General features: G+C 41.8%; 2 protein-coding genes and 1 gene segment (V, D, J or C); 1 reads left to right on the forward strand and 2 right to left on the reverse strand.

Annotated features, from left to right (window-relative positions):
* The first annotated feature begins 442 nt into the window (after window positions 1–442).
* On the forward strand, window positions 443–8,198 carry LOC131197109 (vomeronasal type-2 receptor 26-like). The gene is made up of 4 exons (XM_058180754.1): window positions 443–1,240; window positions 4,685–4,912; window positions 5,635–5,761; window positions 7,297–8,198. Exons 1-4 carry the CDS (start codon window positions 443–445, stop codon window positions 8,196–8,198), a joined length of 2,055 nt encoding a protein of 684 aa, XP_058036737.1.
* Window positions 8,199–19,662: 11,464 nt separating this feature from the next.
* Window positions 19,663–32,773, reverse strand: LOC131197113 (vomeronasal type-2 receptor 26-like). Its single transcript, XM_058180765.1, has 4 exons — window positions 32,483–32,773; window positions 31,092–31,949; window positions 23,190–23,316; window positions 19,663–20,564 (listed from the first exon to the last, which is right to left on the reverse strand). Exons 1-4 carry the CDS (start codon window positions 32,771–32,773, stop codon window positions 19,663–19,665), a joined length of 2,178 nt encoding a protein of 725 aa, XP_058036748.1.
* A 21,320-nt stretch (window positions 32,774–54,093) lies between these two features.
* On the reverse strand, window positions 54,094–54,655 carry LOC131197114 (Ig heavy chain V region 914-like). The segment is given in 2 exon segments: window positions 54,094–54,494; window positions 54,582–54,655. Coding segments are annotated over 2 exon segments (438 nt in total).
* Between the last annotated feature and the right edge of the window lie 17,434 nt (window positions 54,656–72,089).

Here is a 72,089-nt window from a genome sequence, read left to right on the forward strand (position 1 = left end):
AAAAATACTCTGAACAATCCCCACATAGCCCACAATGCACGGGTGAAATCCAGCAGATTCTGGAGAACCGGCAGTGGAAATTTTGAGTAGTTCAGAGAACCAGCAAATACCACCTCTGGCTGGCCCCAGAGTGGGGAGGGAAAGGGGATTTTGCAGTATCCTTCCCCTGGAGTGGGGAGGGAATGGAGATTTTGCAGAATCCTTCCTCTGCCATGACCACTAAACTATGCCCACAAGCCACACCCACAGAACCGGTAGTAAAAAAAAAATTGGATTTCACCACTGTGAAATTTGTCAAGAAATATATGTTTCCGAATAGAAAAAGAGAAACTCTTGGTGATGATGATGATAGTACAAAATAGGTATTTTTTTTTTTTAGCTCACATATGGGTCATTTGCCCCAAAGGATATTCATAGTGCTGAGACTCCTATCTATTACTCCATGGTTCCAAATGAGTCCTCAGAATACATTGGGATTATCCAGCTGCTTCAACATTTTGGGTGGAGATGGGTTGGGCTCTTCGCTATTGATAATATGCATGGAGAATATTTTCTGGAGACCATGGAGTCTCTCTTTTCCCAGCATGGAATCTGCTCTGCTTGTACGCAAAGAATTCCCTATTTAACCCACTGGGATAATTTATCTGAAATGTTCCTTATAGGGGAAAATATTTACAAGCACATAGCTGATGAGAAGATCAATACCTTTGTCGTCTGTGGAGAAACGTTGACAATTGCATGGATCATTAATACTGTATTCACGTTTGAGCCTAGACACGAGCAGAGTTCCTTGGGAAAGGTGTGGATCATGACTGCCCAGATTGTCTATTTGTTAACAGGCATGCAAACAAGATGGGATCGGCAGTGTTTGGATGGTGCTATTTTTTTTACAATTCACTCCAAAGACATTCCAGGGTTCAAGGAATTCCTGAAGTTCATAAAACCTCCTTGGATTCAAGAAGATAGGTTTTTTCCACTTTTCTGGGAACAAGTATTTGATTGCTTATTGCCAACTCATACCTTGACCCTTCAGGAAAGTGACATTTGTACTGGAAAGGAGAGGATGAAGGATATTCCTGGAGCTCTTTTTGAGCCGGAGCTGTCCGGGCATAGCTACAGTATCTATAATGCGGTCCATGTATTGGCTCAAGCTTTACATGCTGTTTCCTTACTTCAATCTAACCACAGGCATTTTTTGAGGCATAAATTATCAGAACATCAAGATTCACAACCATGGCAGGTGATTTGCATGCTACTAATACTTTGTACTCAATAATAGTAAAGTTAGAACGCACGATTGGAGCAGGGAAGGAGCAGATATTACTATCCACTGTTCACATTTATCTTTATCTTTATTTGCATCTTTGTATTGATAGAAATGATGTTTGTAGAAGTAGAGCCGGTTTGATGGACTACAGTGAACAGTCAGATTTCCAAGAAGAAGGGAACACATTCCAGAAAGTTGAGGGAGACAAGAGACACACAGCCCGGATATTAAAAAGAAAAAAAAAAGATAGAAAGGAATTAGAATAGCCATACTTTGCATCTCTCAGGTTATATCTGTTAGGATGAGAGTAGCAAGGGTTTAGTCAAGAAAGATTCCTTGCAGATGACACCAAGCTAGCAGGAATAGCCAACACTCTGGAAGATAGGCTTAAGATATATTAAGTGCCTTCCATTCCTGTCCTATTGTTTTCCTTCATGATATGTGCTTGTATATAATGTTGTGACAAATAAATAAAATAATAAAAAAAATATATAGAAGGATCTTGACAGACTTGAACATTGGGCACTATCTAATAAAATGAAATTCAATGGTTAAAAAGTAAGGTTCTACATTTAGGCAAGAAAAACAAAATGTGCAGGTACAGTATATGTGGTACTTTTTTCAATAGTAGTACCTGTGAGAGGGATCTTGGAGTCCTAGTGGACAACCATTTAGATATGAGCCAGCAGTGTGCAGCAGCTGCCAAAAAAGCCAACACAGTTCTGGGCTGCATAAACAGAGGGATAAAATCAAGATCACGTGAAGTGTTAGTGCCACTTTATAATGCCTTGGTAAGGCCACACTTGGAATATTGCATCCAGTTTTGGTCGCCACGATGTAAAAAATATGTTGAGACTCTAGAAAGAGTGCAGAGAAGAGCAACAAAGATCATTAGGGGACTGGAGGCTAAAACATATGAAGAACGGTTGCAAGAACTCGGTATGCCTAGTTTAATGAAAAGAAGGACTAGGGGAGACATGATAGCAGTGTTCCAATATCTCAGGGGTTGCCACAGAGAAGAGAGTCATGCTATTCTCCAAAGCACCTGAGGGAAGGACAAGAAGCAATGAGTGTAAACTAATCAAGGAGAGAAGCAACTTAGAACTAAGGAGAAATTTCCTGACAGTTAGACCAATTAATCAATGGAACAACTTGCCTCCAGAAGTTGTGATTGTTCCATTCCATTCCGTTCCGTTCCGTTCCGTTCCATTCCATTCCATTCCATTCCATTCCATTCCATTCCATTCCATTCTATTCTATTCTATTCTCTGTAAGCAGATAAAAAACTGAACTCAACTGAGTTTTCTATGTCCTTGTTGGGTTTAAGTTCATAGTAATACGTTTTCCATTGTATTCCCTGGACATCTTCAGGATGCAAGGATTAAAGTTTGAATGAAAGACAGTGGTCCCCAACTTTTCTGGCTCCATGGATTGACAGTGTGGGGCAGCGGAGGAAGTGGCAGAAGGTGGGATGGTTTTGTGTGCACAACCTAGATCCCGTGCATGTACAGATGAAGCTTCGTGCTCTCACCCATCGCTTGCCCGGCCCAATTCCCAACAGGTTACAGACTAATACCAGCCCATAGCCCAGGACTTGGAGACCCCTGAACTAAGATGCATTTTCTGGTTTTCAAAACCCTATATCTATTCAGGAATTTCACCTATTGATGAAGATAGTAAATGAATGCTTCTTAACTGTTGTTCAGTCCTTACCACATCCTTAGGTAAAGGTAAAGGTTCCCCTCGCACATATGTGCTAGTCGTTCCTGACTCTAGGGGGTGGTGCTCATCTCCATTTCAAAGCCGAAGAGCCAGCGCTGTCCGAAGACATTTCCGTGGTCATGTGGCCAGCATGACTCAATGCCAAAGGCACACGGAACGCTGTTCCCTTCCCACCAAAGGTGGTCCCTATTTTTTCTACTTGCATTTTTACGTGCTTTCGAAACTGCTAGGTTGGCAGAAGCTGGGACAAATAGCTTACCCCGTTACACGGCAGCACTAAAGATTTGAACCGCTGAGCTGCTGACCTTTCGATCAACAAGCTCAACGTCCTATCCCCTGAGTCCCTTCTTTACCTTTAACCACATCCTTACCAACCTTATATCTGTGAGAATAACATTAAATGAAAAAAGATGGGAAGTGAGGAGCAGGTTTAAAAATTGTTTCTCCAGTTTTTATATGCCTCTTCCTGGGACTGGGATCAAGGGGTTGTGCTATCCATTTTACCTTTTATTTGAATATTCCTTAAATTGAAGTATTGAAACCTTCTTATTATGGTACCCTGTCAGGGTTCTAATGGATAATTAAATCATGAGCCTTGAGCCGAGTTTCAAAAAGAAATCCAGTCATTTATTAGGAGCTTCCTGTCGGCACATTCCAAGTGAAGCCAACTTTGACCCGCATGTAATTTACGACTCAATCTTGACACTGTTACCCCCTTCCCCCCAGGGTGTGTCATCAGTCACATTCACATGGGTTGTAGAGATCACTCCCCTCCGGCCACTGTGGGTAACCCTGGGAGACAGCCTTGAGAAACTTATGTCTGGAGTGTGTTTTTGATTTTGGCTGCCATGCTGCTTCGCCATTTTCCCATCCCCTTTGCCTATGGCAATTCGAGAGCAGGCCAGGGATGGTTTGCGAGTTGACAGTACCCCCTGTTGTGATTCGTCCTCCCTCCTCTCCTCAGCCGGGCCCCTCCCATCTCCAACCGGGCCTGTTATCAGTCTGATAATGAAGATGAATGGCCTATCATGCCTCCAGCCCCCGGCCCTGGCACCATGCCTGGAGACGATTCCAGGAGTGAAAGGAGTAGCCCAATAAATCTCACTCATACAGCGTGTGTTCCTTTGGCTCAGCTGTCAGAGCAGGAAGCTAGCCAGGTATTGGAATTGCTCGGGCCTACTCCTTCTGACCCCTCCCTTTCCCAGACAGCAGATCCAGCTGAAGACGATTCAAAGTGGGAGGATCCTTGCTTCTGGAGATCTGAGAGGTGACGCCAGCAGAATGAAGGGAGGGGCAGGCCTGGATAAATGCTGAGTCATGGAGCCACACCCCACAGCCTATATAAAGGACCTGCTTTTGGCATTCCAACCTTGAGTCAAGCAAAGTCTTATCTAGTTTGCTGATATCGGACTCTATTGCTGAAGTCACAACTTGGACTCCTGCCTGCCCTGATAAACCTCGAAGAAACTTGGCAAGCTGCAGAGGCTTTGTTGCCAAGTTTGTCACGGACTTCCTTGACTCGTTCGTTGGAGTGGGGGGTGGGACATGACACCCCCTATGTTGGGAGCAGTAAACAGTTTCTCAAGATGTTGGGCAAATAGATTGTCTATGTTTTCAGAGTTTCTCCCTCAAAAGTATAGTACTACTATGACAAAATGACTTTGTTTCCCTACTTTATTCATCCCAATAATCTAGCTCCATCGATTTCTGAAAGGCATGAAATTCAATAATTCTCTTGGAGACACCTTGACTTTTTATGATCAAAAGAAGATGGAGGGTGGATTTGATATTATAAATATAGCTGTCTTTCCCAATTCCACTTACCAGAGTGTAAAGGTTGGGATAGTGAACTCTGATGCTCTCAAAGGAAAGGAATTAGACATAAATGAGAACACAATAGTTTGGCACAGATCATTTAACCAGGTATGGATGCAAAGAGAGTTTGTATGAACATTGTAAGATGGGTTCATTTGGTTGGGATATTTAGTGTTTTTCTTTCAGACAAGTTATAAAAATCAAGAAGAATATTCTTTCAACTTTTATTGTTAAAAACTAAGACAAATATATATTTTGCACGTTAGGGCGGCTTGCATTGTGTAAGGCAATAGTCTCATTCTATTTGTATATTTATATACAAAGTCAACTTATTGCCCCCCCCCAACAATCTGGGTCCTCATTTTACCTACCTTATAAAGGATGGAAGGCTGAGTCAACCTTGCGCCTGGTGGGACTCGAGTCTGCAGTAATTGCAGGCAGCTGTGTTTAATAACAGGCTTCTTACAGCCTGAGCCACACCGCATTATAATAAATAATGTATTTATTATACATCCCTTAAAAATTGGAGGTGGGGGGAAATGTGAAAGAAAAACACATGCATTTCAGTGACTATATTTCCTTGTTTGAGTGAAGCTTCATCAGAGCTGTGATTTAAAGGGAATTTGATTGACTCATTTTTTTCTCATTCAATGAACTAAATTAATGAAATATTCCATATTGAAATCCTGATATGAATCTAATTGGAAAAAACAACAACAACTGGAAATCCAGATCAGATATGCTCACAAATTCAAATTTAAGTTCAAATTATAATGGAACTAACTGTTTTCAAATAAACTGATCTTCCAACATTTAATATTGATAATTAGGTCCTTCCCGTTTCCCTGTGCAATGACTATTGTCACCCTGGTTATCAGAAGAGGAAGAATGAAGGGGAAAAATTCTGTTGCTATGATTGTGTTCCATGTCCAGAGGGGAAAATCTCCAAAGAGATGGGTAAATTGACAAAATACTCTGATTTTGTTGTTATAGAGATGAAGTTGAAATTTCAGACAAACTTCCACAGAAATCACTTAATAGCTTCAGCTAATCTGTTTTTGTTGGGGTTGTACATTCATGTCATTTTACAGTGGTACCTTGGTACTCAACGTTAATTGGTTCAAAACAGGGTGAAATGCTTCCGGTTCTGACTGGATCTGGCAATCCGGTAGCAATCGTGGCTGGTGGTTTGGTGATCTGGTAGCGATGGTGGAGCGAAGCTCTGCCCACCCACCTGGGCGTCATTACTTCCTGGTTTTACCCAGGAAGTAATGTGTTTTTTACCTTTTGCGCATGCACAAAAGGTTTTGCGCATGTGCAGAAGGCAGGGGTGAAATCCAGCAGGTTCTGACAATTTTGAGTAGTTCAGAGAAGCTGCAAATGCCACCTCTGGCTGGCCCCAGAGTGGGGAGGGAATGGAGATTTTGCAGTATCCTTCCCCTGGAGTGGAGTGGGAATGGAGATTTTGCAGTATCCTTCCCCTGCCACGCCCACCAAGCCACACTCACAGAACCGGTAATAAAAAAAATTTGGATTTCACCACTGATAGAGGGTCTGCGCCCTAGCGGCATGTACACGTCTGAACCGGTAAGGAACGTAAGTAGATTTCACCCCTGGATCAAGATATAATGAGAACCAAAAATGAAGGTCTAGGACAACTCAGCACAGCCATCTCAGAGCAGCCAACTCACTGTGGGACATCTTGCCTTGAACAATTTGCTACAGGACAACTCACCGCAGGACAAGACTTACATTTATATAGAAAAAATGGTGGAATTGAATCATTAAAGAAAGAATGCAAAAGGAGGGTTAAAATGAAATGTGAATGACAAAAATTAAATTATTTTAAAAAAATATTTTAAATACTTAAATTGAATTGTTGAATTGTCCCGCAGCGAGTTGTCACACCGTGAGTATGCCATGGCAAGTTGTCCTACCATGAATTTGCCATGGTGAGTTGGCTGCACTCAGTTGACCATAGCAAGTTGGGTCAGTTGACCGCATGAAGTTGTCCCATTCTACAAAAGCAAACAATTTTCCCCTACAATGAATAATGTAGTGAGTCAAAATGCAGACAAAATTGACTAGTTCCAACTTGTGTGTTGAGTACCAAACAGACAATGAGTACCGGGACAAACCTTTCTTGTCAAAATGCCAAATTCAAAGAGTTTCAAAGCAGTTGAGTACCAAAGTATCACTGTATTTGGAAGTGGAACGAGACAATGAAGAAGTTCATTGAAAATTATGTGTTTCTAAGCATGGCATTAATTCTCTGTCTCATGAATCCAAATTGGCATCTTTTTTTTTTAGACATTCTGACTTACTTTCAGTGCTCTGAAAATCAATAGAAAATCATTTACAAAGTTGGATGCATCAGGAAAAATGTATTTGCTTGTTTTATAAAGAATCTTTAGGACTCAGTTTAGTCACTGTTGCTATTATATTTTTTCCTGTTTACAACATGTGTCTTTTTTTTTTTTTTTCAATTTCAGATATGTTAGCTTGTGTCCAATGTCCAGAAGATCAGTATCCAAATCAAGAAAAAAATGGATGTCGCCTGAAAAGGACAAACTTTCTGTCTTATGAAGAACCTTTAGGGTATAGTTTAGCTTGTCTTGCTGCTTTTCTCTCTCTCATCACAACATGGATGCTGGGAATTTTTGTTAAGCACAAAGACAGTCCAATTGTCAAAGCCAATAACCGGGATCTGACCTATATTCTCCTCGTCTCCCTTCTGTTCTGCTTCCTCTGCCCTTTGCTCTTTATTGGACAACCTGGGAGAGTCACCTGTCTCCTCAGACAGTCTGCATTTGGCCTCACATTCTCCTTGTCCATCTCTTGTGTGTTGGCCAAAACCATCCTTGTTTCTCTCGCCTTCAAGGCCACCAAGCCAGGATCTCGGATGAAGACATGGGTGGGGAAAAGACTGGCTGTTTCTATTGTCCTTTTTTGCTCTCTGTTCCAAGCAGGCATCTGTGTTGTTTGGTTATCCACCTCTCCCCCATTCCCAGAATTAGACATGCACTCAACAACTGAAGAAATGGTACTACAATGTAACGAAGGGTCAGTTGTTATGTTTTATTGTGTCCTCAGCTATATGGCCCTCCTTTCATTTGCCAGCTTCATTGTGGCTTTCCAGGCTCGTAAACTGCCTGGCAGCTTTAATGAAGCCAAGTTCATCACCTTCAGCATGTTGGCTTTCTGCAGTGTGTGGGTCTCCTTCGTCCCAACCTACCTGAGCACAAAAGGAAAAGTCATGGTTGCTGTGGAGATCTTCTCCATTTTGTCCTCCAGTGCTGGGCTCCTAGGTTGCATCTTTTTCCCCAAGTGTTACATTATTGTGTTTAGGTCTGATTTAAATAACAGGGAGCAATTGATAAGAAGATGTGTTTAAATACCCCTTTATTTTTTATTATGTTTTTAAGTTGAGAGGAGAAATATCAAAATTCAAAATAAGTTTAAGTTATTCCAATAGGTATAATTTTACCATTCTGATTTACTTGGAAATCTGGATTTATGGGAAATCCTGTTCTCTCTTCCAATAACTTCCAAGGGAGGTTCCAGAACTTAGTGGGGGAATATGTTTTGAGGAAAACCAGAGACGAACTAGTCTCAAGTCAATCAATGAAAATTTTCTAAGCATCCATATAAATTGTCTGCAATGACACAATTATATTTTAAAGAACTATCAAATTTAAATGTAAGTACAGAGGTAAAATTCAGAGACATGAAGGTCAACCCTGATTTTCTATTAGCAATTTTCTTTTTTAAAAGTGAAAATCTAAGAGTGTGAATTCTAATGTGAACAAGATCATGGAAGGACAATAAGTGCATTTCTATTATAACTAAGAAAGATGGATAAGAATACCATTTTCCCATTTTTGTTCTGAGTTTGTTCTTTCTACTTATTATGTTGCAGTTATTAGTTATTCTAATAGGGATGTGGTGGCTCAGTTGTTAAGACGTTGAGCTTGTCGATCGAAAGGTTGGCTGTTCAGTGGCTTGAATCCCTAGCACTGTGTAACAGGGTGAGCTCCCATTACTTGTCCCAGCTTCTGCCAACCTAGCAGTTCGAAAGTATGTAAAAAATGCAAGTAGAAAAATAGGGACCACCTTTGGTGGGAAGGTAACAGCATTCCATTCACCTCTGGCATTTTGTCATGCCAGCCACATGACCACAGAGATGTCTTCGGATGGAGCTGGCTCTTTAGCTTTGAAATGGAGATGAGCACTGCCCCCTAGAGTCAGAAATGACTAGCACATATGTGCGAGGGGAACCTTTACCTTTTTAGTTATTCTATGTTCTGTCCCCCTTGCCTCCGTCTGAGTGATGGCTTAATTAGCCGGCACTATCAGCTCTGGCAGCAAACTAGAGAGCGTCTACCAGGTGTCTCTGTTATCTCCCTCGACGCCGATGAGTCAACAAACAGTACTTCAGCTCTAGTCAAGCAGTTGATTTGCCTGCTACAACGAGGCATAGCAGCCCTTGCTGCTTTTATATCCTGTGGGGTATGGCTCCATGACTCAGCACTTCCTAGGCCTGCCCCACCCCTGCTTCTGTTGTTCCCACCTTTCCTGCCCACGAAACCTAGGGTCCAGCCACGCCTGATTGCCATCAGCTGGGTCTGGAGGTGTGGCCTGGGGGGAGAAGAGTCAGGGGGCAGAGGCCTTGTTATCTCTTCCACCTGGCCTGCCTCTGGCTCCTGGAGCTGAGCCAGGGAAGCCAGTGCTCCTGAGGTAAGTCCTGATGGCCCTTCCCCCTCACTTTCCAAGTCACTTTCTGGCAGGGGACCCAGCTCGGGGGGGCGCAGACACAACATTCTAAGAAAATATACATTTTAATAATAAAACTAAATTAAAATATCTGTCATCCTGAATATTTTTTTTTTTAAATTTACATTTATATCCCGCCCTTCTCCGAAGACTCAGGGCGGCTTACAGTGTGTAAGGCAATAGTGTCATTCTATTTGTATATTTACAAAGTCAACTTATTGCCCCCCCCCCAACAATCTGGGTCCTCATTTTACCTACTTATAAAGGATGGGAGGCTGAGTCAACCTTGGGCCTGGTGGGACTAGAACCTGCAGTAATTGCAGGCAGCTGTGTTTTAATAACAGATTATCTTACAGCCTGAGCCACCACGGCCCATTATTGCATTATTTATTTAATTAATTAATTATTGCAAGGATGTTAGCCAGTGGTAGAATTCTGCCAGTTTAACAACCAGTTCAATGAGCACATGCTTTGTGCATGCACGCATGCTTTGCACACAATGCACCTAAGGTGCTTGCACACAGCCCTGAAAATGGAACATTTAGAAGCTGCCTACTTTCCAAGTCAGCAATGGTGAGTAGAACAGTGAGGGGGGGGGGGGAATCAACTATGCTGCATGATTGAGATGAGCTACAAAGCAGGAAATAAAGGACAGGATAGAGTGGGTGCTGGTGGGTGGTGCCAACGGATCATTGAGCTACCAGTTCACCCAAACCGGTCCAAACCTGCTGAATACCGCCTCTAACTAAATCATACATGCAGATTTATTATGAAATTAATCCTCCCTTCAAGTGAGATGTTCCTTTTGTAGTTCATCACATTTCTCTGTAGTCTCTTTTAATATAAGTGGGGAAAGCTGTTTTCACCCTCCCCAGACTCATAGAGAGGCTCTGGAGTCAGATGTGAGAGAAAAACAGGCCTACCGGGCCATCTCATGTCAGGAGCAGGGGGGAGGGTGCACATGTGCGGAGGTGGGCGCATAGAATTATGGGTGTGGGCACACGTGCTTCCTGGCCCACGATGGCAAAAAGGTTAGCCATCACTGCTATATATCATTCCTGAATAAAATAATACCTTTTTTCCAGGAATTTTCTGAAGGAACATACTTTATCCTTCAGTTGATATTTAACTATCATATCATATATAATGTGATAGATTACTATCCCTTTCTTCTCCTTTCCTCTCCTACACGTGGGGACCAATATCACAACAATGAATTTGAAAGCAATAACAAGAGATTAAGAACAGTTAGGGAAGCAAGTTAAAGAATTAGGAACACAAATGTTGTTTTCATCTATACTTCAACAAAAGGCCAAAATCCAATGGGGGAGCAAAGGATATGTCAGGCTACCCCCGACGGCAAATAGGAAAGAATTCACCTTGACTCCATTTGGTATGGAAACAAGTACTTTTACTTTTACAGTCTGGTTAGCAGCCAAGCAAAGCTGGAACTGAGACAAAATATGGCAAACATATCATATCCCCCCAATTGTCCCTCCTCCTCCAGGAGGTCAGGCTGGTCTGGTCCAATGCCAACTCCTTCACGGCCCCTCGTGGTAATCTTCTTCCACAGGTCTCTGGATGTCAGTCAACTCAGGAATGCAGTGTCGGTTAGGAAAGCGCGCGCTGATAACATTCAATCATTAATCACCCCTCCTCCCAGTTATGTCAGCCGACACTAATAATAAGCTCTTTTCCCTTACCCCGGACGGTGGTATGATTCACCTCATGATCCTAAAAGTTTATAATACAGAAATAAACATTTTACATTCTATCTACTGATATAATCATTTAAAAATAAATGAAGAGTGGAGTGGAGGCTGACATTCGGCCCTCCTGCAACAAGGACGTCAGTCCTAGAAAGAAAAAAGAGAAGTTAGGGTTTGTCAGGATATTTTTTATAGAATTGTGCTATTATTTCCGAGGCATGAACATCTTCTTTGTTCACCCATTCAGCTTGGGATAACGGAAGTGTTTCCAAGAAATAAGATATTGAATTTTATTTCTATGTTTTCTTGAATCTAAAATTTCTTTTATTTCAAAGTGTTGTTCTCCCTCTATGAGAATTGGTATAGGAGGGGGTGTATGGTTAGGACGGAAAGTAGATGTGTGTTCAGGTTTCAGCAAACTCACATGGAAAACGGGGTGGATTCTCCTAAGTGTTTTTGGTAAATCTAGTTGTACCGTCACAGGGTTGATGATTTTACTATTGGGAAAGGTCCACATATTTGGGTCCAAGTTTTTAGATTTCTGAGTGGTTTGAAGATATTTGGTGGAAAGATAAACTTTATCGCCCACTTGATATTTATTCTCAGGGACCTTTTTTGTCTGCTTGTTTTTATGCACGGTGGCGTCGTCGATCGCCTTGCGAGTCATTTTCCATGTGCTTTGTATTTGATCTATCCATTCTGATAAAGAGGAAACAGTAGTTTCTTCCTGTGGGAGTTCCGAGATAGGAACAAAATCTTGGCCTGAAGCTATTTTAAAGGAGTAAATCCGTGCTACTATGAATTGAGTTGTTGTAGGCAACTTCAGCAAAAGGTAAGAGATCAGCCCAATTATCTTGCTGGTAGTTAACATAACATCGGAGATATTGTTCTAGTACAGAGTTGACGTTCACAGCTTCCATTAGTTTGAGGATGATGGGAGGAGCTTAATCCTTGGCGGAACCAATGAGTCGTAAAATTCTTTCCAAAATTTAGAAGTGAATTGAACTCCTCGATCTGAAATGATGCGATCAGGCACTCCGTGAAGTCTATAAATGTGTTGTACAAACAACTTTGCTAGAGTCTTTGAGGAGGTATTTTGAACATGGAATAAAATGGACTTGTTTGGAGAAAAGGTCAGTCACTACCCATATAACAGTATTGCCGGAACTTTCAGGTAATTCCACTATGAAATCCATGGATATTTCTTTCCATGGGGTTCCTGGTCTGGCTACCGTTTGTAGTAGTCCAGGAGGTTTTCCCGGAGGTCTTTTGGATGATGCACAGACCGGGCAACTTGCTACATATGCTTGAATGTCTTTTTTAAGACTTGGCCACCAAAATTGTCTTTTAAGAAGATGCAAAGTTTTCACAAATCCAAAATGCCCTGCCATCTTGGCATCATGGCATCGTTGTAGGATGGTTTCTCTGAGTGATAGAGGAACATATAGTTTTGTTCCAATCCAAGCTAGTCCATCACGGAGTGTGCATTCATGGGAATGCGTTAAGTACCAGTCATCGGTGTTTAAAGCTTCTTTAAACGATTTGGTTAGTTCATCTGGGAGTGAGGGGTCAGCTTTGAGTGGCTTCTAGTTATTGCTGGGGCCGCCAACTGTTGCAGGAAGTATTGGTTGAACCACTTGGAGCGAGTGCAATTGTATTGGGGTAAACGTGAAAGAGCATCTGCTAAGAAGTTTTTCCTCCAGGAATATAGTGTAAAGTAAAATTAAAGCGGTTAAAATATTGAGTCCAACGGGCTTGTTTAGGCGAAAGTTTTCTAGGAGTCTTTAGCGCTTCCAGATTTTTGTGATCAGTCCAAACTTCAAAAGGATGATTTGAACCTTCTAAGAATTGTCTCCATGTCCGTAGAGCCCAATGAACTGCAAATGCTTCTTTTTCCCAAATAGCCCATCGTCTTTCGGTTTCAGTCAATTTTCGAAGTGAAAGCTCAGGGTTGTAAATTACCATCAGCATTGTTTTGGAGCAAGACGGCTCCGACTGCTACATCACTTGCATCAGCTTGTATTACAAAAGGAACATCCATGTCAGGGTGCTTTAGAATAGGTTCGGCGGCAAAGAGTCGTTTCAATTTTTCAAATGCTGCTTGACATTCCATTGTCCATTCGAGGGGTAATGATGGTTTGGGTTTCGTGTCTCCTTTAGTTTTTAAGAGGTTAGTGATTGGTAAAGCAATTTGAGCAAAGGAGGGGATGAATTGACGATAGAAATTTGCAAATCCCAAAAACTTTGGAGCTGTTTTGCGTGTGCGTGGGGGGGCCCATTCCAAAACAGCTTTCACTTTTCCTGGATCCATTTCTAACCCATCAGCCGAGATGCGATATCCTAGGTAGTCTATTTTGGTTTGATGGAAATCACATTTGGATAGCTTGCAATACAGTTCAGCAGACAATAGCTTTTTGAGAACTGCTCTTACTAGTTTAATGTGTTCTTCCATAGTTTCTGTATAGATGAGTATGTCGTCAAGGTAGACAAGAACTCCTTTGAACAAATGCTGATGGAGTATTTCATTTATCAGCTGCATAAAAACTGCAGGCGCCCCCTGCAGACCAAAAGGCAGTACTCAAACTGGAAACACCCTAGTGGACAGTTGAAAGCGGTTTTCCATTCATCCCCTCCTTTATACGGACTCTGTAATAAGCTTCGCAGGTCCAATTTGGTGAAGAACTTCCTTCGCTAAGTGTGCTAACATATCTTTCATGAGTGGCATGGGGTATATGTTTTCGGCGCACACAGCGTTCAAATTTCTATAGTCAACTATAAGGCGAAATGAGCCGTCTTTCTTTTCGGAACATCACAGGTGCGGCCACGCGAGGCCTAGCTGGTTGGATAAAGCCCCGCTCTAGGTTTTTGTCTATGAACTTTCGCAGCTCTCCCAATTCTTTTTGGGTCATGGGGTAAGCTTTTGGTTTTGGAAGTTTTACCCCCGGTAGGATGTCGATGGCACAATCAATAGGCCTATGGGAGGTAACACGTCTGATGCTTTCTCACTAAAGACTTCGCAGGTCCAATTTGGTGAAGAACTTCCCCTTCGCTAAGTGTGCTAACATATCTTTCATGAGCGGCATGGGGTATATGTTTTCGGCGCACACAGCGTTCAAATTTCTATAGTCAACTATAAGACGAAATGAGCCATCTTTCTTTTCGCGGAACATCACTGGCGCCACACGAGGCCTAGCTGGTTGGATAAAGCCCGCTCTAGGTTTTTGTCTATGAACTTTAGCTCTCCCAATTCTTTTGGGTCATGGGGTAAGCTTTTGGTTTTGGAAGTTTTACCCCGGAAGGATGTCTATGGCACAATCAATAGGCCTATGGGAGGTAGAACGTCTGATGCTTTCTCACTAAAGACTTCCGCAGGTCCCAGTACTCCTTAGGTATCCTTTCCTCCCCATCTATCCGTTCAACCATTGCCCCCCATTTATCTTGGAGCATGGCCATAGTCTGACTCTACTTGGAACCCCCTTTTCCTCCTTTTAACGCTTTTGAGCGGAACCGTAAGACTCCCGTTCTCCAGTTAATATGGGGGTTCCATTTCCGCAACCACGACAGTCCTAGTACCAAAGGTTGGTCCATTCCAGGGGCTACTATGAAGTTTAAAATCTCGCGATGGTCTCCAATTTCCATTTCTATGGGCTCTGTTACAAAATGGGCGGGTCCTCCCCCTGCCACACTGCCATCCAACTGGGCAAATGCTATGGGCCTGCTTAGGGTTCTCAACCTTAGTTCCATTTTTTCTACTAGTTCGGGACTGATCATGCACCTAGTACATCCCGAATCTAATAATGCTAACATTTCCCCCTTGTTGCCCGAGGAGGGAACATGCAGGTTGACTGGAATGTCCAAGGGCCCCCGTGCCCAACTCACCAGAAAGTCTTCGTCGGACTCCGATGTGGTTTTGCTGTCATCAGTGTCGGTCGACGCTTCGCGGTCCTCCTGGATGGGCGTGCCCTTCTTGGCAATGCCGTCCTCCATTTTTGCCGGTTTTCGTGCCTTAGCAGTTGGTTTCACTGCTGCCTTCCCACCACCAGGGGTCGTGCTTGGAACCAACTTCACTCGACAGTCGGCTGCCCGATGGCCCTCTTTTCCGCATCTGTAGCACGCAGTCGATCGTTGTCCCCCTCCCTCTGGTCTGGGCGTGTCCCTTGAGGGCCACCCAGGAGAATGGGCCGGGTAAGGTCTTCCAGTGCGCTGCCTTCTGCTACGGTCCTTCGCTAGTTCAATTTCCATCTCCGCTGCCAGGGTATACCAGCCATACAATGTGGTTGGAGACGCTCGTGCCCGGCACAGTTCATAGAGATCTCCATTCAGGCCCTCTTTGTAAAAGTCGACCAGGATCACCTCCGACCACCCTCTCATCAAGGGGACTAGATCACTGAATTCCTGGGTATAATCAGCCACCGGTCTCCTCCCTTGCCTGATGGTTTCATTCGACCTTTGGCTTTCTGCTCCAGGGGTCCTCAAACCTCCTCCTTAGTGCCGTAATAAAATGCTCGTAATTTTGCAGTAGGGGGGAGTGGTTTTTATACAGCGACACAAACCATGCAGCTGCTCTTCCGGTCAAATTATGGGTCACAGCTCTAACTTGTGCTGCCTGTGACCAATAATCTCCCCCCCAGTCTAACATGTGGTCATTCACTATCGCCAGGAACAATTCCAACTCCTTCGCATTTCCATCAAATTTTTCTAATATGGGGGAATTTTGGCTTTTCCTTCCCCTGCGCGGCCTTGCTTGGTCAGCAGGTGGCGCCCAGCCCCCATCCAATTCAGCTTCCTCTGGGGAGAGAGTTTCTGTCTCTTCAGGAATCTCATCACCCTGGAAATCACCTCTAACGGGCCTCTTTGTAATTTCTTCTTCCCCTCCCCCCTTGGAGGACTGAACAGGGGATTCATACCTTTGGCGAGCAGCTTGCCTTACTTTCACTTCACGAAATAAGCGTAGTGCTTCGTCCAATTGGAGGCTGTCTCTGACTTTCTGCTCCTCAGCCCACTCGGACAAAGTGCGCTGTTTCTCCTTTCTCCTTGTAGTTACTCCAGAGGGAGGTTCCTTGAAATCGGGTTGCCTCCTCTCTTCTTCCAACTGCATTATCTCCAGCTCAGGGCTAAAACTGACAGAAGAAATACCTCCGGACGCCTCCCCCAGTTCAGCCGGCAGCAGGCCTTCTATCACCTTTGGGTTTTCTTCCCCCCCGGTATTGCGATTGCAATCCTGGTTGGTAGACATGATGTGAGTTCCAGCTTAATGTCAGGCTACCCCCGACGGCAAATAGGAAAGAATTCACCTTGACTCCATTTGGTATGGAAACAAGTACTTTTACTTTTACAGTCTGGTTAGCAGCCAAGCAAAGCTGGAACTGAGACAAAATATGGCAAACATATCATATCCCCCCAATTGTCCCTCCTCCTCCAGGAGGTCAGGCTGGTCTGGTCCAATGCCAACTCCTTCACGGCCCCTCGTGGTAATCTTCTTCCACAGGTCTCTGGATGTCAGTCAACTCAGGAATGCAGTGTCGGTTAGGAAAGCGCGCGCTGATAACATTCAATCATTAATCACCCCTCCTCCCAGTTATGTCAGCCGACACTAATAATAAGCTCTTTTCCCTTACCCCGGACGGTGGTATGATTCACCTCATGATCCTAAAAGTTTATAATACAGAAATAAACATTTTACATTCTATCTACTGATATAATCATTTAAAAATAAATGAAGAGTGGAGTGGAGGCTGACAGGATTTTAGAAATGAACAATTGGCTTAAAAAATGGTGTTATCAACAGAACTGAAGAAGCTTCTTGGATGAGAAGCAAAATGTCTTCAAAGGAAAACAAGAAAGTCCATTTGCCTCTTGAAAAAAAACCTTTGGGTTACATACCAGAGGTTTTCCAAGCATTGATTAGGCTCACCAGCATGGACTCTATTTACAAGCTGTAGCTAGTTGTTTCCCTTATTGCATCTGAACCTTTATCATGCTCCTGAAACTCTGCCACTTTTATTCTATCTTGCAATTGAGTGTCTGTGTGTATATGTGTGTGTGCGTGTCTGAGACAGTACAGATGGCAAGATTAAATCAAACCAAATATAGAATAGAATAGAATAGAATAGAATAGAATAGAATAGAATAGAATAGAATAGAATAGAATAGAATAGAATTTTTATTGGCCAAGTGTGATTGGACACAGAAGGAATTTGTCTTGGTGCATATGCTCTCAGTGTATATAAAAGAAAAGATACATTCATCAAGGTACAACATTTACAACACAATTGATGATCAATATATCAATATAAATCATAAGGATTGCCAGCAACAAGTTATAGTCATACAGTCATAAGTGAAAAGAGATTGGTGATGGGAACTATGAAACGATTAATAGTAGTGCAGATTCAGTAAATAGTCTGACAGTGTTGAGGGAATTATTTGTTTAGCAGAGTGATGGCCTTCGGGAAAAAACTGTTCTTGTGTCTAGTTGTTTTGGTGTGCAGTGCTCTATAGCGTCGTTTTGAGGGTAGGAGTTGAAACAGTTTATGTCCAGGATGAGAGGAATCTGCAAATATTTTCACGGCCCTCTTCTTGATTCGTGCAGTATACAGGTCCTCAATGGAAGGCAGGTTGGTAGCAATTATTTTTTCTGCAGTTCTAATTATCCTCTGAAGTCTGTGTTTTTCTTGTTGGGTTGCAGAACCGAACCAGACAGTTATAGAGGTGCAAATGACAGACTCAATAATTCCTCTGTAGAATTGGATCAGCAGCTCCTTGGGCAGTTTGAGCTTACTGAGTTGGTGCAGAAAGAACATTCTTTGTTGTCCTTTTTTAATGATGTTTTTGATGTTAGCTGTCCATTTGAGATCTTGCGATATGATAGAACCCAGAAATTTGAAGACTCTTCAACATATCTGGGTTTTCAAGAGTTTTCAAAGGCCAAAAAAAAGAGAGAGAGAGAGAGAGAAGACTGTTCTACAGTTTTGGCTCTTTTTGCAATTTTCTCTCCTTGCTTCAGCTCTCTAGGTAAAGGTAAAGGTTCCCCTCGCACATATGTGCTAGTCATTGCCGACTCTAGGGGGCGGTGCTCATCTCCGTTTCAAAGCCGAAGAGCCAGCGCTGTCCGAAGACGTCTCTGTGGTGATGTGGCCGGCATGACTCAACGCCAAAGGTCCACAGAATGCTGTTACCTTCCCACCAAAGGTGGTCCCTATTTTTTCTACTTGCATTTTTACATGCTTTCGAAACTGCTAAGTTGGCAGAAGCTGGCACCAGTAACGGGAGCTCACCCCGTTACATGGCAGCACTAGGGATTCAAACCGCTGAGCTGCCGACCTTTTGATCAACAAGCTCAATGTCCTAGCCCCTGAGCCACCGCGTCTTCAGCTCTCTAAACCTCACCGCGTCTTCAGCTCTCTAAACCTCCATAAAACAAGGGATGTCCAACAATCTCTCACTGCTGATCTAATTGGTTGTGCTACATTTGGCTAGAAAAGGTTGTCCCTATCTATCTTTCATGGAGAGCATTATAGGTCAAAATTGTGCCTATAATTGGATGTGGAAATTGATTAGTGATCAATACAAAACTTGTAATATGTTGTCAGGAGCCTGCAAGTATATAGGCTGTGCATTTGGAACTTACTGCAGTTTTTGAATCCCCAACTAGAACTGAGTTGATATGTTTTGAACAATCTTTCATTCGAATGAGTGAAATTTCCATGTAATATTAGCCACTGTTGGATGTAACTTCCATGAATTTGTTGAATGCCTGTTAGAGTCATCCCAACTGACAATCATCTTTACATTTATGATTTATGATTTATATATATGATTTATGACATATGATTTATATTGATATATTGATCATCAATTGTGTTGTAAATGTTGTACCTTGATGAAGGTATCTTTTCTTTTATGTACACTGAGAGCATATGCACCAAGACAAATTCCTTGTGTGTCCAATCACACTTGGCCAATAAAATTCTATTCTATTCTATTCTATTCTACATTTTATGCTGGTGAAAGTGTACAATAACTGTCCTGTGGCTAGGATAGATGTAGGAAAGGATAACTATTGTGTTTATTAAATCGATTTCATTAATTTACATTCATAATTCTACTCTGAGCACTTTCAAATCAGACCACTGTTTGTGAACGCCATGTAAGTTTTTTAGGTGAATGGTGAAGTTGGGAGGTAGATGGGGAGATAGAGATTTAAAAGAAAATGAGGTGATAAATGAGTCGATGTGATTATTCCTCATTGCTCCTGGTGTTTTCTCATTGAACTTTTTTCAGTTCATTGTCCTCATTCATTATCTGCATTCAGCCCTTTTTTGCCTCCTTGTACAGGCAGATCTTTCAAAATAAAGAGACACAAATGAATAATTTTTAAGTCTTTGTTTTTATTAGGTGCTCCTTGGAATTCAACTCAGGTCTCAGCACAATAATGTAACATTTGGGGAAAAATATACAACCCAGTAGTCCAAAAGTAGAAGCTAAAATGGAGAAGATCTCCACAGCCACCATATACTTCCCTTTGATGCTCAGATAGGCTGGAATGAAGGAAAACCAAACAGCACAAAATATCAGCATGCTGAAGGTGATAAACTTGGCTTCATTGAAGTTATCCGGCAACTTCCTAGTTTGGAAAGCCACCATGAAACTGATGATGGACAAAAGGCCCAAGTAACCCAAGACAAGATAAAACATGTTGGAAGAACCTTCGTTGCATTCAGCTATAATTTCGGTGATTAGAGTGCTACGGTCCAGATCTGGGAAAGGAGGAGAGATGGCCAACCATACTACACAGATAGTTGCTTGAAAAAGGGAGCAAGAAAGAATGATACATCTGCCCAATTTTTTCCCCATCCACTTTCTCAGGCTGGACCCTGGTTTGGTGGCCATGAAAGCCACAATGACAGTGATGTTTTTGGCCAAGATGCAAGAAACCACTGCTGAGAAGATGAAGCCGAAAGCTGCTTGCTGGAATAGACAAGTTATCGTCCCAGGTTGTCCAATGAATAAAAAAGAGCAGAGAAAACAAAGGAGGAGAAATCCAAGGAGGGCGTAAGTGAGTTCTCTATTGTTTGCTTTGACAATCGAAGTATCTCTGTGCTTGATGAAAATTCCTAGCAAGGCGAATGTAAGAAGGGAAAAAAGGAGAGCAAGAAACGCTAAACAGGTTCCTAAGGGATCTTGATAAGATAGGAAAATTATAGTTTTGAGAACGCAGTGATCATGGCGTCCACTTGGATATTGATCCTCTGGACATTTGAAGCAGTCATTCATATCTGAAGAAAACAACAAGAAATCATACATTTTCTGGTTCCTTCCTCCACTGGCCAGTCCTTTATCAACCCAAACATTTTCTATACAGGTAGTCCTGGACTTACAAACAATTCATTTAATGATTACTCAAAGTTACAACGGCATTGAAAAAAGTGACTTGTGACAGTTTTTGACACTTAATGACTTTTGAAGCATCCTCATGGTCACGTGAGGGATATGGTAGCTCAGTGGCTAAGATGCTGAGCTTGTCAATCATAAGGTCAGTAGTTCAGCGGTTCGAATCCCTAGCGCCATGTAATGGGGTGTGCTCCCGTTACTTGTCCCAGCTTCTGCCAACCTAGCAGTTCGAAAGCATGTAAAAAAAATGCAAGTAGGAAAATAGGGACCACCACTCCATGCGCTTTTGGTGTTTAGTCATGCTGGCCACATGGCCATAGAGATGTCTTCGGATAGTGCTGGTTCGGCTTTGAAATGGAGATGAGCATCGCCCCCCCTAGAGTCACGAACGACTAGCACATATGTGCAAGGGGAACCTTTACATGGTCATGCGATCAAAATTCAGGCACATCTTTATTCTGAGGCTTCTCCAGTCTATCAATAACCTACTAGGAATGTAGTGCCCAGAACTGTACACAGAAATTTCCCCTGTCTGGTTTTCTCTGTCCCCTCTCCCCTTCCTACATATTACTTACTCTATGGTTTACTCCATTTAAACTCCCCTACCTCCTAATCTTTTCTTTCCATTTCCACATTATTGCATGTTTACTCCTTGGGAAAGAGCCCTTCTCATTTTGGAGCTGCCCAAACCTAGGTTTCTGATAAAAAGAGAGTAATTAAAAACTTGATGAACCAAGAATAGATGGATATTTCAGCCTTAGCTGGAAGAAAGAAGTTCAAGCAAATCTAATAGATCCCATATGGATGTGTTTAATCCCTGTCTAAGGTTCTGTATAAGAGGTAGTATTCAGCCAGTTCAGACCAGTTCGGGTGAACCGGTAGTAGCGACCTGCGGGCCCACCTGTTCCTGCGCTATGCTGTCCTCTTTAGCCATGTTTTCAAACTGTGCACATGCGTGGAAGCCGCATGTCTGAGCAACGCGCATGTACCAAAGGCTGTGCACATGCATGCACATTCACATTTTTGGTGCTGGGCAAACCAGTAGGTAATTTATGTGAATCCCACCCCTGTTCTGTATCCTACTCCTTACTTTTCCTCCCTAGGGATTAAACCTGATTAATGGAACAAAATGTGAATCTTTTGCATTTCCCTACTTAGTTGTTGCTGATTAACCCTAATTTCCTCCTCATCTCTGCAGCAATTTATTTATTTATATTCCACCATTATTATTTATATAAACAGTTCAAGGTGTGAACCTTCTTCCTCCTGATTTCCCCCCAACAACAACCCTGTTGTGCTGAGAGAGAGTGACTGCCTCAAGATCACCCAGATGGCTTTCATGGTTAAGGCAGGAGTTAATTCATGGTCATATATTGTATATTTTCTCTGAATTTTGCCTTCTATGTACCTTTTGGGTCTCCAAAGATCCTATTCCTCCTTATTCCCATAAAAAAATAGTAACAAACCAGGATTAATCAGATTAACAGATAAACAGAGTTGGAAGGGACCTTGTAGGTCATCTAATCCAATTCCCCACCCAAGCAGGAGACCCTACACCAGGTGTAGTCAACCTTTTTATACATACCGCCCACTTTTGTATCTCTTTTAGTAGTAAAATTTTCTAACCGCCCACCAGTTCCACAGTAATGCGCTGTGTATCGTCATCTGCGCATGCCTCTTGGGCATCGTAGATTGAGTTTGGGGGGGGAGGGGCACCAGCTACCAGCTCTGCTTGTCTGTTACAGCAGGGTAGTGTGGAGGGAGAAGCGTGAGCTATTCTGGGATGAGGCTGTTTTGTTTGCGGTCGCACTATAGCAACATTTAGTTTCACTTATGTAACATGAAGTAAACTTATGTGCGGGTGATACAAATAGTATATTTTCAGAAATTTAAATTGTCACAGGGAATTTTATGAAAATTTAATGAAAATGTTTTTAAATAATGCTATGAAATTTTTTAAAAAAGTCAATTAAATTAAAAAAAAGGAAAGTGCTTCAGTATTGGACAAAACCCCTACCGCCCACCATGAAAGCTGAAACACCCACTAGTGGGCAATAGGGACCAGGTTGACTACCACTGCAATATACCATTTCTGACAAATGGCAGTCCAGTCTCTTCTTGAAAACCTCCAGTGATAAATCTCCCCCAACTTCCAAAGGCAACTTCTGTTCCATGGGTTGGTTGTTCTCAGTCAGAAAATTTCCCCTTATTTCCAGGTTGAATCTCTCCTTGTTCAGTTTCCATCCATTGTTATATGTCTGGCCTTCAGGTGCCTTAGAAAATAGCTTGACCCCCTCCACTCTGTGGCAACCCTCAAATATCGAAACAGTGTTATCATGTCTCCCCTGGTCCTTCTCTTCACTAGGGTAGCCGTGCCCAGTTCCTGCAACCGTTCATCCTATATTTTAGTCCCCAGTCCCCTTATCATCCTGGTTGCAAACTTGAAAAGAAGTAGGCATTTTTTGGGAAAAGTAGAAAGGGGAGGCTACCTATATTTAGAAATTGCATACCTTTCTGGTTTGAAATCTTCCCTTCTGGGCATGGAACACAATTGTAACAACAAAATTTTTCTCCTTCTTTCTTTTCTTTCCAAAAACCAGGAAGACAGGAAGGGTTGCACACTGAAACGGGCCTTATCTATCCATAGAAAAAAAAGGGATTTCAGGACTGGACAAATGGTGAAAATAGTATTCCATTTTATAGTTATTCAGTAGCTCTGGGATTCAACCTTCAAACAGTTATTATCAGCTGAGCAGATATACAGTAGCTATAGATGGAAATAGATCAGAGGTGGGTTTCAGCCGGTTCTGTCCAGTTCAGGCGAACCAGTAGTGCCGACTGCTGGAGGCTCCGCCCGCCCACCTTGACGTAATGCGTGAGTATTGCACATGTGCAGAAGGCCACGCATGCTCAGAGGTCCTGTACACACGCACTCACATTTGCGAGCTGGTAGGGAAGGTATGTGAATTCCACCTCTGAAATAGATATACAAACCATTCTATGATTTTCTAGCACATACTTTCTATACTTCATTCTAATATTCTTTCTCTTAACAATTGCAGTTTCTTCTAATGAATTAAGAAAGATAAACCCATAAAAATCACAGATAACTAGATAACCATGGAGCCAAATGCATCAGACAAATCCATAAAACCACAACTTTACAAACCTAGTCTTCTGTTGTAATTTAATCAATTTAAAGCTGCATTCAATTTAAGGCTTTAACATAACATAACATCAGAATTGGAAGGGACCTTGGAGGCCTTCTAGTCCAACCCCCTGCCCAGGCAGGAAACCCTACACCATCTCAGTCAGATGGTTATCCAACATTTTCTTAAAAATTTCCAGTGTTGGAGCATTCACAACTTCTGAAGGCAAGTTGTTCCACTTATTAATTGTTCTAACTGTCAGGAAATTTCTCCTTAGTTCTAAGTTGCTTCTTTCTTTGATCACTTTCCACCCATTGCTTCTTGTTCTACCCTCAGGTGCTTTGGAGAACAGCCCGACTCCCTCTTCTTTGTGGCAGCCCCTAAGATATTGGAACACAGCTATCATGTCTCCCCTAGTCCTTCTTTTTGTTAAACTAGACATACCCAGTTCCTGCAACCGTTCTTCATATGTTTTATCCTCCAGTCCCCTAATCATCTTTGTTGCTCTTCTCTGCACTCTTTCTAGAGTCTCAACATCTTTTTTACATCGTGGCGACCAAAACTGGATAGGACTAATAAAATTAAGATCAACAGATTAGATAGCATATCCAGAATATAGAAGTAGATGGAGTAAAAGAGTTAAAAGAAGTGTATGGGCAACAAGCTGGAAAGAAAATAAGATCAAAAATTTGGATGCGGGCAAGATGGATGATGGATAACAGGGGAAAAAAATCAGAATTAGGACTATACAGGTTGGATAATTATTTTACATGTAGTGTGATAGATATTAGGACAATATTTTAATATAAACAGATATGAAGAGTGAGATAGAGGAACAAGAATTAAGCAATCACTGGAAAATTAGAATTCGAATGATGGTATGATAAAATATGCATAAGAATACGAATAGCAGTGAAATGCTAGAATTAAACAATGGGCGATTAGATAATGAAAGAATATATTTCAATGTAAATATATGTGCATTAACAGTAGAATTATACGGATTGAAGGATCGGAAAGAACATGGAGAGATGTACTTGAAATGTATAAACAATTGTGATTGGTACTAGAAGTCTATACTGAATCATTGAATAATGAAAGAATGAAAGATGAAATTTTGATATAAATCGATGTGAAGAGTTAACTAAAGGAAATATGAATTTAAAAAAACCCGTATCTTTGAATATTATAGCGATATGGGGGAAAAAAGTTAAAATAGAGATAGAAATAAGACATGGGTGAAATGCTACCAGTTCAGACCAGTTTGGTCAATCCAGTAATGATGGTGGTGGGTGGTTCGGAAAACCTGTAGCGATGGTGGCACGAAGCTCCATCCACCCACCCAGTTGTTGTTACCTCCTGGTTTTAACCAGGAAGTAACCTATTTTTTACCCTCTGCACATGTGCACTTCCGAACCAGTAGGAAAAGTAAGTAGATTTCACCCCCGGAATAATAGTATATATATATATTAATGTGTTAAGTTATATGAAAGAACAAAAAGAAGGTTTAGAACCGAAGGGTGATAGCAAAAGATATGTGTAAACAATATGAAACAATGAAAATGTAATGTATAAAATTATAAAATATATCAGTAGTAGAAAAGAAGACAGATACAGGAAAGAATACAAAATTGGAAGGAGACCTTGGAGATCTTCTAGTCCAACCCTCTGGTCAAGCAGGAAAACCTGTACCATTTCAGACAAATGGTTGTCCAAACTCTTCTTAAGAACCTCTAGTGATGGAGCACCTACAATTTCTGAAGGCAAATTGTGCCACTGACTAATGGTTCTAACTGTTAATAAATTTCTCCTTATTTTTAGGTTGTTGTTTTTTTTATTTGAATTTATATCCCACCCTTCTCCGAAGACTCAGGGCGGCTTACACTGTGTTAAGCAATAGTCTTCATCCATTTGTATATTGTTCACAAAGTCAACTTTTTATTTCCCCCAACAATCTGGGTCCTCATTTTACCTACCTTATAAAGGATGGAAGGCTGAGTCAACCTTGGGCCTGGTGGGGCTTGAACCTGCAGTAATTGCAAGCAGCTGCTGTTAATAACAGACAGACTTAGTCTGCTGAGCCACCAGAGGCCCTGGTGATTAGTTTCCACCCATTGTTCTGCCTTATAATAAAACAATAGGATATTCCTGACAGAATCCTAATAAGTCATTAACAGCAAAGTGACAGTATTATGAGAATATGTCTGGTACATAGTTCCAGGTCTGGTTTCTAATTCTGGGGGAAATGAGAAACAGGTCAACTATGGACTCTCTAGGTTATTGCAGTCTGCCCAGTAGCTCTCAGCTCAACCCATTCCAGAAGTCTGCATTTGGAGAGAGAAAAAATGGATAGATTGCTCTACAAAACCACATTGATTTTTCAAGATAAGACAAGATATAGGTACTTGAAAATCAACCAGTCCATGAATTATCTAGGGCCTCTGGTGGCTCAGACTGCTAAGACAGTCAGTTATTAATGCAGCTGCTTGCAATTACTGCAGGTTCAAGTCCCACCAGGCCCAAGGTTGACTCAGCCTTCCATCCTTTATAAGGTAGGTAAAATGAGGACCCAGATTGCTGGGGGCAATAAGTTGACTTTGTATATAATATACAAATGGATGAAGACTATTGCTAACATAGTGTAAGCTGCCCTGAGTCTTTGGAGAAGGGTGGGATATGAATGCAAATAAAAAAAAATTAGTAAATATTAGGATACATAGATTAGTGGCCTTATTTGTCATATGGCAGCGTTTTAAATTTCTAAGGGGAAAAAATAATTGAAATGTAAGAAATGAAAATATCTGAGACTTAATTATTGTCTCATTTGGATTTTTAGGGTGAAATTCATCACACGGAGACTATTGAAAGAGTACAGAAAAGAGCAACAAAAGTGATTAGGATATGGAAGGCTAAAATATATGTTGGAGGAATTGAGTTTGTCTAGTCTAGTGAAAAGAAGGACTGGGGTGATATGATAGTGGTGTTCCAATATATATATATATTTTCATTTATATCCCGCCCTTCTCCGAAGACTCAGGGCGGCTTACACTATGTTAAGCAATAGTCTTCATCCATTTGTATATTATATACAAAGTCAACTTATTGCCCCCAACAATCTGGGTCCTCATTTTACCTACCTTATAAAGGATGGAAGGCTGAGTCAACCTTGGGCCTGGTGGGATTTGAACCTGCAGTAATTGCAAGCAGCTGTGTTAATAACAGACTGTCTTAGCAGTCTGAGCCACCAGAGCCCTTTGAAGGGTTACCACAAAGAAGAAAGGGTCTACCTATTTTCCAAAGCACCAGAAGGCAAAACATGAGGCAATGTATGCACACTAATCAAAGAGAGAAGCAGTTTGGAATTAAGGAAAAATTTGCTGATAGTGAGAATAATTAAGCAGTGGAACAACTTGCCTCCAGAAACATTGGAAGTTTTTAAGAAGATATTGGATAACCATTTGTCTGAAGTGGTGTAGGTTTTCCTGCCTAAGTAGGGGGCTGGACTAGAAGACCTCCAAGGTCCCTTCCAACTCTATTATTCTATTATGCATAGATACATATCATCTCAGTAAGCTCAAACTGCCCAAGGAGCTGCTGATTCAGTTCTACAGAGGAATTATTGAGTCTGTCATTTGCACCTCTATAACTGTCTAGTTCGGTTCTGCAACCCAACAAGAAAAACACAGACTTCAGAGGATAATTAGAACTGCAGAAAAAATAATTGCTACCAACCTGCCTTCCATTGAGGACCTGTATACTGCACGAATCAAGAAGAGGGCCGTGAAAATATTTACAGATCCCTCACATCCAGGACATAAACTGTTTCAACTACTACCCTCAAAACGACGCTATAGAGCACTGCACCACAGACCAACTAGACACAAGAACAGTTTTTTCCTGAAGGCCATCACTCTGCTAAACAAATAATTCCCTCAACACTGTTAAACTATTTACTAAATCTGCACTACTATTAATCGTCTCATCGTTCCCATCACCAATCTCTTTCCACCTATGACTGTATGACTGTAACTTTGTTGCTGGCAATCCTTATGATTTATATTGATATACTGACCATCAATTGTGTTGTAAATGTTGTACCTTGATGAAGGTATCTTTTCTTTTATGTACACTGAGAGCATATGCACCAAGACAAATTCCTTGTGTGTCCCATCACACTTGGCCAATAAAAAATTCTATTCTATTCTATTCTACATCTAGAATTGTTTCTTTTTTGAAAATGAATATAAAGATACATGAGAATTTATGAATATCTGGATTTAGGAATGTCAGGGTTCCAAGTAACTCACCCAACCAAGTAAGACTCCGAGGCAAGCAATTCCTCAAAGATTCATTTTATTAGAGATGTCATATTGGCACATCTGAAACTGAAAGCCCTGGATTTTGCCCACCCAAAGGAAAGTCAAAGTCCCTTCCCCTGCATCCACATGTCCATCACATAGTCCAAAATCTACCATCCCAACTGGAGATGCCTCCCAGTCACGCCACTACAGGTGCAGGCTGAATGTCCTTGACTCTCAGAGAAAAGAATGTTGTTATGGCTAAATAACTCTACCAACTTCATGCAACCCCCTCCCATTTTTCCACAGCACTAAGTGTGGTAGCCCTGAAGATCCAAAAGAAAAGATGGCCTCCAGGGCTGATATCTACTATACTTCACCTGGTTAAATCCTTGGTGCCAAACAATCTTATCTTCATCTATAGTTAAATATCTCCCATCAGAAATGTAAGGATTTACCCAACCAATTTTAAGCCTGTGGAAGGAGTTGTTTGGGAAGACAACCAAGTTAGTAATTTCAAGACGGGTTGGCATTTCTCCATGCTTATCCAGGAATATAGTATCTCCAGCAGAATTGTTGAATGAAAGATCTTGAAGATATTGATGAAGCTGGTTATAAGCAGGGGGGAAAATTTAGTTCACCTTGGGTTTTATGTGTGGCAGGGTTTTTTTTTTCCCTTAAAAAAAAAGATATGTAAGATACATATTTTCTTTATTATTATTGATATTCTGTACATTGTAATCTTCACATGAATTAATTGTGGATTAAATTTTTATTTCTCAGAGACCGGATTACGTCCTCACATTACATTATGTAGGTCCATGAAAGGTAACCATGAAAGGTAAAGTGCTATTGGACACCATTCCTTTTGAAGCAGAAGTGGTCTTCAGCCGGTTCAGATGAATTGGTAATACCGACAATCAGTTGACCCTGCCCACCCACCCCCGCTCTATCCTGTCCTTTATTTCTTGCTTTGTAGTTCATCTCAATCGCACGGAACAGCTGATTTCCTCCTCTTCGCTGTTCTACTTATTGTTGCTGACTTGGAAGGCTCCATTTTCAGCGAACCAGTTGTTAAACCAGCAGCATACCACCACTGATCTGAAGAGAAGTCGAGGTCCTACAGGATTAAATTTTGGGACAAAACTGGGAAAACCTGATTTGCTTGAACCCTTGGAAGCACACTGGGTGACTGAGCAATGTCATAGAGCTGCTTTTGTTAGGATAAATTGGAGGAGGGGACGTTATGTTGCCTTTAGCTTCTGAATGGGACTGTGTGCTGAGATAGGAAGTTCAAAGGACAGTCTAAGAAAATGGGACTTCCCTGTAGAAGACACTCTTTGTGAATGTGGAGAAGAACAATCCATCTCACATATGTTACGCTGCATATAATGTCCTTCAACATGTATGGAGGAAGACCTCACGCTGGCAAAAGAAAATACTGTCATTGTGGTCCAGTCCTGGGAGAATGTCATTTAGTTTAAATACTATTTATTTTATGTATTTTTTACACATGCTATATTTCTACGACCTGTTTTATATAGCTAATGTACTTGTTCAGTGTTGAATGTTTTATGTCTATAATTTGAAGGTGCATCTGACACGAATATCGAAAAACCTCTGAACAAAGGATACAACAGACAACCAATAAATTATTAATATAAAAAGTAAGCTTTGTAAATCTACATCCACTGTTTATACCTTACTGCAGGTGTCTATAAGAATAAATTATTTTCAGCTTGTATGGAGATTATATCATCTAATCCTTGATACGGATGACTAGAGGTGACATGATAGCAATGTTCCAATATTTGAGGGGCTGCCACAAAGAAGAGAGAGTCAACATATTCTCCAAAGCACCTGAAGCCAAGACAAGCAATGGATGGAATAGAATAACAGAGCTGGGACTGACCTTGGAGGTCTTCTAATCCAATCCCCTGCTTAGGCAGGACACCCTAATTAACTTGAGACAAATGGTTATCCAATCTCTTCTTAAAAACATTCTGTGTTGGAGCATTCACAACTTGTTCCACTGATTAATTGTTGTAACTGTCAGGAAATGTCTCCTTAGTTCTAAGTTGCTTCTCTCCTTGATTAGTTTCCACCCATTGCTTCTTGTCCTGCTCTCAGGTGCTTTGGAGAATAGCTTGACTCCCTCTTCTTTGTGGCATCCCCTGAGATATTGAAACCAAAAATGTAATGCTAATCAAGAACAGAACCAACTTAGAACTAAGGAAAAATTGCCTGAACAATCAACCAGTGGAACAGCTTGCCTTCAGAAGTTATGGGTGCACCAACATTAGAGGCTTTCAAGAAACGATTCAACAGCCATTGTTCTAAAATGGTATAGAGTTTCCTGCTTGAGCAGGGGGTTGGACTAGAAGATATAGAAGAATGCAGTATTGGTCGCCACAATGTAAAAAAGATGTGGAGACACTAGAAAGAGTGCAGAGAAGAGCAACAAAGATGATTAGGGGACTGGAGGCTAAAATGTATGAAGAACGATTGCAGGAACTGGGTATATCTAGGTTAATGAAGAGAAGGACTAGGGGAGACATGATAGCGGTGTTCCAATATCTCAGGGGCTGCCACAAAGAAGAGGGAGTCAAACTATTCTCCAAAGCACCTGAAGGCAGGACAAGAAGCAATGGGTGGAAACTAATCAAGGAGAGATGCAACTTAGAACTAAGGAGAAACTTAATGACAGTTAGAATAATTAATCAATGGAACAACTTGCCTCCAGAAGTTGTGAATGCTCCAACAGTGGAAGTTTTTAAGAAGATGTTGGACAACCATTTGTCTGATGTAGTAGGGTTTCCTGCCTAAGCAGTGGGGTTGGACTAGAAGACCTCCAAAGTCCCTTCCAGCTCTCTTATTCTATTCTATTGTATCTCCAAGGTCCTTTCCAACTCTGTTATTCCGATATCTTAGTACAACTTAATTAATCTGACAGAAGAAACATTACCTGCCAGGGCTCGAGTTCCTGAAGATTAAAATCTTGGCGATCCATCTTTGCTTTCCTTTTCGGCTGAGATGAAGAGATTTTATGTAGAGCATGTGCTGCAGCATAGATGGCATTATAAATACTGTAACTATGAGCAGCCATGGCCATTTCAAAAAAAGAGCCAGGAAGACGCTCCAGCTTTTCCTCTCCAGAACATGTCTTGTTGACTTTTAATGTTCCAGTGGAATTTGGGAAAAGACATCCAAATGCTTGTTCCCAAAAATCCTTGAGAAACACATCTCCTTGCGCCCCGAATGGCTGAAGCCTCTGAAGAAATGTGTGGAATCCCTGAACTTCATTGGACTGAACGGTCAGAGAAATGGCTCCCCCAAATTTTTGCAAACGCCAGCCTTGCTGGAAGCTCATTAACGCAAAATCAATCTGAGCTGTTGTGAGCCACACCTTCCCACCAGGAATCCGTTCTTCAGGTAGACTACTGACTGTTTCTATCATTAAGGTCAACCAAATAAAGGAACTTGTTTCTCCATAAATGATGAAGACGTTGGCTTTTCCTTGCATCACGTGTAGGTTACATTTTTCAGCCATCTCCAATGTGTCTTCGTACTTGTAAATAAAAGCTTGTTTCGGAGTTCTTTCGATGAAAGCTGAACAGATTCCGTTCTTGGAAAACAAGAACTGCAAGCTTTGCAGGAAAAGTGTCCCGCTGTTATCATCTACAATGAAGAGACCAACCCAAGTCCACCCGAAGTGTTGTAACACGCGGATCATCCCCAAACTTTGATGGGCTTCATTAGGGACAATGCGGTAAAAGGAAGGAGTTTGATATTTTTTTTCTGGGACAAAAGAGCCGTAGGTAATCTACAAAAAAGCAAAGAAATAAAAATATACAAGTCGACAACAATGCACTCCCTAACTCTGTTGTTACATCCTCAACCTCAATCAATCAATTAATCAACATCCTCAATCAAGGAGAGAAGCAACTTAGAACTAAGAACTAAGGAGAAATTTCCTGACAGTTAGAATAAATACAATGGAACAACTTGCCTCCAGAAGTTGTGGATGCTCCAACACTGGAAGTTTTTAAGAAGAGATAACCATTTGTCTGAAGTGGTGTAGGGTTTCCTGCCTAAGAAGGGAGTTGGAGTAGAAGACTCCAAGGTCCCTTTCAGCTTCACTTCTATTCTATTCTATTCTATTCTATTCTATTCTGTTCTGTTCTGTTCTGTTCTGTTCTGTTCTGTTCTGTTCTGTTCTGTTCTGTTCTATTCTATTTCTAGTCTAGTCTAGTCTAGTCTAGTCTAGTCTAGTCTAGTCTAGTCTAGTCTAGTCTATCAAGAATACCTAACTTCAATCCTGAGCTACAAATAAACACCTTTAGTGAAATGTTTTACCTGTGGGATTTTGTAGAGGCTCAAGATGTCTGCCATGCCCATGGAAACATCATGGCCAATCCCCCCAATGACAGCTATGAGATTTTTCTCCATCCCGCATTGGAAGTTGGGTACAAACCGGTCAGCTTTGGAGAGCAGATCCAAGATATTGCGATAGACCGCCCTTGTGTCATAATAGCTGTCATAAATATGGAATCCAAGGGTGGTATTGGCCAAAAGGTGGGTATCCTTATTGATCTCATTGACAGCAAACATCAAGGCCAGCAGATGCTGATAGAACTTAGTGATCATGCTACGCATCAACACAGAAATATATTGCAGTTTTAGTAATGTCCGCCTTTGTATTATACAAAACAAATGCTTGTTTCTTTGAACTCTCTTCCAGTCCAACTTTATATTTCCATTCTAAAATAAAATAAAATACACTGTTCCCAAAGTTATGCCTTGCAATTGTTTCTACCTCTGAGAACTCACCTTATTTTACATTCATGTAATGGTGTAATCTATTATTGTAATATGTTTCTTACACAATGTTTGCAGCAGAATAATAACCAAATTTGGTATAAACCATGGCTATACATGCAAATGAATATTAAAAGGTAAAGGTTTCCCTCGCATATATGTGCTAGTCGTTGCCGACTCTAGGGGGCGGTGCTCATCTCCGTTTCAAAGCCGAAGAGCCAGCGCTGTCCGAAGACCTCTCCGTGGTCATGTGGCTGGCATGACTCAACATCAAAGGCGCACGGAATGCTGTTACCTTCCCACCAAAGGTGGTCCCTATTTTTTCTACTTGCATTTTTACATGCTTTCGAAACTGCTAGGTTGGCAGAAGCTAGGAAAAGTAACAGGAGCTCACCCCGTTACACGGCAGCACTAGGGATTCGAACCGCTGAGCTGCCGACCTTTCGATCGACAAGCTCAATGTCCTAGCCCCTGAGCCACCGTGTCCCTAATGAATATTACACAATCAGAATTCTGGAAATGACAAAAACAGAATCTGCATCCAAGCCATTTTCTTCATACTGTCAAGGCAGTGGTGGGATTCAGATAATTTAACAACCGGTTCTCTGCCCTAATGATTTCTTCCAACAACCAGTTCACCAAACTGCTCAGAAAGTTAACAACCGGTTCTCCCGAAGTGATGCAAACTGGCTGAATCCCACCACTGTGTCAAGGGGAGCTCCATGTAATAATAATTTTCAGTAAGAATCAGAAAAACGACTTCTCGAAAATATGGAGAAATGTTGAGTTCAGACCTTTCACTAGCCATGCCTTCTATGGAGTTAATCATGACTACCTTTTCCATCGCTACCATCTAATCATTGTAATTCCTCCAACACTGTGGCTGAAACCCATTTTGATATTACAAACGTTGAATTGAAAATAAAACTCCTTACACTGGAAGATCGAAACTCAGCTCCTGCAAAGGGTGTTGCATGTAGTCAACTTCACTTAAAATATACATTATCTGAGACAGCATTCCCCCTATGAAGAGATCACCCGATTGATATCGCTCGTGAGGTACAGGGAAAGGAATTGTCACGGGGCACTTCATTTTAAGTAGCTACTATGCTGTAGAAAGGCTTTTGAATGGGCTTATGATAGCAGAGAGAGAGAGAGAGAGAGGGAATTTTTTGTAAGTGGATTGTCTTCCAACTCCGTTATTCTGCTCACGGACTGCTATCTAACTAAAGTCAGCATCATGAATGTCAAGAAAACTATCACAACATTAGACCACAAATGTCCAACAGGTTGTACAGATTTGATCTCCCAACTGCACAATAAAGAGATGACCTTCTTAACCGTTAAAATGGAGAATCGGTTCTTAACCCTAAATGGAGAATCAGTTCCTAACCCAGTAGCATTAAATGACCCCCACAGAAGAGTTTATAACAAGTGTTGGGCATTGCATCAAGCTCTCCGTTTCATAAAGAAAATACATTTTACCCTGTAATTATCTCCTGTCTACCAAGTGTATCACTTCATTGTAATTGTAAACCATTTTTATTGGTCCACCATGTTTATTGGATTAATAATAAATCAGGAAAAGGCAGGTGACAGGGTTGTAAAACAGAAGGAATGTATGACAAAAGGAGAAAAGGGATAGGGAGAAGGAAGAGTAGATGTTGGGGTCAATCAGGAACATTTTCTGAAATCTTATTTTTGCTTGTTGGCCATGAGGGAGCAGAGGTGACTTCAGTACAGATCTGGAGGGGAGCTGGGGGTAGGAATAATAATACTAAGTTAGTATCCCAATACTAATTATTACCCAGTGAAATATTTCTAATTATAGTAATTGGCCCATCTCTCTCAGATGCTCGCGGTCTTTCAGAAGCAACTAAGAAATATCTGAAAACTTCTTTTTAATTTCTTGTGCTCAGAAAGCCACGTCCCCAATATGATGAAATACAATGGTGAAATCCAATTTTCTTTTTTACTCCCGGTTCTGTGGGCGTGGCTTAGTGGGCGTGGTGTGGCTTGGTGGATGTGACTTGGTGGGCACGGCAGGGGAAAGAAGATGAAAAATCTCCATTCCCACCCCACTCCAGGGGAAGGATACTACAAAGTCCCCATTCCCTCTCCACTCCAGGGGAAGGTTACTGCAAAATCCCCATTCCCTCCCCACTCCTGGGGGAAGGATATTGCAAGATCTCCATTCCCACTCCACTCTGGAGCCAGCCAGAGGTGGTATTTGCCAATTCTCCAAACTACTCAAAATTTCCGCTATCGGTTCTTCAGAACTTTTCAGAACCTGCTGGATTTCTCCCCTGAGGAAGTGGATGGGAAAAAAGATATGTTAACGCTACTCTTCCTGATCTTCTTTTCAAGCAAGCATGTTTATGGCTGTTGTGTCTGCGCCCCCCAAGCCGGGCCTCTTGACAGAAAGTGATTTGGAAAGTGAGAGGGAAGGGCCATCAGGACTTACCTCGGGAGTACCGGTTTCCCTGGCTCAGCTCCAGGAGCCAGAGGCAGGCCAGGTGGAAGAGATAATGAGGCCTTCGTCCCCTGACTCTTCCCCGCCCCAGGCCACGCCTTAGACCCTGCTGATAGCAATCAGGCTTGGTTGGACCCTAGGTTTCGTAGGCGGGAGAGGAGGGAACAACCAAAGTAGGGGTGGGGCAGGCCTAGGAAGTGCTGAGTCATGGAGCCACACCCCACAGGATATAAATGGCAGCCAGAGCTGCTGTGTCTCTTTGTAACAGGCAAATCCACTGATTAAGAGCTGAAGTTTGTTTCTAGGTGACTCACCAGCGTCGTGGAAGATAACGGAGGCTCTTGGCAGACGCTGGCTATTCTGCTGCCAGAGCTGATAGTGACGGCTAATTAAGCCAACATTCGGATGGAGGCAAAGGGGGACAGAACAATGGCATGGTAGTCAGTATTGGCTCCATTCTCTGATTTAGACAAGTACTCAGCAACTAAATAATTAATTCTTCAATGCAATGAAGGGTAAATTTTTATGATTTTATAGAGTCCTGGGCTATTTGATCCTCTTTTCATTTGGCAGCTTCATTGTGGCTTTCCAGGTCCATAATCCACCTGACAATTTTGATGAAGCCAAGGTTTAAAGCAATCCTTGTTCTCAATCTGCAGTCACCAAGATGGGCCAGGAATATTTGCAGTTGGTTGGCTGGTTTTATCACCATGCTCGGTAAATCGTTCTGTCAATCTCTGCTGTCTAAGCATTTCATTTTTCTGAAGTTAATGCAGTACATTATTTTATGGAATGTGAGCAGAATCCCTTATCTTGTACTGACACGGTCGCATTCATTGATTGATTGAGCCAGCAGTGTGCAGCAGCTGCTAAAAAAGCCAACACAGTTCTGGGCTGCATAAATAGAGGGATAGAATCAAGATCACATGAAGTCTTTATACCATTAATAATACTTCTACCCTTCAAGAAGCCCTCGACTTAATTTCCGATTGGTCTAAAACTTGGCAACTCCAAATCTCAACCAGCAAATGCTCAGTCTTACATATTGGAAAAAAGAACCCTAACATCAAGTACAAACTTGATGGACATTACCTAACTGATGACCCCCACCCTGTCAAAGATCTTGGAGTTCTCATATCAAATGACCTTAATGCCAAAGCCCACTGCAACTACATACCGAAAAAGGCCCTAAGAGTTTTAAACCTAATTTTACGCAGCTTCTTTTCCAAAAACTTTACACTACTAACTAGAGCATACAAAACATTTGCCAGACCTATTCTTGAATACAGCTCATCCGTCTGGAGCCCATACCACATCTCTGACATAAATACAATAGAAAGAGTCCAGAAATATTTTACTAGAAGAGTTCTTCACTCCTCCGAAAACAACAAAATACCCTATACCAACAAACTTGAAATCCTGGGATTAGAAAATTTACAATTCCATCGACTTCAACATGACCTGTGTTTAACACACAAAATCATCTATTGCAATATCCTTCCTATAAAAGACTACTTCAGCTTCAATCGCAATATTACCAGAGCAAAAAATAGATTCAAGCTAAAGGTCAACCGCTTCAAACTTGATTGCAGAAAATATGACTTCTGTAACAGAGTTGTTAATGCTTGGAACTCATTACCTGACTCCATAGGTTTTGAGTCTCTACTCAAAATCCCAAAAACTTCAACCAAAAACTGTCTACTATTGACCTCACCCCATTCCTGAGAGGACTATAAGGGGCGTGCATAAGAGCACAAAAGTGCCTACCGTTCCTGTCCTATTGTTCCCTTCATCATATCAAATTGATATAGTTGATGCATATTTTTTCTACATATATGTATATATTTTCTTCAAAATATATTGTTTTATCTATGATAATTGTTTGTGTATACTGTTGTGACAAAAAGAAATTTTAAAAAAGTGTTAATACTACTTTATAATGTCTTGGTGAGGCCACACATGGAATATTGTATTCAGTTTTGGTTGCCACGATGTAAAAAAGATGTTGAGACTCTAGAAAGAATGCAGAAAAGAGCAACAAAGAAGATTAGGGGACTGGAGGCTAAAACAAATGAAGAACGGTTGCAGAAATTCGGTATGTCTAGTTTGATAAAAAGAAGGACTAGGGAGACATGACAGCAGTGTTCCAATATCTCAGGGGTTGTCACAAAGAAGAGGGAGTCAAACTATTCTCCAAACCACCTGAGGGTAGAACAAGAAGCAATGGGTGGAAACTAATCAAGGAGAGAAGCAACCTAGCACTAAGGAGAAATTTCCTGACCGTTAGAACAATTAATCAGTGGAACAACTTGCCTGCAGAAGTTGTGAATGCTCCAACACTGGAAAATTTTAAGAAAATGTTGGATAACCATCTGTCTGAGATGGTGTAGGGTTTCCTGCCTGGGCAGGGGGTTGGACTAGAAGGCCTCCAAGGTCCCTTCTGTTGTTGTTGTTGTTGTTGTTGTTGTTGTTGTTGTTGTTGTTGTTGTTGTTGTTATTATTATTATTATTATTATTATTATTATTATTATTATTATTATTATTATTATTATTATTAAATTTATTTGCTATATATTAACCACTGTTCTCAATTTGCAGTCACAAAGATCTCAGGCACACACTTTTTCATACCTTGAAAGATGGATGGATGGATTAAATTCAAATTCTGTTTCCTAAATTTTCATTCCAGATCTTATAGCTGCATATGTAGTCCTTACTCTTTCTATTTGTTCTATCCAAGTAAAATTGTTCATAGGCTGGTCTAAAAGTAATTGGTCAAATTCTTTGCTGGTATCCAGAGTTTATGCATTTTTGTGGTCACTGTTAAGATATTCCTGATTGCTTCTGTACCATTCCATTCCATTTTATAATCTTGAAGAATACAAGAACCTGAGTAGAATATTCATTCATTCTTGCATTCATTCAATTTCTATAACCACCCTTCTCAGTCAATGACTTTAGGTGGCTCACAACTCAAAAAATATATAGCAACTGAAACATTTAAAAATAATATTAGAATAAAAAAGAAAACCACTAAGAAGCTAAATACCACTCACATATATCACGAAATCTCAGAACGGTAAAGTCTACAAACTTTAAATTTGGCATGTATATTCCTCTTGGCTAAGAAAGGATTATTATTATTTTTTGCTCGCTAAGAAAGGATTTTTCAAAATGACCATCAGATCATTAGTATTTCATATACAGTATTATATTCACAAGCACTGATGCTAAGGAGTTAGATGTTCTACTCCCCCACCTGACCTAAAAGGAACTCTGTCCCAACTGCCAGTTGCCTTATGCTCTGATGCTAAGGAGTTAGATGTTCTACTCCCCCTCCTGCCCTGAAAAGAACTCTGTCCCAACTGCCAGTTGCCTTATGCTCTGATGCTAAGGAGCTGGACATTCTACTCCCTCTCCCCACCTGTAAAAAACTCTGTTCCAACAGCCAGCTGGCTTATATTAACACACTCTGATGCTACCCCTTTGGTAAAATGGGTATGGCCTGCAGGCTGGAACATTCTACTCCCCCTCCCAGTCTGTTCCAACTGCCAGCTGCCTTATATTAACACACTCCGATGCTGCAGAGTTATTCTACATTCTACATTACGTTTCAGGCATTAAGTGTCAATTTATCACCCCTGATCACATAGTTTGGTAGTGAAGCACAGGCGTCCAGCTAGTAAATATATACAGCAGCCAAGATACCTGGCCAATTAGTAGTAAAACCAGGAATTGAAGCCCTTAACACATTAAACACTTCAGGCTCAGTAATATAGCTAGGTTTTTTAAGCAGTAGGCAAGACCCACAGGATTGGAGCCACTCTAATCTCTGAGGGGAGAGCAATGACCAGTGCAGAAAATTCCCATTTTCTAATCCCTACCAGCTGTATGGGTAAGATTGATGGATTCAATAATTTGAAAAATTAAAACAAGCCATTTCTTTATCAAACATCAGAAAATAATGTTCTATCCCTCCAACTTGCCTTGCCTTGCCTTGCCTTGCCTTGCCTCGCCTCGCCTCGCCTTGCCTTGCCTTGCCCTGCCCTGTCCTGTCCTGCCATGCCCTGCCCTGCCCTGTTTGTTTTGTCTTTAAGTAAGTCACTTTGGAGAGGCCCAAAGAAAGGAATGATTTGAGGTGAATATGTGATCAGAAATGACCGGCCTCATTAGCTTCAATTGTAGGAGATGAAAATTGCCTTGTCACTTTCCTTTGAGGGCTAATCCTCTGGAAACTCTACAGAGGAGACATGACAGAGAATTTATTAGAAGGGAAAAAATGTTTTTGCTTGGTTTCAGATTCACTTCCTCTCACAGTGCATCTTGTACAGTAATAAATTGCTGTGTCTTCTGGTTTGAGGCTGTTCATTTGCAGATACAACAGACTATTGGGATCATCTCTGGAAATAATGAAACGTCCCTTCACCTTATTTGGGTAGTAAGTGTTAGATGAGCCTTTATTGATGCGAGACACCCATTCCAGGCCTTTCCCTTGACCCTGTCTCACCCAGTTCATGTCATAGCTGCTGAAGGTGAATCCAGAGGCTTGGCAGGAGAGATGGAGGGACTCTCCAGGTCTTCTCACAGCTCCTCCAGACTCCTCCAACTTGATCAATTGCACGCCTGGAACAAACAATGGATGTAAAAGAAATGTTTCGGGATAATTCAAAGTTATGGTGATTTCATCCCTGCTAAAATCATCTGCTACAATGCCCTTCCTGTCAATGAGTACTTCAGCTTCAATTGCAACAATACAGGAGCACACAAGAGATTCAAACTTAAAGTGAACCGCTCCAATAAGTCAAATATGACTTCAGTAACAGAGTTGTTAATGCCTGGAATGCACTACCTGACTCCGTGGTCTCATCCCAAAACCTCAAAACTTTAACCTAAGACTTTCTACTGTAGACCTCACCCCACTCCTAAGAGGTCTGTAAGAGGCATGAGTAAGAGCACCAGCGTGCCTACCATCCCTGTCCTAATGTTCCCTTTAGTTGTATTCATTTTATGTATTCAATTCATGCTTATACTTATATATATTATTTAATATGTATTTGACAAAATAAATAAATAAATAGATAGATAGATTACCTTGGAAAAGGGATAAACAGAGAAGAAACCTAATCATTTTCTACCCTATTTTCCCTTTGCTGATACAAAGAAATCAGAGGTACAACATGCTAACTGGGGCAGGGAAACTATATGGCAAGGCTATAGAGGAAACTGCTAAAATATTTGCATATGCTACAGCATAAAAAAGCAGTTGACTCAGCGTTAACGAGAGGTATGCATTTTTCTAAACTTTATTTTGTTATAATGTTAAACAGGCCAAGGATGCTGGGAAACTGCTGCTTAATTATAGCAATAAATCCAAGGATTAAAGCAATCTCAAAAATGGGCCAGAAATACTTGCAGTGCAGTTGGCTGGTTCTATCACCATGCTCTGCAAGTCGTTCTGTCTATCTCAGCTCTCTAAGATTTGTATTTTTCTGAAGTTAATGCAGTAATTCTTTTATGGAATCCAAACAGAATCCCTTATCTTGGACTGATACGTCTGCATTGATTGAGCGATTAAATTTATATCAGTGGTGGGTGTCAATTTTTTTTACTACTGGTTCTGTGGGTGTGGCTTGGTGGGCGTGGCATGGCTTGGTGGGCGTGGCATGGCTTGGTGGGCGTGGCGTGGCTTCCCCAATCCAGGGGAAGGTTACTGCAAAATCCCCATTTCCTCCCAGTCAGCTGGGACCTGTGAGGCAGAGAATAGATGGAGGCAGGGCCAGTCAGAATTTTTACTACCGGTTCTCCAAACTACTCTAAATTTCCACTACCAGTAAAATGAGGACCCAGATTGTTGGAAGCAATAGGCTGACTCTGTAAACCGCTTAGAGAGCGACTGTAAAGCCCTGTGAAGTGGTACAGAAGTCTAAGTGTCATTTCCAGAATTTATACATTTTTGTGGTCACTGTTAAGATATTCCTGATTGCTTCTGTACCCTTCCATTCTAGAATCTTGAAGAATACAAGAACCTGACTAGAACATTCATTCATTCATTCATTCATTCATTCATTCATTCATTCATTCATTCATTCATTCGCATTTCATGACTTGATCTTCTAAAGATGGCTGAGCTGACCATTTTAATTTTCCTGGAAGAGAGAGAAGAGAGTGGAGGAGATAGTTGCCTTATTTCACATTATAAGCCTGAGCTACTTTTGCCTGGGAAGATATATTCAGGTTAGGGGATTTGAGTGTCCCTATCTTTAGATGACAATTCTATCGCTTGTCCTATGGCTCACCGGCTTGAATGAGTGGGAGAACTGATTGGCCTGTTACCATTTTTTGAATGCTACCCTTTGAAGATCAAGCAAAGGTTGCAGAGCACAGTTTTTCCTGGAACAGAAACAAGTTTTTGCTTGGTTTCAGATTCACTTCCTCTCACTGTGTCTCTTGCACAGTAATAAACTGCTGTGTCTTCTGGCTTGAGGTTGTTCATTTGCAGATACAACAAACTATTGGAATCATCCCTGGAGGTTGTGAAGCGTCCCTTGACTTTGTCTGAGTAGTAAATGCTAGTTGAGTGAATGCTTGCCACCCATTCCAGTCCTTTCCCTGGAGCCTGCCTAACCCAGCTCATCCAGTAGCTGCTGAAGGTGAATCCAGAGGCTTGGCAAGAGAGATGGAGGGACTCTCCAGGTCTTCTTATGTCCCCTCCAGACTCCTCCAATTTGATCAATTGCACACCTGGAACAAATAACGCATGTAAAAAAATTGTTTCGGGATAATTCAAAGTTATGGTGCATCATTTCTGCTGAACAAACCTAGATTACCTTGGAAAAGGGATAAACACAGAAGAAACTGAATCATTTTCTACCCTATTTTCCCTTTGCTGATAGAAAGAAATCAGAGGGAGGCACAACAGCTCATGCTAAATGGGGCAGGGAAACTATATGGCAAGGCTACAGAGGAAACTGCCAAATTATTTGCATATGCTACAAGATAAAAGGGCAGTTGAGCCAGCAATAATGAAACGTATGCATTTTTCTAAACTTTATTTTATTATGTCGTTAAAAAGGCCAAGGACGCAGGGAATCATAGAAATAAATCCAAGGATTAAAGCAATCCTTGTTCTCAATCTGCAGTCACCAGGATGGGTCAGAAATATTTACAGTGCAGTTGGCTGGTTTTATCACCTTGCCCTGCAAATCGTTCTGTCAATCTCAGCTCTCTACGCTTTTCATTTTTCTGAAGATAATGCAGTAAATTATTTTATGGAATCTCAGCGGAATCCCTTATCTTGTACTGACACATCTGCATTGATGACATTTATATGCTATCTATTAACCGCTGTTCTCAGTTTGCAGTCACAAAGATCTTGTGCAGACACGTTTTCATTTGTTGATGGATGGATAGATGGATGGATGAATGGATGGATTAAATTTAAATTCTGTCTCCTAATTTTTCATTCAGGAGTTTATAGCCACATCGGTAGTCTTTCCTCTTTCTATTTGTCCTATCCAAATAAAATTGTTCATAGGCTGGTGTAAGAGTGCTTGGTCAAATTCTTTGCTGGTGGTGCAGTCCTGGTCGCACAGTGGTAAGGATTCAATACTGCAAAGCTAACACACTGCTCACTCCAGGAGTTCAATTCTGAGTGGCTCAAGGTTGACTCAGCCTTCCATCCTTCTGAGGTTGGTAAAATGAGGACCCAGATTATTGCGGGCAGTAGGCTGAATCTGTAAATCACTTAGAGAGGGCTGTAAAGCCCTGTGAAGTAGTATATAAGTCTAAGTGCCATTTCCAGAGTTTATACATTTTTGTGGTCACTGTTAAGATATTCCTGATTGCTTCTGTACCATTCCATTCCATAATCTTGAAAAATACAAGAACCTGACTAGAACATTCATTCATTCATTCATTCATTCAATTTCTATAGCCATCCTTCTCAATGACGTTAGGTGCTCACAACTCAAAAAAATATACAGTAAGTAGAGCATTTAAAAATAATACTACAAGACAAGATAAAAAACATCCAAAATAAATATATACAACAGCCACTGGTTAATTTTTCTCACTGTTCTCCTTAGTTCTAAGTTGCTTCTCTCCTTGATTAGTCTCCATCCGTTGCTTCTTCTCTTGCCCTCAGGAGCTTTGGAGAATAGCTTGACCCCCTTCTTTGTGGCAGCCCCTGAGATACTGGGACACTATCATGTCTCCCTTAGTCCTTCTTTTCACTAGACTAGGAATACAATTTCTTCAACCCGTTAAAGACCTTGGAGTTTTCATGTCAAATGATCTAAGTGCCAAAGCCCACTGCAATTACATAGCAAAAAAAGCTCTAAGAGTTGTAAACCTAATGTTGCGTAGTTTCTTTTCCAAAAACACCACACTGTTAACCAGAGCATATAAAGCATTTGCTAGACCAATTCTAGAATACAGCTCGCCTGTTTGGAACCCTCACCACATCTCTGACATCAATACAATTGAACGTGTCCAGAAATATTTTATAAGAAGAGTTCTCAATTCCTCTGAAAACAATAGAATACCCTATCCCACCAGACTTGAAATCCTAGGCTTAGAAAACTTGGAACTCCGTCGCCTTCGACAAGACCTAAGCTTAACTCCTAGAATCATCTATTGTAATGTCCTTCCGGTTAAAGACTACTTCAGCTTTAATTGCAATAATACTAGAGCAACTAATAGATTTAAACTTAATGTCAACCGCTTTAATCTAGATTGCAGAAAATATGACTTCTGTAACAGAATCATCAGTGCTTGGAACACTTTACCTGACTCTGTGGTCTCTTCCCATAATCCTAAAAGCTTTATCCAAAAACTTTCTACTATTGACCTCACCCCATTCCTAAGAGGACCATAAGGGGCGTGCATAAGCGCACAAACGTGCCTACCGTTCCTGTCCTATTGTTTTTCTTTTCTTCTTTCTATATATATGCTTATACCTCCTTATATTTACCCATATATGTTTATATACTATATAATCTTTTGTATGATTCCTACATATATTTTGTAACAAAATAAATAAATAAAATAAAATAAAATAAACCATTCTTCATATGTTTTAACCTCCATACGTTTTAACCTTAAGCATCCTTGTTGTTCTTTGCACTCTTTCCAGAGTCCCAACATCTTTTTTATATGGTGGTGACCAAAACTTGCATCGCTCACGAGGAAGGAAAGGGCCACGATTCTCTTCACAAGGAATACCTGGGGATGGAGTTTAAAGGAGTGGGAATTGGGAGGAGCGTTTGTCAGGAACAAACACTGAATTCATCTAGTGTTCAGAGTTGGTGTTACTCAGAGTTGGCGTGGTCTTACTAAGACTTTGTAAAACTGTATTAATACTTCACACGATCTTGATAGGATTGAACGGATGGCATCATGGTTTATATCTATACGACAAAATCGTTCAGCTTCGGGACGGATTGGATCAAAATTGGGTAGATCCAGGCGAGGGTTCTGAGGCCCGTCTTGTTGAGGTGGTTTGGGATGACTTTGATCCTGTGACTCCCGAGGACATGGACAGGTTGCTGGGTAGGCTGAACGCCACCACATGTTTACTGGATCCGTGCCCCTCCTGGTTAGTACTGGCTACTCAGGAGGTGACACGAGGCTGGCTCCAGGGGATTACAAATGCTTCTTTGCGGGAGGGGGTCTTTCCCGCGGCCTTGAAAGAGGCGGTGGTGAAACCCCTCCTCAAGAAGCCTTCCCTGGACCCAGCTGTTTTAGGGAACTACCGGCCAGTCTCCAATCTTCGCTTTACGGCGAAGGTTGTAGAGAGTGTGGTGGCGTGTCAGCTACCCCAGTACCTGGATGAAGCTGTCTATCTAAACCCGTTCCAGTCCGGCTTCCGGCCCGGATACTGTATGGAGACAGCTTTGGTCGCACTGGTGGATGATCTCTGGAGGGCCAGGGATAGGGGTTACTCCTCTGCCCTGGTCCTATTAGACCTCTCAGCGGCTTTTGATACCATCGACCATGGTATCCTGCTGCGCCGGTTGGAGGGGTTGGGAGTGGGAGGCACCGTTTATCGGTGGTTCTCCTCCTACCTCTCTGATCGGACGCAGACGGTGTTGACAGGGGGGCAAAGATCGACTCCAAGGTGCCTCATGTGTGGGGTGCCGCAGGGGTCGATTCTCTCACCCCTCCTGTTCAACATCTATATGAAGCCGCTGGGTGAGATCATCAGTGGCTTTGGGGTGAGATACCAACTGTACGCTGATGACACCCAGCTGTACTTTTCCACCCCGGGCCACCCCAGTGAAGCTGTCGAAGTGCTGTCCCGGTGTCTGGAAGCCGTACGGGTCTGGATGGGGAGGAACAGGCTCAAACTTAATCCCTCCAAGACGGAGTGGCTGTGGATGCCGGCACCTCGGTACAGTCAGCTGCAGATGCGGCTGTCTGTCGGGGGTGAATCATTGGCCCCAATGGAGAAGGTACGCAACTTGGGCGTGCTCCTGGATGGTCGGTTGTCCTTTGAAGACCATTTGGCAACCGTCTCCAGGAGAGCATTTTATCAGGTTCGCCTGATCCGCCAGCTGCGTCCCTTCCTGGACCGGGATGCCTTATGCACAGTCACTCATGCTCTCGTTACCTCTCGCCTGGACTACTGCAATGCTCTCTACATGGGGCTCTCCTTGAAGAGCACCCGGAGACTTCAGCTAGTTCAGAACGCGGCTGCGCGGGTTATCGAGGGAGCGTCTTGGAGCTCCCACATAACACCTATCCTGCGCAGACTGTACTGGCTACCTGTTGTTTTCTGGGTGCGCTTCAAGGTATTGGTTACCACCTTTAAAGCGCTCCATGGCTTAGGACCGGGCTATCTACGGGACCGCCTACTGCCGGCTTCTATCTCCCATCGTCCGGTACGCTCCCACAGAGAGGGACTCCTCAGGGTGCCGTCAGCCAAACAGTGTCGACTGGCGGCCCCCAGGGGGAGGGCCTTCTCTGTGGAAGCTCCGACCCTGTGGAACGAACTTCCCCTCGGACTTCGACAATTACCTGACCTTAGGACCTTTCGCCGCGAACTTAAAACTTATTTATTTCGTATGGCTGGACTAGCCTGATTTTTATTTTTATTGGATGGGTTTTTAAAATTTTGTTATTTTATGGGTGAGTACGTTTTTTAACATTTTTGAATTTTGGCACATTGGGCATTTGAATTAGTTTTTTAAGGGATGTTTTTAATTACTGTGTGTATTTATATTTTATCTGCCTGTTCACCGCCCTGAGTCCTTCGGGAGAAGGGCGGTATACAAATTAAAATATTATTATTATTATTATTATTATTATTATTATTATTATTATTATTATTATTATTATTATTATTATTATTATTATTATAATATCTTCCACCTAATTTCTTTGAAATCTTAAATTTGCTGAGATGGAAGCATGTGCTAGAAAGGGGAACTATTTCCACTCATTGTCACAAATCAACAGAAACTGGCCTGCCTATAAATGATATCGACATGGATGAAAGAACAGCAGCTGTTGATTTCTAAAAAAAATATGGTTTTTTTTGTTTGATTCATCTGATTTGGCTTCAAATATTTTCTGGTTGCTCTTTAATTCTTTCAACAGTTATTTACTGCCCCCTTTAGAGTCACTTTTCAAAATTTGACACCGTCAAGATTTTTTGCTTGATCTGTTTCATTGTGTTCCTGGCACAGTAATAATACAAATACTAATACTAATACTAATACTAATACTAATACTAACGCTAACAACAACAACAACAACAACAACAACAACAACAACAGAGTTGGAAGGGACCTTGGAGGTCTTCTAGTCCAACCCCCTGCCCAGGCAGGAAACCCTACACAATTTCAGACAAATGGCTATCCAACATTTTCTTAAAATGCTTTGGAGCATTTACAATTTCTGTAGGCAAGTTGTTCCACTGATTAATTGTTCTAACTGTCAGGAAATTTCTTCTTAGTTCTAGGTTGCTTCTCTCCTTGATTCGTTTCCGCCCATTGCTTCTTGTCCTGCCCTCAGGTGCTTTGGAGAATAGCTTGACTCCCTCTTCTTTGGGGCAGCCCCTGAGATCTTGGAACACTGCTATCATGTCTCCCCTAGTCCTTCTTTTCATTAAACTAGACATACCCAGTTCCTGCAACCGTTCTTCGTATGTTTTAGCCTCCAGTCCCCTAATCATCTTTGTTGCTCTTCTCTGCACTCTTTCTAGAATCTCAACATCTTTTTTACATCGTGGCGACCAAAACTGAATGCAGTATTCCGAGTGTGGTCTTACCAAGGCATTATAAAGTGTATCAACACTTCACATGATCTTGATTTTATCCCTCTGTTTATGCAGCCCAGAACTGTGTTGGTTTTTTTAGCAGCTGCTGCACACTGCTGGCTCATATCCAAATGGTTGTCCACTAGGACTCCAAGATCCCTCTCACAGGTACTACTATTGAGCAAGGTACCACATATACGGTACCTGTGCATTTTGTTTTTTTGGCCTAAATGTAGAACCTTACTTTTTTCACTGTTGAATTTCATTTTGTTAGATAGCGCCCAATGTTCAAGTCTGTCAAGTGTCAGGCCTGGAATCCATACTAGGCCGTAGGTTTCCAGACGCTGCCACATTTCTCCCCTGAGGGGAAGAAGGGGGGTTGAGGGGTATGGTAACATTCTTCAAGTGGTCAAGGTCGGATTGTGTTCGCATCTGCAGAAGGAGTGGCAAGAAGAGGTTTCGAATAAAGTGGAAGAACGTTGGACCATGTGACTGGCAAAGGGGTTAGGGGGGTGGGACTCTTGAGGAATTGCATAACTGGGAAAAGAATCCGGAAGTTTCAGTTTTGGAATTTCACTCATCGTGTGCCAGTTTCCTTATGCTAGTAAAGAATTTTGAAAGACAATGGCTTCAGAGTTTTTTCTTTTGTGCAGAAGAGGTTTTTCTGGAACCCTGTCATCAAGATCTTTCTGTATAAGTGGCTGTATCTTTTTTCCTTTAAACCACGGGTGTCAAACTGGGTCTCTTCACAGGGCAGATCAGTATTTTATCCGCAAAGGGAAAATCGGACAGGAAATAAATTGGTTTCTTCTTTGTTTATCCCTCTTCCAAGGTAATCTAGGTTTGTTCGGCAGGAATGATGCACAATAACATTGAATTAATATGAATTTGAATTAATATTAATAAATCTGTTTTCTCTGTTTGATTCATCTGATTTGGCTTGAAACGTTTTCTGGTCACTCTCTAATTCATTCAATGGTTATTTACTGCCCCCTTTAGAGTCATTTCCCCCCCCCCAAAATTTGACACCGCCAACCTTTTTTGATTGCTTCCTGTGAGATGAGAACCTTTGAGAATTTACATGGGAAATGAAAGTGATTCAGGGTTTGCATAAATCAGTGTGTGTAATACTAATACATTAGTTTTGAAAAGTTGAAGAATCCTGGCATGCCCCAGTTGGAGTCTGAATCTGAGGAGGAAGATGAACAGCTGCCAGGGAGCTGGAGAGTGGTTCCGTTGGCTGTGGAGGAAACTGGGGAAGGGCAAAGTCAGGCTGGGCAGAGCAGGGGAGAGGTAGAACAAGGGAGAGGGAGTTCAGAAGAGGACCAAGGCCCACCCCGTCCTCATCCTAGGGCGCGCAGGGAAGAATGCAGAAGAGAGCAATGTGGGTTGCGTGACTTATAAGAAAGGAAAGGGCCCTGATTCCCTTTATAAGGCACACCTGGGGATGGAGTTTAAAAAAGAGGGAGTTGGGAGGGGTGTTTCTCAGGAACAAAACACTGAATTCATCTAGTGTTCAGAGTTGTGGCCTGCATTCCTGGCATTCCCCCTGACCTTTGTAATTATTGCCATGCTTCTGTGTGCTTATCTTACCTTGCTGGAATTACTGCCATGATTCCTCGCTTCTTGAACTCATTATCTTCCCCTGCTGAAATGATTGATTGCAGTCATTCTGCTTACAGCATTTGGACTGAAGTATCTGCAGCCTGAGGCTGCTGCAGGGTCGTGGGAGAGGCACAATGAAATAGTAAGCTTGATCCTTACACATCTGGATCTCATTGCTTGTTTCTGAAAGGTAGTCCTCAGTTGGCAAATACAATCGTCCATCACTAAGCTGGAGGAAATATGAGAGTTGAAGTCCACCCATCTTAAAATTGCGGAGTTTGAGATCTGAACGGCCCCTATGTTCATCTGGTACATTTCATGACTTGACTTTCTAAAGATGGCTGAGCTGACAAATTTTAATTTTCCTGGAAAGTATATTTGTTGAGAAGAGAGTTGCCTTATACACACACACACACACACACACACACATTCTGAATTGCTCCTAGAGGCATGAAGCTGAAGCCTGAAGATGACGAATGAGACTTCGTCGAAACGTCACCAAGACACTTCTAATTTTACGCGGGAGAAAACCTGAATAACCAAAAACCTACATATACATATATACATATATATATGTAGGTCTTTGGTTATTCGGGTTTTCTCCCACGTACAATCTATCACTCTGTTTATGCAGCCCAGAACTGTGTTGGCTTTTTTAGCAGCAGCTGCACACTGCTGGCTCATATATGTAGGTCTTTGGTTATTCGGGTTTTCTCCCGCATAAAATTGGAAGTGTCTTGGCGACGTTTTGATGAAGTCTCATTCGTCATCTTCAGGCTTCAGCTTCTGGGAGCACGAAGCTGAAGCCCGAAGATGACGAATGAGACTTCGTCGAAACGTCGCCAAGACACTTCCAATTTTACGTGGGAGAAAACCCGAATAACCAAAGACCTACATACAAACACCCGCGAAAACCTCAGAAAACAAATATATATATATGTGTGTGTGTGTGTGTGTGTGTGTGTGTGTATGTGTGTATATGAATGGGAGAAGTGATTAGCCTATTACAATTTTCCTAATGCTACCCTTTGAAGATGAAACAAAGGTTGCAAAGCACAGAGATTCCTGGAACAGAAACAAAGTTTTTCCTTGGTTTCAGATTCACTTCCTCTCACTGTGTCTCGTGCACAGTAATACAGTGCTGTGTCTTCTGGCTTGAGGTTGTTCATTTGCAAATACAACAGATTATTGGAATCGTCTCTGGAGATGATGAAGCGTCCCTTCACGTTAATTGGGTAGTGAGTATTAGTTGAGCCTGTACTTATGGTCGCCACCCATTCCAGTCGTTTCCCTGGAGCCTGTTTCACCCAGCTCATGGCATAGTTGCTGAAAGTGAATCCAGAAGCTTGGCAGGAGAGATGGAGGGACTCTCCAGGTTTTCTCGTAGCTCCTCCAGACTCCTCCAATCTGACCAATTGCACGCCTGGAACAAATAATGCATGTAAAAAAATTGTTTCAGGATAATTCAAAGTTATTGTCTGTCATTCCTGCTGATCAAACCTAGATTACCTTGGAAAAGGGATAAAGAGAGAAGAAACTGAATCATTTTCTAACCTATTTTCCCTCTGCTGAAACAAGGAAATCGAAGACACCACAGCTCATGCTAACTGGGCAGGGAAACTATATGGCAAGGCTATAGTGGAAACTGCCCAAATATTTGCATATGCTACAGGATAAAAGAGCAGTTGACCCAGCAGATAACAAAACATATGCATTTTTCTAAACTTTCTTTTATTATGTTGTTAAATAAGCCAAGGAGGCAAGGAAACAGCTCTTTAATTATAGAAATCAATCCAAGGATTAAAGCAATCACAAAGATGGGCCAAAAATACTTGCAGTACGATTGGCTGGTTTTATCACCAGGCTCTGCAAATCGTTCCGTCAATCTCAGCTCTCAGTCTCAGTTTTTCTGAAGTTAATGCAGTAAATTATTTTATGGAATCTGAACAGAATCCCTTATCTTGTTCTGACACGTCTGCATTGATTAAATTTATATCAAGAATCAAGATCACGTGAAGTGTTAATACCACTTTATAATGCCTTGGTAAGGTCACACTTGGAATATAGTATTCAGTTTTGGTCGCCACGATGTAAAAAAGATGTTGAGACTCTAGAAAGAGTGCAGAGAAGAGTAACAACAAAGATGATTAGGGGATTGGAGGCTAAAACATATGAAGAACAGTTGCAAGAACTCGGTATGCCTAGTTTAATGAAAAGAAGGACTAGGGGAGACATGATGGCAGTGTTCCAATATCTCAGGGGTTGCCACAAAGATGAGGGAGTCAAACTATTCTCCAATGCACCTGAGGGTAGAACAAGAAGCAACGGGTGGAAACTAATCAAGGAGAAGCAACCTAGAACTAAGGAGAAATTTCCTGACAGTTAGAACAATTAATCAGTGGAACAACTTGCCTGCAGAAGTTGTAAATGCTCCAACACTGAACATTTTTAAGAAAATGTTGGATAGCCATTTGTCTGAAATGGTGTAGGGTTTCCTGCTGGGCAGGGGGTTGGACTAGAAGACCTCCAAGGTCTGATATTATTATTATTATTATTATTATTATTATTATTATTATTATTATTATTATTAGCTATATATGAACCACTGTTAATAAGCAATTTGCAGTCACAAAGCTCTCGTGCATACACTTTTTCATTTGTTGATTGATTGATGGATGGATGAATTGATTGATTAAATTTAAATCCTGTCTCCTAAATTTTCATTGAGGAATTTATCGCCACATAGGTAGTCCTTCCTCTTTCTGCTTGTCCTATCCAAATAAAATTGTTCATAGGCTGGTCTAAGAGTAGTTGGTCAACTTCTTTGCTGGTGGTGGAGCCCTGGTAGCACAATGGTTAGAATTGCAGTACTGCAGAACTAACTCACTGCTCACTCCAGGAGTTCAGTTCTGAGTGGCTTAAAATTGACTCAGCCTTACATCCTTCCAAGGTCGGTAAAATGAGGACCCAGATTGTTGGGGGCAATAGGCTGACTCTGTAAACCGCTTAGAAAGGGCTGTAAAGCCCTGTGAAGCGGTATCTAAATAAGCGCCATTTCCAGAGTTTATACATTTTGTGGTCACTGTTAAGATATTCCTGGTACTTCTGTACCATTCCATTATATAATCTTTTTTTTTAAAAAAAAAATATTTATTATATCTTTTCTTCGGACACCTTTTTCTCACATTTAGATATATTATTCGAATAGTTCTCCCCATGTTTTCTCCTAATCTCTATCCACTGTTTCCTTCTTTGCCCTTTGATTTATTCTTTTTTGGGAGATATTCCCCCCATTCTCTCTCTTTTTATTTTGCCACTATAAATCCCGGTGAAATCATCTAATTCAGGGTTGGGTTCCACTTACCTTTACTACCGGTTTGCAACAAAAGCGCAGAAGATTCTTGTTGTGTCCCACCCCCCACTCCAACGAACGAGTCAAGGAAGTCCATGACCAACTTGGCAATGAAGCCTCTGCAGCTTGCCAAGTTCCTTCAAGGTTTATCAGGGCAGGCAGGAGTCCAAGTTGTGACTTCAGCGATAGGGTCCGGTGTCAGCAAACTTGATAAGACTTTGCTTGACTCAAGGTTGGAATGCCAAAAGCAGGTCCTTTATATAGGCTGTGGGGTGTGGCTCCATGACTCAGCATTTATCCAGGCCTGCCCACCCCTCCTTCTGCTGGCATCGCCTCTCAGATCTCCGGAAGCGAGGGTCCTCCTACACTGAATTGTCTTCAGCTGGATCTGCTGGCAGCTTCTGGGGAAAGGGAGAGGTCAGAGGGAGTAGGGCCGAGTAATTCCAGCACCTGGCTGGCTTCCTGCTCTGAAGGCTGAGCCAAAGGAACACACGCTGTATGAGTGAGATTTATCGGGCTTGTCCTCTCACTCCTGGAATCCTCTCCGGGCATGGGGCCAGGGCCGGGGGCTGGAGGCATGACAGGCCGTTCATCTTCATTATCAGACTCGGAGACTGATAAAAGGCCCAGTTGGAGATGGGAGGGGCCTGGCTGAGGAGAGGAGGGAGAATGAGTGAAAACACTTCTGCGCATGTGCAGATCGTCAGTGATGACGTCCTGGTGGGTGGGCGGAGCCTCCCGCTGCCATTATTACCGATTCACAAGAACCGGACCGAAGCGGGAGCAACCTACCACTGATCTATCTGCTTTTTGCATTCAATTCCTTTTCCTTCAGTATTATTTTCTTCCTCCTCTTTTATGCTCTCTTCTGCCACCTTCTCCCCTATATCTTGTTCTATGTGTTCCAGCAAAATTCCTGACGTTATTGCCCTTTAGTGATTCACACATATTTTTAAACATCTCAATTAATTCCTCACACATCCGAGACTTTAAATTTAAAACTTTTAAATTGCGTCACATGTAATTAAAATTTAAAACCCATATAGTCTCTTTTTGTTTTCAAATAATGTCCAATTTAAGTATTTATCCAGTCCACTCCAAGTTAAATATTTGTATCTTCCACAGCCGTTGAGATTCGAGATCAAGCAATGTAGAAAGACAGATACTCCTTAAAAGTTCTCACAGTTTCCAAATTCATTCATTCATTCACATTTCATGACTTGATCTTTTAAAGATGGCTGAGCTGACAGTTTTAACTTTCCTGGAAAGTATATCTGTGGAGAAGAGAGTTGCCTTATTTGACATTATAGGTCTGAGCTACTTTTCCCTGGGAAGATATATTCAGGTTAGGGGCCTTGAGCGTGCCTACAAATTCACCTTCATATGATAGTTCTAATGCCTAAGGCACACCGGCTTGAATGAATGGGAGAACTGATTAGCCTGCTACAATTTTCTGAATGCTACCCTTTGAAGACCAAGCAAAGGTTGCAGAGCACAGCAATTCCTGGAACAGAAACAAGTTTTTGCTTGGTTTCAGATTCACTTCCTCTCACTGTGTCTCTTGCACAGTAATAAACTGCTGTGTCTTCTGGCTTCAGATTGTTCATTTGCAGATACAACAAACTATTGGAATCGTCTCTGGAGATGATGAAGCGTCCCTTCACGTTATTTGGGTAGTAAGTGTTAGATGAGCCTGTACTGATGCGGGCCACCCATTCCAGTCCTTTCCCTGGAGCCTGTCTCACCCACTCCATCCAGTAGCTGCTGAAGGTGAATCCAGAGGCTTGGCAGGAGAGATGGAGGGACTCTCCAGGTTTTCTCGTAGCTCCTCCAGACTCCTCCAATTTGACTAATTGCACGCCTGGAATAAATAACGCATGTAAAAAAAATTGTTTCTGGATAATTCAAAGTTATGGTGCATCATTCCAGCTGAACAAACCTAGATTACCTTGGAAAAGGGATAAACACAGAAGAAACTGAATCATTTTCTACCCTATTTTCCCTTTGCTGATAGAAAGAAATCAGAGGCACAACAGCTCATGATTAATGGGGCAGGGAAACTATATGGCAAGGCTACAAAGGAAACTGCCAAATTATTTGCATATGCTACAAGATAAAAGGGCAGTTGAGCCAGCAATAATGAAACGTATGCATTTTTCTAAACTTTATTTTATTATGTTGTTAAATAGGCAAGGATGCAAGGAGACAGCTGCTTAATTATAGAAATCAATCCAAGATTTAAAGCAATCACAAAGATGGCTCAGAAATACTTGTAGTACAGTTGGCTGGTTTTATCACTATGCTCTGCAAATCGTTCTATCAATCTCAGCTCTCTACGCTTTTCATTTTTCTGAAGTTAATGCAGTACATTATTTTATGGAATCCAAACAGAATCCCTTTTCTTGTACTGATGCGTCTGCACTGATTGATTGATTGATTAAATATAAATGATATGTATTAACTGCTTTTCCCAACTTGCAGTCACAAAAATCTCAGGCACACACTTTTCCATTTGTTGATTGACTGATGGATTGATTAATTTAAAAATCTGTCTCCTAAATTTTCATTCAGGAGCTTATAGCCGCCTGTGTAGTCCTTCCTTTTTCTGCTTGTCCTATCCAAATAAAATTGTTCATAGGCTCGTCTAAGAGTAATTGGTCAAATTATTTGCTGCTTTCCAGAGTTTATACATTTTTGTGGTCACTGTTAAGATATTCCTGATAGCTTCTGTACCCTTCCGTTCAACAATCTTAAGGAATACAAGAACCTGACTAGAATGTCCATTCATTCATTCATTCATTCATTCATTCATTCATTCATTCATTCATTCATTCTTCATTCTTTCAATTTCTATAGCCACCCTTCTCAGTCAATGACTTTAGGTGGCTCACAACTAAAACAATATAAAGCACCTAAAACATTTAAAAATAATACTACAATAAAAAAGAAACATCCAGAATAAATATGTACAGCAACCAAGATACCTGGCCAGTTAATAGTAAAGTCAGGAATTGGGGCCCTTAACGCATTAAACACTTCAGGCTCAGGAATATAGCTAGGTTTTTAAAGTGGTAAGAAAGACCCTCAGGATTGGAGCCACTCTATAATCTCTGAGGGGAGGGCAAGGACCAGTACAGAAAATTCCCATCTTCTAATCTCTGCCTGCTGTACGGGTATGATTGATGAATTCAATAATTCAAAAAATTAAAACAAGCCATTTTTTTATCATTTATCAGAAAATAATGTTCTATCCCTCCAAGTTGCCTTGCCTTGCCTTGCCTTGCCTTGCTTTGCCTTGCCTTGCCTTGCCTTGCCTTGCCTTGCCTTGCCTTGCCTTGCCTTGCCTTGCCTTGCCTTGCCTTGCCTTGCCTTGCCTTGCCTTGCCCTGTCCTCTCCTTTCCTTTCCTTCCCTTCCTGTCCTGTCCTGTCCTGGTTTTGTCTTTGAGTAAATCACTGTGGAGAGGCCCAAAGAAAGGAAGGTTTGAATTGAATATATAATCAGAAATGACCAGTTGTCAGCCTTCTGACAGATGCCCTAATTAAATCATGAGCTTCAGCCAAGTCTCAAAAGAAATCCAGTTATTTATTAGGAGCTTCGTGTCAGCACGTTCCCAAGTGAAGCCAACTCTGACCCCACATAATTTATGACTCTGTTTCCCCCTCTTCCCCCAGGGTGTGTCATCAATCACATTCACCAACGGAGCAATTTTGCAGGTTTTAGAGATCACTCCCTTCCAGCTGCTGTGGGTAACCCTGGGAGATGGCCTTGAGAGAGATAAGGCTGGAATGTGCTTCTGTTTTTAGCTGCCATGCTGTTTCGTTGGTTTCCCATCCCGCTTGCCTATGGCAGTTCGAGAGCAGGCCAGGAATACTTTGCAAGTTGACATTGGTCTCTGATGACCAGACCTCATTAGCTTCAGTTGTAGGAGATGAATATTGCCTTGTCATTTTTCTTTAAGGGTTAATCCTCTGGAAACTCTACAGAGGAGGCATGACAGAGAATTTATTAGAAGGGAAAAAATGTTTTTGCTCGGTTTGATGTTCATTTCCTCTCACTGTGAGTCTCCCACAATAATAGACAGCTGTGTCCTCCGGTTTCAGGCTGTTCATTTGCAGATGAATCTGGCTGCGGGAGTCATCTCTGGAGACGGTGAAGCGTCCCTTGACTTTATCCGAATAGTAAATTGGAGAGGAGGAGGTACCTATATACAAAACCCATTCCAGGCTTTCCCCAGGAGCTTGTCTCACCCAGGTCATCCAATGGTCACTGAAGGTGAATCCGGAGGCTTGGCAGGAGAGACGGAGCGACTCTCCAGGTTTTCTGACACCCCCTCCAGATGCCACCAGTTGTACCACCGCCTGAGCTCCTAGAATGACGACATAAAAAAGTTTATTTCAGGGAATTCAGCATTAAGACGTACCGTATCTCTTTTGAAAGACCATGAAACGAGTACCTTTCCCTATTGTTAAAAAAAGAAGAAACAGGAGACGAAACATCATTTTTGTCCCCCTCTTTAGGGCTTTGCTATTGGGTTGTTTATGGAGGAAATAGAGGCAGAACACTTTGGCTTTCTGGACATAAGCATATAGAGACAATTCTCTTCATATTTGCATCTCTTTGAGGATAAAAGGGCAACTCAAATTATTTAGCAGAGACTTCCCCCCTTTTATTTTTTTGCAAGAGTGAGTTCTAGTCCTGTCTTAGGAAACAGGTGATGGCAAACCACTTCCTAGGCAGGAACTAATACAGCAGTTGTCAGGAGTTAACACTGATTTGAAGTGTGTGTTTGTGTATGTATGCGTGTATGTGTGTACACATACACATCTATTTATCTATCTACTATCTATCTATCTATCTATCTATCTATCTATCTATCTATCTATCATCTATCTATCTATCCATCCATCCATCCATCCACCCACCCACCCACCCACCCACCCACCCATCTATCTATCTATCTATCTATCTATCTATCTATCTATCTATCTATCTATCTATCATCCATCCATCCATCCATCCATCCATCCATCCATCCATCCATCCATCTATTATCTATCTATCTATCTATCTATCTATCTATCTATCTATCTATCTATCTATCTATCTATCCATCCATCCATCTATTATCTATCTATCTATCTATCTATCTATCTATCTATCTATCTATCTATCTATCTATCTATCTATCTATCTATCCATCCATCCATCCATCCATTCATCCACCCATCCATCTATCTATCTATCTATCTATCTATCTATCTATCTATCTATCTATCTATCTATCTATCTATCTATCTATCTATCTATCTATCTATCTATCTATCTATCTATCTATCTATCCATCCATCCATCCATCCATCCATCCATCCATCCACCCACCCACCCACCCACCCACCCACCCATCTATCTATCTATCTATCTATCTATCTATCTATCTTCCATCCATCCATCCATCCATCAATCCATCCATCCATCCATCCATCCATCTATTATCTATCTATCTCTTTCTATCATCCATCTATCTATCTATCTATCTATCTATCTATCTATCTATCTATCTATCTATCTATCTATCTATCTATCTATCTATCTATCTATCTATCTATCATCTAATCTATCTATCTATCTATCTATCTATCTATCTATCTATCTATCTATCTATCTATCTATCTATCTATCTATCATCTATCTATCTATATCACCATTATCATCTCTATCCGTCATCTTTCTCTCTCCCTCCCTCCCTCCCTCTTCCTCTTTTTCTCTCTCTCTCTCACAAACCTATTTTAGTTCAATGATGTCTGATTTTACATCTGGGTTTATTCTTGGGGCATTTTCTTTTTCTTTCTTGGTGGATTTCTGCTGCCTGTTCTGCTTATTTCAGTCTAAATGCAATAGAATTAATTTAGTGCAGTTTTTTAAAAACATCCAGTGGGATTTTAAGTGCCTAAAAAGACAGGCTTCAAAGAATGTAAGGGTGGAAATACAAGCATACTGGTGCAGATGTAGAAGATTTGTAAGAGCTGAAATGAGAATATTACATACAATAAATCCTAAACCCTAAATGTCTCAGTGCTAAACTCCTAGCCAATAAGATAGTTGTTAAAACAATAAGAGAGTTGAGAAATTCACATTAAAGTACAGTGGCCTGAGACTGTCGAAGTCAAACCAGTCAGAGCATAAAACAACAAAGAGTAGTCATACAAAGTCAGAAAATGTGGTGAGAGCTGGTCCATAGAATTGCCAAGAATCAGATAAAATAACATAGAGTTGGAAGGTCTTCTAGTTCAGGGGTCTCCAACTTTGGTCCCTTTAAGACTTGTGGACTTGAACTCCCAGGGAACTCTGGGAGTTGAAGTCCACAAGTCTTAAAGGGACCAATGTTGGAGACCCCTGTTCTAGTCCAAACCCCTGCTCAAGCAGGAGACCCTATACCATTTCAGATAAATGGCTGTCTGATCTCTTTTTAAAAGCCACCAACAATGAAGACAAGCCATTGGTTGGTTGTTCTCACCAGAAGGAAACTTCTCCTTCTAAGTTGCTTCTCTCGTTGATTAGTTTTCCTCCATTGCTTCTTGTCCTGCCCTCAGGTGCTTTGGAGAATAGTTTGACTCCCTTTCTTTGTGGCAACACCTGAGATATTGGAACACTGCTATCACGTCTCCCCTAGTCCTTCTTTTCATTAAACTAGACATACCCAGTTCCTGCAACCGTTCTTCATATGTTTTAGCCTCCAGTCCCATAATCATCCTTGTTGCTCTTCTCTGCACTCTTTCTAGAATCTCCACATCTTTTTAATATTGTGGTGAGCAAAGCTGGATGCAGTATTCCACATATGGTTTTATAAGGCTTTATAAAGTAGTCTGTCCAATCTTAAGAAAGGCTGAGCGCCAAAGAATTGAGGCCTTTGAACTAGGGTGTTGGAGAAGACTCCTGTGAGGCCCTTAAACTGCAAGGCGATCAAACCAGTCAGTCCTAGAGGAGATCAACCCTGACTGCTCTATAGAAGGCCAGATCCTGAAGATGAAACTGAAATACTTTGGCCACCTAATGAGAAGGAAGGACTCACTGGAGAAGAGCCTAAGGCTGGGAAAAATTGAGGGCAAAAGAAGAAGGGGATGACAGAGAACGAGGTGGCTGGATGGACTCACTGAAGCAGGAGGCATGAGCTCATTGGTCTGTGGGGGATGGTAGAGGAGAGGAAGGCCTGGAAAAATGTTGTCCATGGGGTCGCAATGGGTCGGACATTACTTCAAAACTAACAACAGCAACAAATAAAGCAGCACTTATACTTAACACAATCTTGATAGGATTGAAAGGATAGCATCACGATCTATATCTTCACCTGATTTCTTTGGGATTTTTAAAGCTGGTTCATAAAAAAGGCTTTACAACATGGGGATCTTAAATTTGCTGAGATGGAAACATGTGCTAGAAAGGGGAACTATTTCCATTCATTGTCACAAATCAACCGGAAAAAACTGGTAGGCCTGTAAATGATATCGACACGGATGAGAGAACAGCAGCTGTTGATTTCTAAAAAAATAAGTTTTCTTCGTTTGATTCATCTGATTTGGCTTGAAATGTTTTCTGGTCGCTCTCTAATTCACTCAATGGTTATTTACTGCCCCCTTTAGAGTTTTTTTTTTTTTTCCAAAATTTGACACAGCCGATCTTTTTTGCTTGATCTGTGTTTCTGGCACAGTAATAAATGGCTGTATTTTTTTCCTTCAAACAATCCATTTTCAGGTAGAAGTTGGAGCCACTTTTGGAGGCTGAAAGCCTCCCTTGAATGTCAAGAGAATAAAAATAATTTGTAGGGGTGTTATAGCTAACAAGCCATTGCAGGCCTTTTCCAGGTTCCTGCCTAATCCAGTCCATAAAATAGCTGTTAATAGCAAAACCGGTGGCAGTACACGTCAATGTACTGTTTTAAAATTGACTGTTTTAAATTTCGGCCATTTATATAATTATGCTTGGTTTTAAGTTTTTTGTTTTAATGTGTATATTGTATGGTTTTATTACTTGGCTGTACACTGCCCTGAGTCCTTCAGGAGAAGGGCGGTATAAATAATAATAATAACAATAACAATAACAATAACAATAACAATAACAATAACAATAACAATAATAATAATAATAATAATAATAATAATAATAATAATAATAATAATAATAATAATAATAATATTTTAATTTGTATACCACCCTTCTCCCAAAGGACTCAGGGCGGTGAACAGGCAGATAAAATACAAATACATACAATAATTAAAAACATCCCTTAAAAAACTAATTTAAATGCCCAAATGTTAAAAAACATACTCCCCCATAAAATCACAAAATTTTAAAAACCCATCCAATAAAGATAAAAATCAGGCTAGTCCAGCCATACGAAATAAATAAGTTTTAAGTTCGCGGCGAAAGGTCCTAAGGTCAGATAATTGTCGAAGTCCGAGGGGAAGTTCGTTCCACAGGGTCGGAGCCCCCACAGAGAAGGCCCTCCCCCTGGGGGCCGCCAGTCGACACTGTTTGGCTGACGGCACCCTGAGGAGTCCCTCTCTGTGGGAACGTACCGGACGATGGGAGATAGAGGCCGGCAGTAGACGGTCCCATTGATAGCCCGGTCCTAAGCCATGGAGCGCTTTAAAGGTGGTAACCAATACCTTGAAGCGCACCCGGAAAACAACAGGTAGCCAGTGCAGTCTGCGCAGGATAGGTGTTATGTGGGAGCTAAATAAAACTAAAACTAAACTAAAACTAATGACACGATTGCTCCGGATGCTTCCACCAGTTTGCCTGACTGCATAAAACCTACTTGCGCAAAAACACCTGGTTGGGGAAAAAAAAATAGAAATGAAAAGGTAGGATGGGAGTTCTTGTTACCCAATGGAACTAATGGAACCATTATCAGAAAGCGCTGAAATTTTTTTTTTTAATTGAAAAAGTTTTAACAAACAAAAACATTTTTCCCCCTTTCCCCCCCTCCCCTCCAAAAAACCCCCTTCCCCCCTCCCTTCCCCCCCCCAGGGTCAATCACAAGGTATTGTTATACATAAACCAAATATAGAGTAAAATTTTCCCTTCTAATCCAATTAACCTCATCCAAATCTTTTCATTTCCCAACCCCCCCATTACATAAAATAATACTTCCTAACTATTCAAAGGCAATCTGATATTTCTTAATCTGATATCTGTTTTGTAAATAATCAATCCATTTTTTCCATTCAATTAAGTATCTTTCCTGCGTATTGTCTTTCAAAAAAGCTGAGATTTTAGCCATCTCAGCCAAATTAGTAACTTTCAATATCCATTCTTCTATTGTAGGTAACTCTTTTTTCTTCCAATATTGTCCAATCAACAGCCTTGCTGCTGTTATTAAATTCAGAATCAATTTAGTCTCAATCCCTGTACAATCCGTTATAATTCCCAAAAGGAAAAATTGCGGCAGGAACTTTATTTTCTTCTTCAGGACATTTTGAATAATCCACCAAATTCTTATCCAAAAGGCCTTAATTTTCTTGCAAGTCCACCAAATATGAAAATATGTAGCGTCATAACAGTCACACCTCCAACATTTCGCTTGGATATCAGGATACATACATGATAATTTTTTGGGATCTAAGTGCCATCTATAAAACATCTTATAAAAATTTTCCCTTAAATTCTGTGCTTGTGTAAACTTAACATTTCTAACCCAAATTTTCTCCCATGTTTCCAACATTATTGGTTCCTGAATATTCTGTGCCCATTTTATCATACAGTCCTTTACCAAATCCTTTTCCGAATCTATTTCAAGCAACACATTGTACAATCTCTTTATATGCTCCTGGGTCTGATTTCTAATTTGCTTTATTAAATTTTCCTACCTTTGCATTGTGAAAGTGCTGAAATTTTAAACCCAACATATGTGAGAAGGTGCCCAGTGCAGTGAGTAATACAAAGAAAGATGACATCGTAGAAGCAGCAGGCTAATTCTTGGAAAACCTTTGAGTGGTCTACACGCAAAGTTCATGTGAGGTGAGAAGCGTTGAGAATTTAAATGGGAAATGAAAGGGATTCAGGTTTTGCATAAATCAGTGTGTGGACTAATAATATGATAGTTTTGAAGAATCAAAGAATCCTGTCATGTTGGAGACTTAATTTGAGACAGAGGATGAACAGCTGACAGAGAGTGGGAGAGTGGTTTCGTTGGCCATGAGGAAACTGGGGAAGGGCAAAGTCAGGGTGGCAGAGTAGGGGAGAGGTAGAACAAGGCAGAGGGGATTCAGATAAAGACCAAGGCCCACCCCTTCCTCATCCCAGGGCGCGCAGGGAAGAACGCAGAAGAGAGCAATGTGGGTTGTGTGGCTTACGAGGAAGGAAAGGGCCCTGATTCCCTTCACAAGGCACACCTGGGGATGGAGTTTAAAGGAGAGGCCATTGGGAGGGGCGTTTTTCGGGAATATGTTAGTATGGCTTCCAAAGCTGACACAAACACTGAATTCATCTAGTTTTGAGAGTCGTGGACAGCATTCCTGGCATTCCTCTGGACTGTTTGAATTACTGCCAAGCTTCTGTGTGCTTATCTTGCCTTGCTGGAATTATTGCCATGATTCTTTGCTTCTTGGACTCATTATCTTCCCCTGCTGGAGCGATTGATTGCAGTCATTTCACTTACAGCATTTGGACTGGAGTATCTGCAGCCAGAGGCTGCTGTGGGTTCATGTGAGAGCTTTTCTTCCGGCCGGAGAATAAAACGGGACCTTGAGGGCAAAGTTGGAGCAAATAAAGGGACTGATACCTGTTGTCTGGCTGTTTTGCCTTTCTGCCACACCCCTGGCCATCACAAATCCCATATCTCACTACCCCTAGAAAGAAGAAACATCGAAGGAATAGCTTCTCCTTTTGAATCTTCTCCAGCGATTTATTGCACTTTTTCTAGAGTTGATCACAGCTCACCATACATTTTAGCTAAGAAGTGTGTTCTCTTCCTCTTCCGTCGGGTAATTTGCAGGACTCAGGCTGACTGCAAGGTGAGGAAGGCTTGGCCATCTGACCCTCTTGCTCCCCTTTACTTACCCATCTCCAATTTCACAATGTGGACTCCAGACAACACTACTTTCTTCTTCAGAACCTAGAACTAAGGAGAGATTTCCTAACAGAACAATTAATCAGTGGAATGACTTGCCTCCAGAAGTTGTGAATGTTCCAATACTGGAGGTTTTTAAGAAGAGATTGGATAACCATTTGTCTGAAGTGGTGGAGGGTTTCCTGCCTAAACAGGGGGTTGGACTAGAAGACCTCTAAGGTCCCTTCCAACTCTGTTATTCTATTCCATTCCATTCCATTCCATTCCATTCCATTCCATTCCATTCCACTCCACTCCACTCCATTCCATTCCATTCCACTCCATTCCATTCCACTCCACTCCACTCCACTCCACTCCATTCCATTCCATTCCATTCCATTCCATTCCATTCCATTCTATTCTATTCTATTCTATTCTATTTCATTCCATTCCACTCCACTCCACTCCACTCCACTCCACTCCACTCCATTCCATTCCACTCCACTCCACTCCACTCCACTCCACTCCATTCCATTCCATTCCATTCCACTCCATTCCATTCCATTCCACTCCACTCCATTCCATTCCATTCCATTCCATTCCACTCCATTCCACTCCATTCCATTCCATTCCATTCCATTCCACTCCACTCCACTCCATTCCACTCCACTCCACTCCACTCCACTCCATTCCATTCCATTCTATTCCATTCCACTCCACTCCACTCCACTCCATTCCATTCCATTCCATTCCATTCCACTCCACTCCATTCCATTCCATTCCATTCCACTCCATTCCACTCCACTCCACTCCACTCCATTCCACTCCATTCCATTCCATTCCATTCCATTCCATTCCATTCCATTCCATTCCACTCCACTCCACTCCACTCCACTCCACTCCACTCCACTCCATTCCATTCCACTCCACTCCACTCCACTCCACTCCATTCCATTCCATTCCATTCCATTCCATTCCACTCCACTCCACTCCACTCCACTCCATTCCATTCCATTCCATTCCATTCCATTCCATTCCATTCCATTCCACTCCACTCCACTCCACTCCATTCCATTCCATTCCATTCCATTCCACTCCACTCCACTCCACTCCACTCCATTCCATTCCATTCCACTCCACTCCACTCCACGCCATTCCATTCCACGCCATTCCATTCCATTCCACTCCACTCCACTCCACTCCACTCCATTCCACTCCACTCCACTCCACTCCACTCCATTCCATTCCATTCCATTCCATTCCATTCCATTCCACTCCACTCCACTCCACTCCACTCCACTCCACTCCACTCCATTCCATTCCATTCCACTCCACTCCACTCCATTCCATTCCATTCCATTCCACTCCACTCCACTCCACTCCACTCCACTCCACTCCATTCCATTCCATTCCACTCCACTCCACTCCACTCCATTCCTCCTCCACTCCTCCACTCCTCCCTCCTCCCTCCACTCCATTCCATTCCACTCCACTCCACTCCATTCCATTCCATTCCATTCCACTCCACTCCACTCCACTCCACTCCACTCCACTCCATTCCATTCCATTCCATTCCACTCCACTCCACTCCACTCCACTCCACTCCATTCCATTCCATTCCATTCCATTCCATTCCATTCCATTCTATTCTATTCTATTCTATTCTATTCTATTCTATTCTATTCTATTCTATTTGACAGTGCAGTAGAGGACATGGGCATCTGCTGTGCTTTGGAGTACATAGCATTGCAAAGAGTCAGACACGACTTAGCGACTGAGCAACAACTGGTCTTTAATAAAATGGTGCAGTTTACTGGAGACACATCTATTATTACATTTCGAGGTTTTGTTGTCTTTCCATGGTACAATTGTTTCTCGCTATTAATTTTGTGATTTTTAATGCCAGCGAGCTTTAGGTTAAAAAAAGTCTCTTTTGATTTCACCTTTATTCCTGATGGCTATTTTAAATTTTAGAAGAGTACAGTCTATAGTATAGCATCCCTGTCATTTGCACCTCTATAACTGTCTAGTTCGGTTCTGCAACCCAACAAGAAAGACACAGACTTCAGAGGAGAATTAGAACTGCAGAAAAAATAATTGCTACCAACCTGCCTTCCATTGAGGACCTGTATACTGCACGGATCAAGAAGAGGGCCGTGAAAATATTTACAGATCCCTCACATCCAGGACATAAACTGTTTCAACTCCTACCCTCAAAACGACGCTATAGAGCACTGCACACCAAAACAACTAAACACAAGAACAGTTTTTTCCCAAACGCCATCACTCTGCTAAACAATTAATTCCCTCAACACTGTTGAACTATTTATTAAATCTGCACTACTATTAATCTTCTCATCGTTCCCATCACCAATCTCTTTCCACTTATGACTGTATGACTGTAACTTTGTTGCTGGCAATCCTTATGATTTGTATTGATATATTGACCATCAATTGTGTTGTAAATGTTGTACCTTGATGAACATATCTTTTCTTGTCTTTTATGAACACTGAGAGCATATTCACCAAGACAAATTCCTAGTGTGTCCAATCACACTTGGCCAATAAAAAATTCTATTCTGTTCTATTCTATTCTATTCTATTCTATTCTATTCTATTCTATTCTATTCTATTCTATTCTATTCTATTCTATTCTGTTCTGTTCTGTTCTGTTCTATTCTATTCTTCCACCCTTTATTTTCTGCTTTTACTCTCATGCCATGATGCTGAACCTATGGCATGCGTGCCAGAGGTGGCATGCAATGTCCTCTCTGATGGCACGTGAGCTATTGCCCCAGCTCAGCTCCACCGCACATATGTACGCACCTCCCACTGGCCAGCTGAGTTTCCACGTATATGTGGGGGGCAAGGCACATGTGGGAGATGCACGCACACAAATGGGGGAATGGGCCCCCCGTGTGCGCATGAGCAGGGCCCATGTGTGGGGGCGCGGGGAGCACAGGGGGTCACGTGCACATGTGCGGAGGGTGGGGGAGTGTGGAGGAGAGTGTGCGCTTTCGGCATGCGATGACAAAAAAGTTAGCCATCACTGTCTAATGTCGCTTCGATATTATTGGATTTTTCTCCCACCAGAGACCAAAGTTCTTAGCAGAAGATCAACCGAGGTTAACTGTAAGTACCAGGGTCTTAGAGCTTCCATATCTGAACATTTTTCTTTCCTCTTTGTGCTTCTGCCTGCTCTTTTGTTTATTTTATTATTTATTATTATTTATTTATTTTGTCAAACACAACAGTATATATAAGTATAAGCATGAAATAACCATACGAATTGGATACAATCAAAGGGAACATTAGGACAAGAATTGTAGGCACGCTGGTGCTCTTATGCATGCCCCTTACAGACCTTTTAGGAATGGGGTGAGGTTAATAAATGAGAAGAGAAATTATTTATTTCTGACAGCTGCACTCCACTGACAACTGCCAGAGGCTGCAAAGTTATATATATATAACAACAGAGTTGGAAGGGACCTTGGAGGCCTTCTAGTCCAACCCCCTGCCCAAGCAGGAAACCCTACACCATCTCAGTCAGATGGTTATCCAACATTTTCTTAAAAATTTCCAGTGTTGGAGCATTCTCAACTTCTGCAGGCAAATCGTTCCACTTATTCATTGTTCTAACTGTCAGGAAATTTCTCCTTAGTTCTAAGTTGCTTCTTTCTTTGATCAGTTTCCACCCATTGCTTCTTGTTCTACCCTCAGGTGCTTTGGAGAACAGCCTGACTCCCTCTTCTTTGTGGCAACCCCTGAGATATTGGAACACTGCTATCATGTCTCCCCTAGTCCTTCTTTTTATTAAACTAGACATACTCAGTTCCTGCAACCTTCTTCATATGTTTTAGCCTCCAGTCAAGTTGGGCCTTGAACAATATCCCTAGGGCAGGGGTCTCCAACCTTGGCAACTTTTAAGACTTGTGGACTTCAACAGCAAAGCTGGCTGAGGAATTCTGGGAGTTGAAGTCCACAAGTCTTAAAGTTGCCAAGGTTGGAGACCCCTGTTCTAGGGATTCTTTGAATGGGGAAGCTCAGAGGAAGTAAGAACTAAGCTTGGGCTACTTCCTTTCAGCCTCTCCTCTCAAGGGACCCCTGGAGAAATTGTAAAAGCTTAAAGGGAAATTCAGTCACAGTGTCTGTTGCACAATAATACACAGCAGCGTCTTCAGGCTTCAAGCTGTTCATCTGCAGATAAAGAGAACTTTGGGGATTGTCCCTGGAGATGGTGAATCTTCCCGTGATTTTGGAGTTGTACAATTTGCTACTTCCTGTATCACTAATTCTAGCCATCCATTCCAGTCCTTTCTCTGGAGCATGACGGACCCAGTCCATGTAAGCGCTTGCAAAGGTGAATCCAGACGCTTTGCAGGTTAGACGGAGGGAACCTCCAGGAACTACAACACCTCCTCCGGTCTCCACCAACTGAACCTGTGAATGACAGCCTGAGAAGGAAAGATAATGAAGAGATGAGTGGAAAACTGAAAAAGCAGAGTTGACCAATTGTCAATTTTTGGTTAGAAGAGGACATCTACCCAAAAGACTGAGTAAGAAGACAATGAAGATGCAAAACATAATTGTGTCAGTTCTGGTGTCTCTTGAAGCTAAGTTCTTGACTTCCTCTGCAGAGTGGAGTTTCCAAGAACTATACTTAAGGGTGTGAAAGAATTGAACGAATTTGCATAATCCCAATATTATAAGAACACGAGCATTTCATTTACACTATAAATTCACCATCCCATGGTGGTAATCATATAGTACTTTCCTGAGACCAGGATTTTAAGAGAAATAAATGCACCATAAGTGAATGATCACCGAGGAAGAAATAGGAGATAGTGTCGACGCATCAGGCATTTGGTGGGCTTCTCATGAAGGCTGCTAACGAACGACAGACTCATTGGCTTCTCGGGGTGAGAGCCTGGAGAAAGTCTGGGATGAGAAGCGCCAGAGCAAATTCCAGAGCCCCCTTTTATTGTGTATAGGTAAAAATGGGTGGTCACAAAAGGTAAGCAGGGGAGGTTACATATTAGCATATATTCAACATGTGAACATGTGACTGCAAGCACATCCACAAGCCTATGATTTTGGGAGAAAGCTCATGATTCTTGGGAGGAGTTTTACCATGAGGTGGCTCTTTGTTCTCTGCTTTTTGCCTACGTGGTACAGCAAACAGAAATACATCTTGAAACATCTACATACTAATAAATCTCATATAATTGTGTGTGGGAGCAACTTATTTTGAAGCTCTGTGAAGTAAGCCTTATCAGAGAAGGAATGTTCTGTGGCTAATCACAAAAGTGTTGATACATTTCACACCATCGTAGAGGCCTGCAACCTTGATGTTGCTGAACAAATAAGTTTCTGCTTATTTCTTTTGTACGTGATAAAATTAGCCAAAGTTACTTATGCTTGATCTTTGCACATAAGCAATTTCTCAAAGCTTGCTCATACTTATATTTGCACATAAGTAATTTCATAAACAATTTCATAAAGGGGTTCATATGGCATAATATTCCAACAAGATAGATTTTAATTTTCCACAATAAGAAATGGTTAGGGGAAAAAAAGGAAATTTCCCATCAGAAGTGTTTTTTTAAAAAAAAAAAAAGACCAGAGATTTTAAAAAGGAGTAAAATACAAAACAGCAAAGATAAATGTAAGTTAAATTGGATGACTTTCACTACCTCTTTCAAACCTTTTTTTTTAAAAAAAAATTATGCTAAAATCTGTATTTTCTTCTATCGTTCTTTCTGTGCCCCAAATTTTCCTCCCTGCTTTTCAACTATTATTCAGATGTGTTTCCAACATTACTGGATCTTTCCCCACCATGGAAGAAATGAAGTCTCTTGGATGGAATTCTACATTGTTTGAAAGTATTCCATTTATGCTGCTGAAGTCCTTCCTACAGGTCCTCTATTCTAATCAGTTCTTTGAATCCTTGAGTCTGGTCCTAATGTTAACCATAGTTAGTAGGTGAAATGTGTGTGAAATTTGGGTGTTTTATAATATTTGAACCTCTAGTGCCCTCTTCTGACTTGTAAATAAAAGAAAATTTGGGGGATTTTTAAAGACGAGATTTTGGTAATGGCCACGAATTGTTCACTTCCAGTCTAATTTGCTCTGGAAAAGGAAGAACCTTCTGCAACAGGATTAATTGGTGTCAATAAAAAAACTACTGTAGTGGCTCACATAGCATTGATTTTTCCTTAATAAATCTGTTTTGTCCTTTATTAGTCTCTTCCCACCAGAATCCACCCAGCCAACGCCAAAACTACTCTTCAAAATGTGGGGGAAGCTTTGCTTATTTCCACCGGTGTTTTCTTCCTGGGATTCCACTGAGTTTGTGGTCTGTTGTATAAGAACTTCTTCCACTCTGACATCTGCACTCCTGAGCCAGTGGCTGCTAGTTTGAATATTTTCCTGGATTCCTTAAGAGGAAAATCTGAGAGAAAGAAGCTGTGCGTTTTATGTTTGTTTGTCTTTAAAAAATAAAATTATATTTAAAAAAGGATGGAGATACAAAAAGTGACCTGCGCGATGTGGATTTGATAAGAGCTTGATACATTTTTTGGTTTACTGCTTTATACATCAATTTTTAGCTCCAACTTGTTCTGTCCCCCTTCGCCTCAGTCCGAGCGATGACTTAATTAGCCGGCAACTATCAGCTTCTGGCAGCAAACTATCGAGCGTCTGCCAAGTGTCTCTGTTATCTCTCTTGCTGCCTATGTGTCAACCAGGAACAAACAGTACTTCAGCTCTAGTTAAGCAGTTGATTTGCTTGCCATGAAGGAGTATAGCAGCCCTTGCTGCTTTTATATCCTTTGGGGTGTGGCTCCATGAGTCAGCACTTCCTAGGCCTGCCCCACCCTTGCTTCTGTTGTTCCCACCTCTCCTGCCTATGAAACCTAGGGTCCAGCCAGGCCTGATTGCCATCAGTCAGGTCTGGAGGCATGGCCTGGGGGGAGGGAAGAATCAGGGGACGGAGGCCTCCTTATCTCCTCCACCTGGCCTGCCTCTGGCTCCTGGAGCTGAGCCAGGGAAGCCGGTGCTCCAGAGGTAAGTCCTGATGGCCCTTCCCCCTCACTTTCCAAGTCACTTTCTGGCAGGAGCCCCGGCTCATGGGACGCAGACACAACACAACCATGAAAACATTGAGTGTCTTTTTGCTGCTGAGGTCATTATGAACTCATGTCTGTAATAGCATAGCCAAAATATTACCTCTGTGGTTAAGGGTTAATTTCCTTCCCAGCCAGCATCAATCCCAGCAGCACTAAACTTTGGATCAAAACTATGGATAAAGGTTTGGTGATATGGTAACCTTTATTGTAATTTTTCCTTTCTGCGATGCTGCTGATTTTGTAGTTTGTTTCATGAGATCTTGTCCCATTCTGATAACTACACTCCTGAGGCAGAAGCTGCAAATTTCAGCCTTTGTCATGTCCCACCCACCCCATTCCGACGAACGAGTCAAGGAAGTCCGTGACAAACTTCGCAATGAAGCCTCTGCAGCTTGCCAAGTTCCTTCAAGGTTTATCAGGGCAGGCAGGAGTCCAAGTTGTGACTTCAGCAGTAGGGTCCGGTATCATCAAACTCGATAAGACTTTGCTTGACTCAAGGTTGGAATGCCAAAAGCAGGTCCTTTATATAGGCTGTGGGGTGTGGCTCCATGACTCAACATTTATCCAGGCCTGCCCCACCCCTCCTTCTGCTGGCATCACCTCTCAGATCTCTGGAAGTGAGGGTCCTCCTACACTGAATTGTCTTCAGCTGGATCTGCTGGCAGCTTCTGGGAAAGGGAGGGGTCAGAGGGAGTAGGGCCGAGTAATTCCAGCACCTGGCTGCTTTCCTGCTCTGACGGCTGAGCCAAAGAAACACACGCTGTACGAGTGAGGTTTATCGGGCTTGTCATCCCACTCCTGGAATCCTCTCTGGGCATGGGGCCAGGGCTGGGGGCTGGAGGCATGACAGGCCGTTCATCTTCATCATCAGACTCGGAGTCTGATAAAAGACCCAGTTGGAGATGGGAGGGGCCCGGCTGAGGAGAGGAGGGAGGATGAGTCACAACAGCCTTGTACACTATTTCCAGGAGTCCCTTCAGGGGACAAGTTGAGAAGAAAGAGCTGCAAGGCTGCTTCCTCTCAATGTCTCCTCTCAAGGGACCACTGGAGAAATTGTACAAGCTGGAAGGGAAGTGGAGCCACTGTGTGCCTTGCACAATGATACAAAGCAGAGTCTTCAATCTTCAAGCTGTTCATCTGCAGATATACTGAGTTTTGGGAATTGTCCCTGGAGATGGTGAATCTTCCACTGAATTTGGGGTTGTACCATTTGCTACTTCCTGCATTATCCAGTCCAGCCACCCACTCCAGTTCTTTCTCTGCAGGCTGCCGGAACCAGTG

Source organism: Ahaetulla prasina, chromosome 4 (assembly GCF_028640845.1).
Source record: "Ahaetulla prasina isolate Xishuangbanna chromosome 4, ASM2864084v1, whole genome shotgun sequence".
Taxonomy (NCBI): domain Eukaryota; kingdom Metazoa; phylum Chordata; class Lepidosauria; order Squamata; family Colubridae; genus Ahaetulla; species Ahaetulla prasina.

What these genes read in the sequence shown, in the direction of transcription:
- LOC131197109 (XM_058180754.1), top strand. Translation starts at nt 443, where the DNA reads ATGGTTCCAAATGAGTCCTCAGAATACATTGGGATTATCCAGCTGCTT. An exon ending in AAGATTCACAACCATGGCAG is followed by an intron (nt 1,241 to 4,684) that starts GTGATTTGCATG and finishes CCAATAATCTAG; the next exon opens with CTCCATCGATTTCTGAAAGG. An exon ending in GAAAATCTCCAAAGAGATGG is followed by an intron (nt 5,762 to 7,296) that starts GTAAATTGACAA and finishes TTTCAATTTCAG; the next exon opens with ATATGTTAGCTTGTGTCCAA.
- LOC131197113 (XM_058180765.1), bottom strand. Translation starts at nt 32,773, where the DNA reads ATGATCACTAAGTTCTATCAGCATCTGCTGGCCTTGATGTTTGCTGTC. An exon ending in AGGAACTCGAGCCCTGGCAG is followed by an intron (nt 23,317 to 31,091) that starts GTAATGTTTCTT and finishes TTCTATGGATAG; the next exon opens with ATAAGGCCCGTTTCAGTGTG. An exon ending in GAAGATTTCAAACCAGAAAG is followed by an intron (nt 20,565 to 23,189) that starts GTATGCAATTTC and finishes TGTTTTCTTCAG; the next exon opens with ATATGAATGACTGCTTCAAA.